Genomic DNA, 59,204 nt, shown 5'->3' on the forward strand with positions numbered 1-59,204 from the left:
CCATCTTGCTCTACCTTCTCCCTATTTTACATTTTGATAACCACCATTCAATAGCCTCTCTTGAGCCCTACAATGCAGTGAAGAGCTTTGATGCGCAAATGTTTGCATCCTGGATCCATCCTTTACTATGCGTTTGATCTTTAACAAGTTATTTAATGTCTCTGAGCCTGTTTCCTTATCTGAAAATGGAGACAATGACAGTGTAAACATCACAAGGTCATTGTAAGGATTAAATGAGATAATCTCATGTAAAATCCTTAGTAAGCACTCAATGAAGGAAAGGAGGAAGGATTTTCTATGTTCCTTGACTCATTAGCAAGCCCCAGAAGTTAAATAAACAGTCAGTTAAATGGGGGGAAGAAAGCTGTGTGTGTGTGCATATGTGTGTATTAAATAATCAGTTCCAAACCACTTAAAAATTTTTTAATATCACCACCACTCAGACTTAAAACTAACATGTAGTAGTCTTTAGTGTTGCCAATAATTACTAATGAGTCTCCCTAGCTTGGTTTTGTTGGTTACATCAATGTTGCTAAATTTAGTTTTTCTTTCCAAGATTTAACTTTAGCCAGATTGATCTAAGTAATAAAATTAACCCTATCATCTTACACAGTAGGGGCTTATCTTTAGAGAATGAGTGTAAACTTTTCTTAATAACAGAGAAGATAACCTTAAACTTCAAGGATGGATGGGGTGATTGATAGCGGAGCAGGGTGGGAGAGAAGAGTTTCCAGAGAGGATGATCACATTGCCAACACTCGAACGGATCAGTGGAAGTCCTTTGGCTTGCTGATGAAAAAGAGAGCTCAGGGTGGAAATGACAACCCATCCTCTGGCAAAGTAGACTGTGGACCCCTGCACAGGCTATGAGTGTCCTATTGCCCAACAGGGACTCTGTAGGCTATGGGATCTGGGTGTGGACCACCAGCCTTTCCTACATCTGAGTGGACTTGTGTTCATGAAGTATCTTCTGGAAGTCCAGCAGATAGAAAGTAACATACAGAAAGAGCAGACCAGGACTTGAGAATTGGGGGGCACAGGGAAGATGAAGGATGAAAATAAGCAGGACAGGGCTTTTTCAAATATTCTCTTAACACCGAGGCTGAAACAGGCATAGATCATTCCCATAAACCACAGAGAGTTTCATGAGAAACTCTCCTCTCCCCACCTTTTGGGACTATAGATCTTCAACATCTATTTAGTTATCTAGGTGCATTTTCTCAATGTTAGTAATTCTGCGGGGAGGGGAGAGAGCAGTCACCACCAGAAAGATAGAGGCGATGTCTCAGGTTGGCTTGCCCCTGGCTGCCGGCCAAGGTCAGACACGAGCATAAGTGCTGTCATGTCCAGGCAGCAGGACAGAATGGAAGGAGATTCAGACTCAGTCTTTCAAGTTCTACTCAAAGCCCAATCAAGTGATACCACCTGTGGAAAGTCTTCCTTTGTGCTCCAGAGCAGGTAGTGTCCTTTGCCCTTAGATGGACGTATGATGGTATTGACTTAGTTGATTACCTGTTACTCTTTCCCAATGGACAGTAGACTGGCTGCTTGACAGCGGGGATTCTTTTCTCATTAATCAGTGTATCCTTTTTAGAATGATGTATCAGGTATCTTTTGCTGCATAAAACTTCCCACTCTTTATGTATTAAAATTACAAACATCTTTATTATTTATCACAGTTCTGTGGATTATCTGTACAATTCTTATGGTTTGTGTCAGCCTGACTGGGGTTGGATATAGTCTAGGATGGCTTTACTCATGTATCTGGAAGTTGGCAGGCTGGTTGATCTGCGAACAGGGCTCAACTGGGATGATTCATTTATGTTCCACGTGGTCTCTGATCCTCTGGTAGGCTAGCCCAGGATGCTTTACTTGGTGGTCTCAACTCTACAGAGCATGCATGTAAGTTCTGATGCATAGGTTATTAACAAACCTCTGACTGCATCACATTTACTAATGTTCCATTGGTCAAAGCAAGTTACAAGGCCAAGATCAAATTTAAAGGGGAGAGGCCAGGCACGGTGGCTCACACTTGTTATCTCAGCACTTTGGGAGGCTGAGGCGGGTGGATCACCTGAGGTCAGGAGTTTGAGACCAGCCTGGCCAACATGGTAAAACCCCACCTCTGTGAAAAATACAAAAATTAGCCGGGTATAGTGGCAGGTGCCTTTAATCCCAGCTACTCGGGAGGCTGAGGCAGAAGAATTGCTTGAACCCGGGAGGTGGAGACTGCAGTGAGCCGAGATTGTGCCACTGCACTCCAGCCTGGGCAACAGAGCGAGACTCCATCTCAGAAAAACAAACAAACAAAAACAAAACAAAACAAAACAAAACCCACAGATAAACAAACAAAAAAATTTAAGGGATACAGATATAGACTTCATCTTTTCATAGGAGCAGCTGCAAAGTCACATTATCAACAGGAATTTATGGTCATTTTTACAATATTCTACAAAATCTTGTTTGGCACACAGTAGGTAATCAAGAATGCATGTTGCAAGAATTAGGAGGTAAAGTCTATTCAAATAATTTTCATGTTCACCCCTCATCCCTCCCCATTGGCGCATCTACTTCCATGCCTCCTATTCATTGTTGGGATCTTTGAGTTGGGAGGAAATGCTATCTAATGGTTTGAAATGTTTATTGCCCCTGATTTAATACGCATGGGTCCTTTCTATCTGAGAGTTTCACACTGGTCATCTTGGCCCTACCCATCTCAACACTGGAGCCGTGCACAACTTTCTGACTTGTGGATTATGTACCCACCCTTAGTGTTTGCTTTTTAAACAGACCCAGAAAAGGGAAAACTGGTTGTCTGCCAAAGCGTGGACAGTATCAGCTGGCTGCACCTCCTTCGGCCAGTTGCTGCCACTTGGGGCCCTCTGGTGGCTTCTTCTTGCATAGCTCCAGGTTAGGTATGAAATTCACTGTCCGAATTGTCATAAGCTTGGCTAGAGTCCAGAGCCTTCCAAGGTAAAGCTCACAATGTGGTGGAATGCCAGAGATATGAAAAGAAGAAGTAATAAACAAAACAAAATTAAAAAATACCAACACCATTTAGAGCTTGTAGCTTTCTTGTTTCACCATGACTTTGCCCAGAGAAAAGGCAAAGCAGTGACATAAAGATAATGCATATAAAAGAGATCCGGCTGGGCGAGGAGGCTCACGCTTGTAATTCCAGCATTTTTGGAGGCCAAGGCGGGTGGATCACCTGAGGTCGAGAGTTCGAGACCAGCCTGACCAATATGGAGAAACCCCATCTCTACTAAAAATACAAAATTAGCCAGGCGTGCTGGCCCATGCCTGTAATCCCAGCTACTCGGGAGGCTGAGGCAGGAGAATTGCTTGAACCCAGGAGGTGGAAGTTGCGGTGAGCTGAGATTGTGCCATTGCACTCCAGCCTGGGCAACAAGAGTGAAACTCCATCTCAAAAAAACAAAACAAAACAAAAAAACAGAGATCCATATCACTAAAAGTTGGGTGCTGGTGGGCAAGGAGCACTGCCAGGCTCACCGAAGAAAAGTGGTGGAGTTGGAAAACAGGGGAGAGTCTCCTGACTTGAGCAGTTCGTCCAGGGCCTGGTAGGTCCCCACCACAAAGCCCACGAAGCCCAGGATGCTGATCAGGGCGTCCTTGAAGATGGTGAGGGGGCTCATGCCCTCTGAGTAGAAGGTGCTGACCTCCAGGAGTGGTGGGATGATGAGGGCCAGGGTGCTGCTGCTCACGGAGCCCACCAGGGAGATGACCAGGTCCAGGCGGGGGATGAGGACAGCCAGGAGGCCTGCAGGGAGGGGATAGGGGACAGATAGAGAATTCCAGGCTTAGCCAAGCTTTGAAAGTTTGTTCTTAAAGTCCTCTTCTTGGCCGGGCACAGTGGCTCACACCTGTAATCCCAGCACTTTGGGAGGCCGAGATGGGTCAATCATTGAAGGCTGGGAGTTCAAGACCAGTCTGTCGCACATAGTGAAATCCTGTCTCTACTAAAAATATAAAAATTAGCCGGGTGTGGTAGTAGCAGCCTATAATCTTAGCTACTCAGGAGGCTGAGGCAGGAGAATCGCTTGAACCTGGGAGGTAGAGGTTGCCGTGAGCCAAGATTGCACCACTGCGCTCCAGCCTGGGTGACAAAGTGAGGTCCTGTCTCATTGAAGAAAAAAAAAAAGAAAAAAAAATCCTCTTCTTAAAAAATAAACCAGTTGTTTTGCAGAAATTCGATTACAGAAAGAAAAGTTGAAAGTCCTCCAATATCCCTAATTATATTCCCTAGAAGTTACGCATTAAAAATTCAGCCAGGCAGAGTGGCACATTCCTATAGCCCCAGCTATTTGAGAGGCTGAGGCAAGAGGATCCGAAAGTTCAAGGACAGACTTGGTAACATAGTGAGACCCCATCTCAAAATAACAACCACCACAACAAAATTTGGAGTGTCTCTAATTGTATTCATTCATATTCTTCATTCATATTGTTGGGAGGAAATGTACTCATTCAAAAACTTTTCCCCTATCAACTTAGAGTCAGTGGTTGGGGGCCTGTGAATGTAACTGACAGTAGGTAAGATTAACGAGAGAAAAGACAAAGTGTGTTTATAAGCTCCAGAGCCTTGAGATGAATTGGCTTCCAGAACAGCCAAAGATACCCCCTTAATATGGGGAAAAGGAGGGAGGAGGAGGGGCTTTTATGGAAGAACAAATGGAAGATACGACAGTTTCAGATAAAATGTGTTAAACAGTTAGTAATTCCAATGATAATGCTAAGTTTCTTTTCTGGCTCTAAACTTCCCAAAGAAGGGATTTATGGCAGCTGTATTTTTCAGGAGGTCCTGCTTACATCAGCGAAAGAAGATTAGATAAAGTTTCTTTCTGCAGCTTCTTTTTGTTCAGATGTTTTTAGCTTAAAATAATCTTTATGCTACCGAGGTGCATTTTGGATCTTACATATCCAATAAAACTTAAGCTCTTATTTAATAAATAACACTAAATAACAGTGCTGGGAACCGCTCAAGCTGTTTGGAATATATCAATGTACAAACTATCAAGGTTTGTACTATGAAAATTTGTATCAATGTACAAATTTTTTTAGAAGTCTTGTCTTTTTTTAAATGCCTAGCATTTTAATGAATAAAAAATAATATAAATAAATAAAATAAATAAATAATTTTTAAAATGCCGAGCATTTTAATAATTAACATGAGTATGAAGACCTCTTACTTGCAAACAATTAGAATATGAAATCATTTATATACAAAGAGATCTTCAGTTGGAAGAAAATCCACAAGGTGTCTTTAAAGAAGTGTCTTCTCCAGGTTTTGCACACATGTCAGATAAACACCTAACAAAGAAACATGAAAAGCTAAAAATTTTGAAATTGTGTTTTTTTAGCAGGATGTTTTACAGACCTGGGCTTTTACATTTTTTATTATATTTGATGAAAAATGTTCCTGGTCATAAAGAAGTCCCAGGAGCCGTGAGCAGGCCTCCTTTGGAGGAGGACTGTGGTAGAACAGAACAGGTCTGGAAGGCAGGAGTCTGATTCTTTCTTGTATGGCCTTGCCTAAGTCCCACCCCTTCCTCAGCTTGTTTCCTCAGCTGCAAAATGGAGATGAAGGCTACTATCCTTTTAGGTATTGTGATTCATTCTGCATAGGACATAAAAGTCTTCAATGAGATTTTTCATGTAAAGCATTCAGGAAAGTTATCTTTGCTATTACTTCAAGTTATTTACTCATACATGCTAATTGATAATGCATGAAGTGTAGTGTAGGCTTAAGGGATTGTTATCTTTATACTGTGGGACAAATTCCTTGATCTATCTGGAATCTCTAAGATACTGGATGGTTCCTGCCTTCAAGGTCAAACTAAGAATGAATCACCTCAAAAGAAGAAAATCAGTGTCGAATAAATGCTGTGGGCTGGCCTAGAAAAGCAAGAATCAAGAGCCACCTCAGCCAGTCAGTCTCAGGGGATCCAGCAGCTGCTGCAGGCCAAGACACAGCCACTGAGAAGGTGTCCAAGTCTGAGCAAAAGACATAGAGGCTGAAGCAGGCCAAGGGGGCAGCTGAGGCTGAAACTGAACAGCACCGCCTGAAGAGAGAGAAAGAGTTCAAGACCAAGGAAGCTGCAGCCCTGGAATCTCACAGTGGCCGTGGCACTCAAGTGGCACAAGAGGCTCAGAAGAAGAGGACCAGCCTCCAGAACTACTTCCAGCAGAACGAGGGTGAAGCCTTGGCTAGCCTCTTGGCTTTTGTCTGTGACACTTGGACAGAAATCCATGAAAACTACTGCATAAATGAAGAAGAGTGGGAGAAAGAAGCGCCTGTACCATGGATTGGCATTTTAGATGCCCTTGAAGAATATGAAGCTCGAGTTATATTCTTATGAAAAGGTATTACATGATTTCTGCATATTATGTAGCAAGTCCCTTCACTTCTCAGAGAATATAAAATCTAGCTTCTTTGTACAGACTTAGAACTTATCTATAGATTTTCTTTTTACATCGTATTTCCTAGAAATTTAATGGGTATATGTCATCTGTTTTCCCATGCCTTTTAGCTCGCGTAACAAATATATCAATGTATCAATGTTGACTTTTTCTTTCTTTTATCTAGTAAAAAAAAGTTATTTGAAGAAAGAAAGAGATTAATCATTTTTTTCCCTGTAGTGTTTTCTTGAATGTCAGGATTCTAACTATGAAAAAGTAGTAAATAGTTATTTGTAATCTGTGTGAAGCAGCAGCTACCCTTAAATTAGTCCATTCCTGCTAATGGTTAGAATAATGAATACTAGTATAACTGTTTGGGCTGCTTTTAGTTTCTCTTAATTAAAATTATTAGATGGTAGAATTCAAGAACTTGTTACATGTTATTACTCGGTGTACTGATAATCATCTAAAAGTAACACTTTGTCATGCAAAAAAAAAAAAGAAAGAAAAAAGAAAGAATTTCCTAAATGTCCATGGACAGATGAATGGATACAGAAAATGTGGTTTGTACATACAGTGGAATACAATTCGGCCTTAAAAAAGAACACACTTTTGCAATTACAATCAAAAGGCATCTTAGGGACAGCTGGGCCACCTCTACTCTGTACAGGAATCTCTAGCCATCTCCTTTGGCCTCTGGTGGAATACTTGCAGATTGGGGTACTCCGGGTCATGGGGGCTGCTGTGAGCCAGTGAGTGGGAATGACCTCAGCCAACAGGCAAGCACAGGACTGTCCAGGGGCCAAGGAGCCCCAGCTGATTGTTGCCGATGGGGAATGTGATCCCAGGCTTGCCCAAACATTTTATAGTAGCCCCACCAAAAAATTTTAAAAATCTGCCTTTGTATGGAAGATTGCCCACATTTTAAATGTTGGCCCACATTTATACAACATTGTGAGGTTCAAACAACACCTGTTGCCAAATTAGAGTCCCATTTTCAATGTCTGCCCTGGAGGTAAAGGGCACTGGTTCTAGACTTATATGACTTGAATTCAAATCCTACTTCTGACACTTTCTGGCCAATTATTAATCACTCACTGCCTCAGTTTCCTCTTTCATAAAGTAGGGTTTATCATAGTTCTACCTCATGAGAATTGTTGTGAGGACTGAATAAAATATTATGAAATTTAGACTAGAAAGAGCTGAACACAGTGCCTGGCACACAGTAAGTGTTCAATACATGTCAGTTCTTACGATTTATTTATTAATGTATTTATTTGAGACAGGCTCTGACTCTGTTGTCCAGGCTGGAGTGCAGTAGTTCAATCTCAGTTCACTGCAGCCTCGACCTCCTGGGCTCAAGCAATCCTCCCACCCCAGCCTCCCAAGTAGCTGGGACTATAGACATGGGCCACCATGCCTGGCTTCTTTTTTTCTTTTTTTTTTTTTGTAGAGATGGGGTTTCACCATGTTGCCCAGGCTGGTCTCAAAATTCCTGAACTCAAGCAATCTGCCTGCCTTGGCCTCTCGAAGTGCTGGGATCACAGGCATGTGCCAGAGTGCGCAGCAAGTTCTTACAATTATTGTTTGAAAAGCTGTGTCAATCCCTTCGGCTGAACACCAGCAAATCTGTCTAATTAGGTACATGTAAGAATGGGGTTGTCCTTGAGGCTTAGATGAGTGAATAGTTGTAAAGCTTTAGAATGGTCCCTGGAATACAGTAAGTGTTCAGTAAATGCTGATTGTCATGACTGCCCTCTACCATCTGGCTAATTCTTTTTTTTTTTTTTTAAGATGAATCTTGCTTGTTGCCCAGGCTGGAGTGGCATGATCTCGGCTCACTGCAACCTCTGCCCCCGCCATGTTCAAGTGATTCTCCTGTCTTGGTCTCCCGAATAGCTGGGATTACAGGCACATGCCACCACGTCTGGCTAATTGTTGTATTTTTAGTAGAGACAGGGTTTCCCCATTTTGGCCAGGCTGGTCTGGAACTCCTGACCTCAGGTGATCCACCCGCCTTGGCCTCCCAAAGTGCCAGGATTACAGGTGTGAGCCAGTGCATCTGGCCCATTCTGGCTGATTCTTGATAGCCCTCAGAAAAGATCAGCAGGAACACTGCACTCTCCTTTCTACTCACATGTCAGGCAGACCATGGCGAGGCGAATGGACAGATCCAGAGGCAGTGCCCAGCGTGTTGACACCCGGGAGATGGCAAAGGGGATGATGATTTCCGCAGGGACGTAGAACTGCAGGGCATAGGTGCACAGGATGCCGGCAATGTAGAGAAGCTTGACAGACTGGTACAGCCTGCAAGACAAAGCACAGCGCTGCTCTCCACGGCCACTGTGTTCTGACACTGGCCTCCTTGGAACATTAACCTCTGACCTTGCGACAATGACTTGGGCTTTTGTTTTCCTTTCTGAAAATGACTGAGAGGGACTTTCTAAGAGTCAGGAGGGAGTCACAGCAGGGCATGCAGTGAAAATAGAGGGAAGCTTTCCTGATTCCATGGAAACAATTGAAAGGGTCATTTCTAAATGAAATAAAAATCATCTTGAGCTTGAGTATATATTGCATCTTCGCAAATCACTACCACCTGATGCTCAATCTTACGTTTCAGAAAAGAGAGGCTCAGGCCAGATACTTTGCCCAGGGAGACACAGAGGATAAGTGGCTAAGACCAAAAGCCCTGGATCTAAAACACTCTAGTCCTTTGTGATCTATCAGTCCTTAGGAATTCTCTGGATTCCCCAAAGCTCTTGGCACATAACAGTTGTCTCTAGTTGGTTGAGAGAACTGCAGAATCCCAAATCCTTGGAGGAAGAGACAGTGTATAAATAGGGCTATGTGGAAATTAGGGGGAGTCAGGGTGGAATACAAGGAGAAACAGGCTTACTTGCTGGCCTCAAGCTAGGGGCAGAGAGTGTGTGAGGCTTCAGGGATACTGAGTTCTATCTCAGTTTTTTTCTTTTTGATCTATTGAGATGTGACTATTTTCCTTCAGTCCACTAATGTAGATGCATTTCCATGTTTAATAAATGTGTGTGTGACACTGGGCATAGTGGATCACGCCTGTAATCCCAGCATTTTGGGAGGCCGAGAGGGGTGGATCTCCTGAGGTCAGGAGTTTGAGACCAGTCTGACCAACATGGCAAAACCCTGCCACTACCAAAAATACAAAAATTACCCAGGTGTGGTGGTGCACAACTGTGATCCCAGCTACTCGGGAGGCTGAGGCAGGAGAATCTCTTGAACCTGGGAGGTAGCGGTTGCAGTGAGCTGAGATTGCGCCACTGCACTCCAGCCTGGGTGACAGAGTGAGACTCTGTCTCAAAAATAAATAAATAAATAAATAAATAAATAAATAAATAAATAAATAAGTGTGCTTGTGTGTTTAGCCCATTCCTTAAAAAGGCTAACTTCCACATTGCTGTGTTTCTTGCTCACGCTAGTCCTGCTGCCTGGGCACCCTCTTTACTTCATTTCCATCTGTTCAAACCCGTCCAAGTTTTTGAAATTCCCCTCTTCTGAGCAGGTACCACAGCCAGATGCTTTTAGACACAGCCCAACTTAATCCTCATGACAACTCTGGTTTATAAATGAGGCAACTGAGGTTCAGAGAAGTGAAGTAAATCATCCACTACCACAAGCTAGTAGGCGGTGCAACTGGAACTTGGACTCAGGTGTACCAGAATGGCCCATGTTTGGAGAGAGTTGACCTGCTGGACAATGAGTTTCCCTGTTGTCTCCTTCCAATGTGTTTTCTTTCCTTGGAAATCCCCAAGGCCTGTTTGCTACTCTGGAGAGCTTCTTTTTCTATGTCATAGTTTGTGTGCATACACTATTATCTGTCCCTCCACCATTACCACCGAATCAGGAGCCGATGAAGACAGGGAAGCTCCAAGGTCATAGTCTACTCACAGCAGTGCCGCTTGGCATCTGCTTATAATTGGCATGCAATAAATGCTTGATGAGTGACTTTATCATCTTGGGAAAGGAGCCCCATTGAGGCAAATTAGGGCTCCAAGTGACTGTGACTCTCTGCTTGAGAAGACCCAAATGTCCTTTAATTAATGACATTACCTGGTGTGGGAGAAAATCTTGCACGGTGGGATGTGGGTTCACGTGTCTGTTCAATATGGCACTGTTGAAGTCTGTGGGGCTGCTAGCTATTGCATGAATTGGGTATGTTAGAACACAAAACTTTTACAGATTCCAGTGGTCTTCCCAAATTGTTTTGCTTGTTTTTTTTGAGACAGAGTCTCTGCCACCCAGGCTGGAGTGCTGTGGTGCCATCTTGGCTCACTGCAACCTCCACCTCCCAGGTTCAAGCGATTCTCCTGCCTCCGCCTCCTGAGTAGCTGGGACTGTAGGTGTGTGCCACCATGTCTAGCTAATTTATTTATTCATTTCTTTTTTTGAGATGGAGTTTCGCTCTTGTTGCCCAGGCTGGAATTCAATGGCACCATCTCGGTTCACTGCAACCTCTGCCTCCCAGGTTTAAGCGATTCTCCTGCTCAGCCTCCTGAGTAGCTGGGATTACAGGTGCCCACCACCATGCCTGGCTACTTTTGTATTTTTAGTAGAGATGAGGTTTTGCCATGTTGACCAGGCTGGTCTTGAACTCCTGACCTCAGTTGTTGAACTCCTGACCTCAGGTGATCCACCCACCCTGCCTCCCAAAATGCTGGGATTACAGGCGTGAGCCACCACGCCTGGCCTGTTTGTTTTTAAGAGATAGGGTCTCACTGTGTCACTCAGGCTGGAGTGGAGTGCAGTGGTGCGATGACAGCCTTCTGTAACCTCAAACTCCTGGGCTCAAGTGATCTTCCTACCTCAGCATCCCAAATAGCTGCGACTACAGGTATGAGATATCACGCTCAGCTAAGTTATGGTAATTTTTTTGTAGAAGTGGGGTCTTACCATGTTGCCCAGGCTGGCCCAGTTGGTTTTTGTTTTCCATTTTTTTATCTGGTTACTCTGACTTGGGGAATGTGAACCATTGGCTGTGGCAAACAAGACTATGGGAAGTGTGGCCACCCCCGACTCCTCTCTCTGTCTCTTTCCATCTCCCAGTGCCCCTCCCTTCTCTCCTTAGGAGACCAAGGCCTCTCACTTTTGTCCTCTCTTCTTAAGTCACGTCCTCCTTCAAACTAAGATGTCAAGGCTTAACTCAATTTGGGAGGCTGTTGTTGAAGGAGGAACTCCCAGGACAGAGAATCTGGAGACCATGGTTCCAATGACAATTCTGCCTCTTCTGTGGGAGGCTCTCTAGACCTCGGTTTCCCAGCTGTGGAAGGGAGGAGGAAGTGACCTACAAGTTTCCACTCATCCCTGAGTCCCCGCCACCTGACAGCCCATGAAGATACCAGCAGTTAGGCAGGTTAAGGCTTATGCTGGCCTTAATGTCATCTCCAAACCGCAGGTAGCCCAGAGTCCCGATGCTGATGTACAGGGAAGTGACGATGGACATTCCCAAAGACAGGATGGCTGGGAAGTGGCGGGCATTTTTCATCTTGTTTTCCAGAGGCAGAACCTACAGAAACATCACAATGTAAGAAGGAGAAAGACGGAAAAAGAGAAATAAGAACATAAAGAAAAATGGCATCCTACTTCTGGATGTCTACCCCAAAGAACTGAAAGCAGGGCCTCAAAGAGATATTTGTATATTTATGTGCATAGTAGCATTATTCACAATAGCCAAAAGGTGGAAGCAACTCCAAGGGTCTAGCAACAGAAAATGGATACACAAAACATGGTGTATCAATGCAATGGAATGTTATGTAGCCCTGAAAAAGAAGGAAGTTTTGTCTCATGCTACCCCACGGATGGATCTTGAGGACATTATGCTGAGTGAAATAAGCCAGTCACAAAAAGACAAGGACTGCCTGATTCCACTTATATGAGGTACCTGGAGTAGGTAGGTCCAAAGAGGCAGAATGCTAGTTGGGAAGGACTGGCGTGAGGAGGGTATGGGGAGTTATTGTTTAATGGGTACAGAGGTTCAGTTTTGCAAGCTGAAGAGTTCTGCAGATGAAAGGCAGTGATGGTTGTGCAATAATCTGAATTTACTTAACATATACGTATACTCGAAAATGATTAAGATGAGTAAATGTTATGTTAGGTGTGTTTGACCACAGTTAAAGAAAAAAAGGAAATAAAAGAGGAGGAAAAAAGGTAGGAAGATGAGGGTAAGGAGGAGGAAGGCGATAAAAAGAAAGGCCTGGAGTCACCTGATGAGCCCCAGACCCTTAAGAGCTGGAAGGGCCCTGAGATTTTATCCAGACCAAAGATCTCAACACTGGGTCAGCTAGATCTGGCCAGCAGATGCATTTTGTTTTGACAGCACAGTCTTTCATAATTGAATATGAATGCCTTTAGGCACAATGTTCTTTTCCCATTCACCAGGCCCTCCTCCCCTCACCCTCACCCACCAGTGAATTATACCTGCTTTCCAAAGGCATTTGTGTTGGAAACTCCTAATTCCAGTGCAGACTCCCCCCACCCAACCCCATCACTGTACAGTGGGGAGTCTGAGACTCCAGGAACAAAGGGCGCTGGTGGCAGCTGGGACCAGACAGTGCTTCCTGATTCTGCCAGCAATGCGTTTCCCCACACTCCAGGTTCTCACTTTCCTGTTCTCAGAATCCTTCTTCCCCTAAATGCATACCTGGTTCTAAGAGAATCCAAGTTGAGGCCAGTCTGCCTCTTGCCAGTTGGGCATTTGAAGATCTCTTCTGTCTTTGAAACCAATCTTCCTGTCTCTCATCCCATAATTTCCTCCTCAGACTCTTACTGTCCAAGAGACCACTGCTACCTTCTCCTACTCCTTGTTTAGGCTGTGTGCTAAGCACTCTCTACATGCACTATTTAGCTAATCTGTTTTCTTGTCTGAAAACGGGCTCCAATGAATTTTGTTTTGTTTTGTTTTGTTTTTGTTTTTCTTTTTTGGAGAGTCTCTCTCTGTTGCCCAGGCTGGAGTGCAGTAGTACAATCACAGTTCACTGCAACCTCTGCGTCCCGAGCTCAAGAGATCCCTCTCATCTCAGCCTCCTGAGTAGCTGGAACTACAGGCACACGCTGCCATGCCTGGCTAATTTTTGTATCTTTTTGTAGAGACGGGCTTTTGCATGTTGCCCACACTGGTCTTGAACTCTTGGGCTCAAGCGATCCTCCCACATCGGCCTCCCAAAGTGCTGGGATTACAGGCGAGAGACATCACACCTGGCCGAATTTTGCAAATTTTGTGGAGAATTACACAAGCACCATAATGGCATGTCAAAGGCTTAGTAAATATTGGCGGTGGTTATTTTTTAATACTGTAAAGACCATAACTCTATGAAGTTGGTACCTCCATAATTCTTGTTTTACAGATGAGGAAAACAAGGCTCTGAAAGTGAGATAACTTATCCCAAGTTGCAGAACCAGAAAGTGTCAGATTCAGGTTGTAGACCAGCGCTGTTATCCAAAGTCCAAGTACCTGCTTCTACTCCTATAGCAATGGGTATATTTGTTACTAAGGAATTTAGCATCTTTTCCCTTATACGGTTGAATTCTTTTCTGTTGTACATGCAGACTTCCAGCCCTGACACTCCCTAACCTTCCCTCTATTCCAGGCATTTGGAAGATGCTTGAGGGCAGTGTCAGGCTGGGTCATCCCTGTGCCTTTCCACTTTCTTCTGGATTAGGTCTAGTTGCAGCAGGTGCTCAGGAGGATGTTTGACGATTATACAATAATTGTGTGGAGAGCAGACAATCCAACCTGAGCTCTTGCACCCTGCAACACAATTTCGTTGCATATATTCTCAAGGCCAAAAATGATCTTTCCACAAGGCCTGCTCAGACTGGGTAGCTGGCTTCCTCTCTCTCTCTCTCTCTCTCTGTCTCACTGTCTCTCTCTCTCTCTCTCTCCACAATCAATCAATCAAAGAGATAAATGGCTGTTGACAGTGAGTGGGAAGGTCCCTGGACTGAGAGTCAGATGTACTAGGCTTTAATCACATCTGCACAGTTCCTAGCTGGTGACCTAACTGAAGTCCCTTTCTCTCTCTGGGGCTGTCCCTCTTTTGTAAAATTGGAGACTGGGCCAGAAGAGTTCTTCTTAAGATAATTTCAACTAATGCTAAGAATCACCAGCACATAGTAGTCATTCAAGAAATACTTACTGAACAAACATTGTCATCATTTTATAGTTGGAGTGTTAGAGTTCAGAGAGTAGCCCCGGCCAAACCAAGATTCCAGCACATTCTGCCTCCAAAGTCACTTGCTCAACCACTGCACTCTGCTTCTGTCCATGACTACTCCAAATTCTAAAAACAAAGTGCTTCCAGTTCCATCTAGATGAAGTAAGCACACTTCACAATATCTCTTTCGCTAATTATGGCTAAAAATCCTGGACGAAATACATAAAGCAATTGTGCACAGGTTCTGAAGAGTAAATAGTAGAAGGCAGAATGGGGAGGGAAATCAAAAAGAAAAAACAACTGTCGTGGTGGTGAGTTTCCTGATTTTTTTTCTTCCCATATGTCCCAGTTTAACCTCAAGGGACTCCCAAATCTTAGAACTATGTGGTGCATACAGACAGAAAATAACGCCAAGAGAAACTTCTTTTTGGCCAGATGACTTAGAATAGGGTCCCCTGTGGGATGAAGAGCATGCAGAGAAACTCTATTTTTCTGTTTCTTTGTTTTATCTCCAGGCCGAGACCTCAAGGCAAGTCCCAGTCACTAAGCAGCATTCTGGTATATCAGTGGCTGTAGTGGTCACACAGGCACCCAAAAATCTGAGATAAAAATCCTCTCTACACAGTAGTACTAGGAAAATGGGCTTTAAGAGTCTGAAGAGTGTGGGAAATCAGGACTGGCTACATAATTTATGGGCCCCAGTACAAAATGAAAATGCAGGGCTCCTTGGTGAAAGATGGTTCCAGCAGAGCGTTAAACTAAGTGCGAGATCCTTCTGAAAGTTGGACCTTATGTGGCTGCATGATTCACCTGCTCATGAAACTGACTCTGGAAAGAATCACTGTTACGCTTTTTCTTTCTCTTTTCACTCATTGCTCATCCCCAGAGGCAGACCTGGTCACAGGAAGTACATGACAGTGTAGGAGGCTAAAATCCTGGCTTTCTAGCCAGAGGATGGGAACAAGAAGCCACTGCGAGCTGGCGAGTGTTCAGGAAAACACAGAGGAGAGAAAACTGGAAAAAGCAATCTCCTAAAATCTGTGAATAATATTCTGGGCCCAGCCCTGAGCTGTACATGTGTGGAACTGATGAAGGCATCAAAGCAAAGGCTTTGAGAACTGAACTACTGTGTAGAGTCCTGTCTGCCGATTGGCACTAGGTGGCACATGAGCAGGGTAGAGCCAAATATCACTTTACGGGCTTTGAAAACTAATTGGATATTGGAACCATGGCCCACAGAAGGTGAGCAAGGACTTATGATCTGAATCTAACTAGGTAGGTGGTTTGCTAAAACCAAAAATCAACATTCTGAAGAGGATTTTAACAGGATCCTGAGTCTCCTAAAATAATATTCACAATGCATAGGATACAGTTTCAAATTATTCAACCTACAAAGAACAAGAAAAATCTCACCAACTTTCAAGAGAAAAGACAACAGATGCCAACCTTAAGATGACTCAAACGTTGGGAATATTAGGCAAAGACTTTAAAGCAGGTAATATAACCATACTTCAAAAAGTAAGGGAGAATGCTATTAAAATAAATGCACAGATACAAGTTCTTAGCAAAGTAGAAGCAATGTAAAAGAAACAAATGGAGATATTATAACTGGAAAATAAAATAATAAAAATTTAAATACCTCACCGTAGGGGCCTGATAGCAGAATGTAGATAACAGAAAACAGAGTCGGTAAATTTGAGGATAAACAGGAATGACAGAATCTGAACAACAAAGAGCAGAAAGATTTTTTAAAAAAATGAACAGAGCCTCAGAAACCTGTGGGATATGCAGTTGACTCTTGAACAACATGGGTTTGAACTGTGCAGGTCCTCAAATAAGTGGATATTTTCAACCAAATGCATATTAAAACTACAGTATTCATGGGCTGCAAAACCTGTATGTATGGAGGGCTGACTTTTCATATACTCAGGCTCTGCAGGGCCACCCGCAGGACTTGAGTAGGTGCAGATTGGTTATACACCAGGTGTGTGTGTTTAGGGGAGGGGGGAGCAGGGCCCTGTAACCTATCTCCTGTATATACTAAGGGATGACTATACATCAAAAAGTCTAACATTCAGGTTATTGGGATCTCCGATGGAGAAGAAAAAGAGATTGGTGAAGAAAAAAAAAATCTGAAAAAAATAATGGCTGAAATTAGGTAAATTAGGTAAAAGACAAACTTTTACAGATTCAAGAAATCCTGTACAGGGCAAACTCAAAGAAACTATATTAAATATAAATATAATACAGTATAACGGCTGATTAAAAAAGATTTTTAAAAATTATAAAAGCAAGAGAAAAACACATAGGAGAACAATGATTCAAACAATTGCAGATTTCTCATCAGAAACCACTGAGGGCAAAAAGAAAGGAAATCATATTTTCAAAATGATGGAAAAAAATTGTCCACCTAGAATTCCATATCGTGAAAAAATATCCTCTAGGAATAAAGGCAAAATAAAGACAATCTCAGATCAAGAAAATGAAGATAATTTGTCACTAGCAGACCTGCTTTAAAAGAAATGTTAATGAAGGTTCTTCATGCTGAAGGCAAATGATGCCAGAAGGAAATACGATTTCAAGAATAAAGAAAGAGCAATAGAAACGGTAAATATCTGCGTAGATATAATAGCCTATTTTTTCCTAGTAAGTTTATTACAAGGACTATGTATGACTATTGAAAGCAAAAATGATAACATTGTTGGTGTTTTAGTGTGTTTAGATACATATGGCAATACAACATAAAGGGGAAAGTGCCCTATATGATTGTAAAATGTTGACAGTTTACTAGCAGTGATAAAATATTAATTATCTCAAAGTAAACTGTGAAAACATATATTATAGTACCTAGATAAACTACTAAAAGTACTATAGAAAAAGATATAGTCAAAAAGTCAATAGGCCAATTAAAGTGGAATACTATAGAATTATAGTAATCAAAACTGTGTGGTTCTGGCATAATGGTAGACTTATGATCTTATAGACCAATGGAATAGAATTGAGAGTACAGAAATAAACCTATACATCGACGGTCAATTGATTTTTGACAAGGGTGTCAAAACTATACAACACGGAAAGAATAAATAGTCTTTTCAACAAATTGTGCTGGGACAACCGGATAACTTCATATGAAAACATGAAGTTTGACCCTTACCTCATACCACATACCAAAATTAACTCAAAATGGATCAAAGACCTACATGTAAGAGCTAAAACCATAAAACTCTTAGAAGAAAACTCTGAGGTAAATCTCCATGACCTATGATTTCGTTCTTTCCTTCTTTCTTTTTTAAAGACAGGGTCTTGCTCTGTCACCCCAGCTAGAATGCAGTGGTGCAATCATAGCTCACGGCAGCCTTGAACTCCTGGGCTCAAGTGATTCTCCCACTCGGTTTCTTGAGTAGCTGGGACTACAGGTGTGTGCCATTACACCCAGCTAATTCTTAAATTGTTTTTGCAGAGACAGGGTCTCTGTATGTTGCCCAGGCTGGTCTCAAACTCCTGCCCTCAAGTGATCCTTCTGCCTCGGCTTCCTAAAGTACTGGATTAAAGGTGTGAGCCACTACATCTAGCCATGAACTTAGATTTTGCAATAGATTCTTAGACATAACACACAAAGTACAACCAGAAAGAAAGAGGATGAATTGGACTTTATAAAAATTAAAAACTTTTGTGCATCACAGTTCACTATCAAGAAAGGGAGAAGCCAGGTGTGATGGACTATGGTCATGCAACTATAATCCCCACTACCTGGGAGGCTGAGGCAGGTGGATCACTTGAGTCCAGGGATTAAAAACCAGCTTGAGCAACATAGCAAGATCCCATCTCTCTCTCTCTCTCTCTCTTTTTTTTTTTTTTTAAAAATGGGACAGAGTCTTGCTCTGTTGCCCAGGCTGGAGTGCAGTGGCGCGATCTTAGCTCACTGCAACTTCCACCTGCTGGGTTCAAGCGATTCTCCTGCCTTAGCCTCCTGAGTAGCTGGGATTACAGGTGCATGCTACCATGCCCAGCTAATTTTTGTATTTTTAGTAGAGATGAGATTTTACTATGTTAGCCAGACTGGTCTCGACCTCCTGACCTCAAGTGATCCGCCTGCCTCGGCCTCCCAAAGTGCTGGGATTACAGACGTGAACCACTGCACCCGGCCCCATCTCATTTTTAAGAGGAAAAAATTTAAAACGAAAAAAGAAGGGAGAAGACAAGAATAAGAAAAAATATTTGCAAATCATTTTTCTGATAAGGATTTAGTATCTAGAATAAACAAAGAACTCTTAAAATTCAACAACAAAAAGACAAACAACCTAATTAAAAATAAGCAAAGGACTTGACGTTTCTCCAAAGAAGATGTACAAATTGCCAACAAGCAAATGAAAAGATGTTCAATGTCAAAAACTTGTACACAAATGCTTACAGCAGTATCATTCATGATTGTCAAAAACTAGAAACAACCCAAATGTTCTTTGACAGGTGCGTTGATAAGCTGTGGTACTGCCCAGACAGTGGACGCTCTGCAATAGAAAGCAAGGTGTTATTGATGTGTGCAACAGCATGGATGAATTTAAAATGCATTAGGCTAAGTGAAAGAAGCCAGTCTCAATCTCATACATACTGTATGATCTCATATATGTGACACTTTGGAAAAGAGAAGACAGTACAGGCAGAGAACAGAAGGATAATTGTTCTGTATCCTGATTTTGGTGCATTTATTCCTCTACGTGCTTCTCTAAACTTACAGGAATGTACACCAAAAAAGTGAATGTTACTGTATGTACACTAAAAGTATTTTTAAAAATATATAAACAACACTAACTTTCCACAAGTGTGGAAGTAGAGACTATAGACTGTAAATACACAGAACTTTCCAGGTTAAAACTCCATTATGTTTAATCAAATCTTTTAAATTGGACACCATGGTTCATCTTGATTTTAAAAGATTAGGAAACTCATGTCGATAGATGTTTAATAGGCATGTGGGGACAAAAATAAAACTGTCTCCTGACTCTCTGTTGTAATCAACTTTTCTCTTGCTGGTGACAACTGTCCCAAGTGAGGTCAGAGGTTACTTTCTCCCATGGGCATTTTCTAGCAGGCCCAAAACAATGGCCAGCGGGACACAGAAACCCAGAGCTCCCAGCTCCTTTCCAGAAGGTCACTCACAAGCACTAGGGATAAGGCCACCTCAATTCAAACCTTACCACACCAATGCTTTCAAAAGAAAAAATGGCTGTTCCGAAGAAGAGAGGGTAGGTCTTCCAGCTTGCTACCAGCGGCAACCGGCTGGGGTCTGGGATTTCCTAAAGGAGAGAGAAACGCTATGAGGTAGTCACTCTTAAAGCACATTTGAGCTCCTTTAAGAGAAGGGTAATCGGAAATGAGACCTGATTTTTTTTAATTGAACGTCAAGAAGTTTAGAGAACTTCAAACAGATGTAGGCCACGATCAAAGTTGATTTCAACACTGCACAATACCAAAGAGCCAGAGGACGGTATTGTCAAAGTACTGAAGGAATAGTATCTCCTAGAGGGAAGTTTGGTTTATCAAAAACCTCCAAAAAGGCTGGGTGCGGTGGTTCACACCTATAATCCCAGCACTTTGGGAGGCTGAGGCAGGCAGATCACTAGGTCAGGAGTTCAAGACCAGCCTGGCCAACATGGTGAAACCCCGTCTCTACTAAAAATACAAAAATTAGCCGGGCATGGTGGTGGGCGCCTGTAGTCCCAGCTATTCGGCAGGCTGAGGCAGGAGAATGGTGTGAACCTGGGAGGCGGAGCTTGCAGTGAGCTGAGATTGCACCATTGCACTCTAGCCTGGGCGAAAGAGCAAAACTCCATCTCAAAAACAAAACAACAAAACAAAAAAATCCTCCAAAAGAAAACCTTCCACACCACAGATTAGCACCGAACGCGCCCACGAACACCTTTGAATGGACAGTGGTCATGGGTGCTGGAAATTCCTGTGACTGCAGTCATAGCAATAATCTGAGGAGCCCAAAGTATGAAATATGAAAGATCCATTTTCTTCTTTAATGAGCTGTAAATTGAAGGGGAGAAGACTGTGTAAAATAAATATTCTATGTATTGTGTGACCCAGAATGTGAAAATGATGACAGAGCCATTTTTCTAACTGGGCAACCTTTGGAATTGTCCAAAAATGTATTAAAGGTAGCTATCTCTTTAGGAAATTCAATTTTATAGAATTCATCAGTATCTTCTAAGGAATATAAGACTGATCTGCAGTTATTCTAAAAAGGTTGACTTATTTTTACTTAATTTCACAGACAATATAGCTTTTTTTTTCTTGTGGTTTCTTAAAAGGAAAGAACAACTGGAATTTATTAAATATGCCAAGGGGCTTCTGAGACTTAACTTTCTATGTAGTGTTGTCCATTACAAAAGAAGAATTAGGCTGGGCATGGTGGCTCATGCCTGTAATCCCAGCACTTTGGGGGGCCAAGGCGGGGAGATCACTTGAGGTCAGGAGTTCGAGACCAGCCTGGCCAACATCGTGAAACCCCATCTGTACTAAAAATACAAAAATTAGCCGGGAGTGGTGGCTCGTGCCTGTAGTCCCAGCTATTCGGGAGGCTGAGGCAGGAGAATCACTTGAACCTGGGAGGCAGAGGCTGCAATGAGCCGAGATTGTACCACTGCACTCCAGCCTGGGTGAAAGATCGAGACTCTGTCTCAAATAAATAAAATAAATAAGTAAATGAATAAAAGAAAAACTAGAAAGGATAGCAAATCAGGAAACTGAGAGAAAATCAATGTCCATAATTCAACATCAAAGACATCATAACTAACATTATAATAGATTTGCTTATAGGTTTTTTTTTTAATTAGTAACAAGACACTTATTGAAAACTTATGGTTTTTGAGACTCTCTATGTATTCCTCTGTGACTAAATATTAGATTTTTTTTCTTTTTTTTTTTTTTTGAGACGGAGTCTCGCTCTGCCGCCCAGGCTGGAGTGCAGTGGCGGGATCTTAGCTCACTGCAAGCTCCGCCTCCCGGGTTCACGCCATTCTCCTGCCTCAGCCTCCCGAGTAGCTGGGACTACAGGCGCCGCCACCTCGCCCGGCTAGCTTTTTGTATTTTTAAAGTAGAGACGGGGTTTCACCGTGTCAGCCAGGATGGTCTCGATCTCCTGACCTCGTGATCCGCCCGTCTCGGCCTCCCAAAGTGCTGGGATTACAGGCTTGAGCCACCGCGCCCGGCTAGATTTTTTTTCTCTTGCCTTCCTTAGGGGTAATACTGGGTACCTGAAATTGTACCCTATGGATAACTCAATAACTTTTAGCTGTAGTACAAGAACCTGTTTTCACCTGCCTTTTGCTGTCAGCCAACCATTACAGGAATGGTCTACAGTTCACCAACCAAGATATTTTCCTTGCAAGGACTTTTTTTTTTTTTTTTAAAAAGCCAGAATTTGACATAAAAATAGGTATTTGGAGAAAGAACATGAAGAAGGAGACAATCAGAAGAATGGGATTGCACGGAGACATCCTTGTAGAAGAAATGCTACAGGGAGGTGCATGTCCCTCAGAACACTCTTACCCACCTACAGGGTTGCCTCCAGGTATCTAAAGCTCAGTCTATCCTTGACACAAAAACCCTGCCCAGTGGAGTGGGTAGGTGTGAGGTGTGCACTCACCTGGGCAATGTACTGGGTGATGATGACCAAGCTGACCAGCATGCTGATGTTGGCCAGCATGGAGAAGATGGTCAAGATCCTGAGGTTCCGGATGAGGACCAGCAGCACCAGGAAGGGCAGGAAGGAGAGCATGTAGAGTCGCGAGTCCATGGTGGGGGTCAGCATCACCGTCTCATTGGAATGGCAGTTGTTGGTTGTGCTATTAACAGCTTCCACTACCTGAAGAAGGAATGGGAGAAGCAAAAAGGGGAGATGATGACTCTTCCAACCTCATGGTTGACTCAGTGCCTTGCCCCTAATCAAATTCCCTCACAATGAATGGGAGTGCCCCACAGTGCCAAATCTCACAGTGAGTTAGGGCGCATTTAGAACTTCTTCTGAACCCTCTGCACCATACTACCTCAGAAGAGGCTGAACAGGCTGGTCGCAGTGGCTCACGCCTGCAATCCCAGTACTTTGGGAGGCTGAGGCAGGTGGATCACTTGAGGTCAGAAGTTCGAGACCAGCCTGGCCAGTATGGTAAAACCCCATCTCTACTAAAATACAAAAATTAGCCATGTGTGGTGGCACACGCCTGTAATCTCAGCTACTTGGGAGGCTGAGGCACAAGAATCGCTTGAACCTGGGAGGCAGAGGTTGCAGTGAGCCAAGATCACGCCACCACACTTCAGCCTAGGCAACAGAGTAAGGCCCTTTATCAAAAAAAAAAAAAAAAAAAGAGGTTGTACAAATAGTTAAAAAATAAGTGTAAATACCAAATAAATAACTGGATTCACAGTGGCTATTTGTCAGCTTTTAGCAACTAGTGTCCATTTCTCCTGATACCAATTTGATTTTGGTGAGTTCTCTCTTGTCACTGAATGCAGCGTTGGAGGACTGTAAATCACAGTCATGTGGCAGAGCTAGGGGATTGATTAGCCTTTGGCTCAAGCTGGGGCATTCAGACCCTCTTCCAGGAGTCTGAATGTAAACCTAAAGCATAGGGACCTAAGGACGGACTAGAAAAGGGTAAAGATGAATTCCGATAGTGGATTCCTGAGGAGGCTGCTCATTAGTTCTACCATCTACATCCTCCTCGCTACCCTGGCTCCTGTTCTTCCCTCAGACCTGCTTTTTAATTTAGTGGAAAGTAATATCCTTCCATGGAACTTATTTTCTGCTTAAATTCCCTCAGAATCGTTTTTTTTTTTTTGGCGTATAACCCAAAAGCTCCATCATTTACTGTTTCCTAATTAACACATACACTTACTGATTCCTAATTGGTACAATACTGGCATTTTAAATAAAAAACTCTTTCTTGTGTGGACTGGACCATTCGTTGCAGAACATTTAGTAGCCCTGGACCCCACCCAATGAATGCCATGAGCATCCCCAATTACTGTGATAAACAAGAAGCCATCCCCCACTCCCCCACACAATATAAACACCCCCTTGTAAAGTCAGGGGTAGGTGGATGCTACCACCCTCCATTTAAAGTCAGCATGACCTAACTGATACCGTCTTATTGGACAAGCAATACAAATCACTGCAGAACAATTAGGAACTAGAGTTTAGCAGGAGGAAAATGTAAATGCATTGATAATCTCAGTACCAAGATGCTAACATCTTGGAAGATACTCATCTATATATTTTCTACACAATATCACAAATTACATATATTATACACATTCTTTTTATTTTACAAGACTTCAATCATAGCATTCACTTTTTTTTTGAAATGTCCCTTGCACTTAACAATACACCGTGGATACATAAATGAATCATTTAGGTATTGATTTTTTCTGATTCCTCACTACAATCAGAAAAATAACTGGAACATTAGCTAGGTACTCAAGGCCCTCCATAAATGGTCCCTATCAAACCTTCACAGTTTCTTCCTCTCCCATGACCTACTCTTCCTCCTGTAACCAATTGTTTTGCTTCTCCTGGGCAATCTCATAAGTTCTGCCTCCTGGTTTTCACTGATTCCTTCTCCCACCTTGGCTGCCACCACTTTTTTTCTCCAACCTGTCAGTACGCAGCTCAGATGCACCACCCCCCTGGAGGACGCTTTCCCTGCTCCAGTGATCTCTGCAATGTAGTTTGCACCCTGACCTCATGTTGTTGTTGTTAGTGGCATCCTGGCCTGGCACCAAAATATCATATTGATATTTAACTTATGAGGTTTTAGAACACACTCAACTTGGCCTGTAAACTCCTTGATACAGTGTTTGCCTTGATAATAAATGCAGATGATAAATAAATGCAGATAATAGTAATTGCAGATGGTGAGTATAGGTCTGTACATGTCAGATTGCTTTCTAAAGAGCAATCTGGCAATGTTTTAAGAGCCTTCAAAACAATCAAACTCTTTGACTCGGTAATTTTACTTTAAGAAACATTAAGGAAATAAAGAAGTGCACAAAGACCTTTGTGCCAGCCTACAGATTATAGTAGAGAAACAAAGGGAAATAAGGGAAATGTCCAGCAACACAAGATTGATTAGGTTATGATCAATCTGTGTGATGGAATATTATGAAACTATTAAAAATTACATGACAAAATGTAAGGATATTGCAAAATGCTGACCAGTTAAGGTTACGTTAAATTATAACCATGAATAATTGGATTAAGAGTAATTTTATTTTATTTTGTTTTCTGTACAGAAGAAATACAGCATAGGTTTAAGAACTTGAGCACTGTTGTCAGAAGGCCTGGGTTTTTAACTCTGGCTCTGCTACCTTACATTGTAGAGTTTATAATCTCAGTCTTCTCATCGGCAAAATGGGAATAACCACAGTACCTGCTCTAATAAGGTCATGGAGATAATTAAATGAAGGAAACCATGTAAAATGCTCAGCACTGTACCTGACATAATAGAAGCTAACTCTGAAAGCTTACTATATTTTTCTTTTAGCTAGTTTACATTTTTGAATTTCTGGTATTACTGCTATAAGCAGATAAAGAGCTCTAAAGAATAGTTTTCTTTTTAAACTTACTGATTAAGGATGGCCTCTGCTATTACCCATATTATTTGCTCAAATTGGTGTAAGATAACTTGTAGGTTAAATCAGAAACAATTCCTAGGGAAAACAACTATTAAGCCATAGATTAAGTACCAAGGCTAGATGTGGTGGCTCACAACTATAATCCCAGCACTTTGGGAGATGGTGGGCGGATCACTTGAGCCCTGGGGTTTGAGGCCAGCCTGAGCAACATTGCAAGGCCTCGGCTTTACAAACAATAATAAAAAAATTAGCCAGACATGGTAGCACACACTCGTGGTCCCATCATCTACTTGGGTGGCTGAGGTAGGAGAATCACTTGAGCCTGGGAGTTTGAGGCTGCAGTGAGCTGTGATATCACCACTGCCCTCCAGCCTGGGTGACAGAGCAATATCCTATCTCAAAAAAAAAAAAAAAAAAAAAAAAAAAAAAAAAAAAGAAAGAAAGAAAGAAAGAAAAATGACCCAAAGAAGATTAGGAATCATCAAAAGAAGACCCATATCGATTTTAGAAGCATTAAGTATAATTAAGCTTCAAGGCAGGAAGATTGACAAAATCCAAGGGTCTTTCCAGTTCAGCAGAGATCAACTTTGAGGACAGGTCTAAGATACTGGACAAACGGTATTGTGGCAAAAGTAACCACACAGAAATCTGCAGATATGTGAACTAGGGGAGGCAAGTTTGACAACACCTAGTTTAACTTCCTTTGTTGTATTGATGAGGACCCAAAGAGAAGAAGCAGTTTGTTAAACAATTAGCAGTGGTGTGTCCTTGTCCATCTTTTCCCCTCCCGTTTTCTCTAGAAGCCTCTACCTGTTTTAAATTATCAGCCAAAAACACAATGTACACACAGCAGAAGCCAAGTTGGGTGACAATAAGGAAGAAGCTCACGATATGCCTAGAAGGGAGAAGAGAGGGAAAAAGAAAACTTGTTATAAAATAAGTCAACTTGTCAGTTCCATTTCTTGCCATTCTGCCCTCTGTCCCCAGGGATTGGTGGCCCTGCACCAGCACACTTGGTCCTTCCACCACAATCAATAATGGGGCAAAGAAGTGAGGTAACAACAGTTCTTTTTTTTTTTTTTTTTGAGACGGAGTTTTGCTTTGTTGCCCAGGTTGGAGTGCAATGGCGTGATCTCGGCTCACCGCAACCTCCACCTTCCAGGTTCAAGCAATTCTCCTGCCTCAGCCTCCCTAGTAGCTGGGATTACAGGCATGTGCCACCACACCTGGGTAATTTTGTATTTTTAGTAGAGACGGGGTTTCTCCATGTTGGTCAGGCTGGTCTCGAACTCCCGACTTCAGGTGATCCGCCCACCTTGGCCTCCCAAAGTGCTGGGATTACAAGCATGAGCCACCATGCCTGGCCAACAATAGTTCTTTTTAAAAGATGATTTTTAACCACCCTCACACTCTCAGCTCAGCAAGTGGTAAAATTCTTCTGGTCATGAGCCTCCCCCCATACCTGGCTTGGTGGCATTCCTCATCATTGATACTAATTAATGTAGGGCAGCAGGCACAATGTTTTTATTAGCTACCATTCACATTTGAAATTTGTTCTGCCGTGTGCCAGAACTATGTTGGGCACTGAGAATACACAGACAAATAACATACAGTCCCTTCCTCTTGTGGTTTATAGACTAACGGGTTAGGCGGACAAAAATTCTTATGACATATCATTAAGGGCCATGGTGAAAAAGGCATTTTATCAAATTATGGGCAGACAGAAAGCCTTGTTAGCCTTGTTAGAAAACCCAATACCTAAGAGACAGCCCCTCGGGAAAGGGAAGAAAGAGAGTTGGGGGGAGGAAGAGAGAGGGAGGAAGAAGAAGGAGAAGGAGAGAAAGAAGAGGAGGAGATGGAGGAGGAAGAAGAGGAGGAGGAGGAAGAGGAAGAGGAAGAAGAAGAAGAAGGAGGAGGAGGAGGAGGAGAAGGGGGAGGAGGAGAAGTGGGAGGAGGAGAAGGGGGAGGTGGAGAGGAGGAGAGGAGGCGGAGGAAAGGATGAGGAGAGGATAAATAGAGGAGGAGGAGAGGAGGACAGGAGGAGGAGGAGAGGAAGAGAAGAGGAGGAGAGGAGGAGGACGAGGAGAGGAAGAGAGGAGGAGGAGAGGAGGAGAGGAGGAGGAGAGGAGGAGGAGGGGAGGAGCAGGAGAGAAGAGAGGAGGAGGAGAAGGGGAGGAGGAGGGGAGGAGGAGAGGAGGAGGAGGGGAGGAGCAGGAGAGAAGAGAGGAGGAGGAGAAGGGGAGGAGGAGGGGAGGAGGAGGGGAGGAGGGGAGGAGGAGAGGGGGAGGAGGAGAGGAGGAGGGGGAGGAAGAAGAACTAAGAAAGAAGAGGAAGAGGAAGAAGAAGAGGAAGAAGAAGGAGAAGGAGAAGGAGAAAGAGAAGGAGAAGAAGAGGACAAGAAGGGGGAGGAGGAGGACGAGAACAATTTTAGGAGAAGGGGAAGAAATGACACATTCAGAATCTGAATCTTTGAGCTTGAGGTTCCTATAGGAGACATTCAGGACAACTAGATATTAGGGTCTGGAACTGTTGAGTTGTAGTAGTGGATAAAGCCTTGCAAAGGCAGAGCAGTGTTAGAAAGTGTGCAGAATGAGGAGAGTAGAAGGCAGTGTTCAACCCTGGAGAACATCAACATTTAATAGAAACAAAAAAGCCTACAACAAATGCAAAGGAGTGGCTAGAAAGGTAGGAAAACTAGGGGGAAAGAGGTTTAATAGTAGCCAAGTGGGGAGAGAATGTTGAAAGAAGAGAATGGTCAATTATACCCATTACTGCTAAAAGGTTCTCTAGGGCAAGGAAGATGCAACAAGAAGGTCTTTTAGGACATTGCTTGAAAGACCTTCAGCAGAATTATAAGGACAGCAAAGCCAGGTGGCCTGTGAAAGAGGTGTGGATGGGATGTAAGGCAGTAAAGTCAGAGGGTGGTCCAGTGTTGATGGTGCCCATTTGCTCATTACTGTAGACCCATTGTCTAAAGCACTTTATGACACATTGTAGGTACTGACACACAGTAGACATTTGTTGAATAACATATATTGAATGTAAGATAGGATGGTGGCTACGATGGTAAGGTCCAGGAAGTTTTATTTACTTGGTTTATTATTATTATTATTATTATTACATCTTAAATTCTGGGGTACATGTGCAGAACGTGCACTTTTGTTACATAGCTATACGTGTGCCATGGTGGTTTGCTGGAGACACAGGAACACATTAAATGCTGAGAGGAAGAGCCCATGCTAAAGGAATTCCAGTTATAGGAGAGGCAGTAATTCATGAAAGAAGATCCCTAAATGGAGCAGGGAAATCTTCTTTATATGCCCAACAACAAGTAGAAGGCTTTGAGGGTCTGTGACAGGCAAGTCTCCTCCTGGGTCACACAATTGGGAAAATTCTGGTCATTATCCAGTAGTCTTCCTTGTCTGTCCCACAGACTGAATTTGTGGATTACTCTTGTGAGTATGGGCTTTGAGCAAAGGGTGGTGCCAGGCCCATGATACCATACAGACTACCTGCCACAGGCAGGGGCACACCGCGAGTACTGCAGCAGTTTAGGGAAGCACAGTTCAAAAGAGACTTTGACAGTCTAGATGGTGCTCAACAAGAGGAGACAAGCAGGTGGGGACAGGTCTGAAACAAGAACAAAGGAGTAGATTTAGTCCCAAGTACCAAAGGACAAAGGGTGTTGACCTGTTCTCTGTCACCCCTGAGAGCTAAAAGGTGGGATTTTTCAGGGAGGAAGACTTTGTTCAGCTCAACAAATGGTTCTTAAAGTCTTGGTATTTTCCTCTCTTTTCTTCTCCCTATATAACCTCTCCCTAAGAGACCTCTCTGTCCCTGGCTTCATGGCTGATGACTTCAATTCTGGATTGGTGCATGAAGATAGGCTTAAACCCATACATTCCTACTAGACATCTCCACTTGAATGTTTCTCAGGCACCCCAAACTCAACTTGTCCAAAATAGAAGTCATCAGAAATGTGAGTCAACTTTGACTCTTCCTTGTCTGCCAATCCCAGGATCCAGTTCATGATCAAGTCAACTTTTCTTCATCCCACTGCCACCAGCTTGGTCCAGGCCACCACTGTGACCTGGCTGGACACTTGTCAATGGCCCCCTCATGGATCTGCCTAAATCTGCTCTTGCTCCCTTACAATCTATTCTCCTCACAGAAGCCAGACAGATCTTTAAACAATACAAATATGATGATACCCCTGATTAAAACCCTCCAATGGCTTCCTGGTTGCTTTTAAGAAAAGAACAAATAGAGTCTTTGTTTCAGAGGGTCTAAAATGTACCACTTGATTGGGCGCCTGGCTCCTTCTTCAGTTCCACCTCCCTGACTCTCTGCCCTCAAGCTACGTGGTCTTGTTGTACCTTGAATCTGTCACCTATACCTTCTTGCTTCAGGGGCCTTCACACCCTCTCTTCCTTCTTCCAGCCCCACCCTCCAGGCCCCTGTCCACCTTCCTTGAGGTGATTCCTCATTCTTCTGGACTCCTTCCTGCAGAACTCATCTTACCTGTTCCACCCTAGAAAGCCCTCCTCTCCCCCAAGCCAACACACATCTCTTAACCTGCCTGGTGGCAACCAGTCCTTCTTTCCTTCATCGTACATATCCAGGAGGTTATTAAATAACTCTATTCTAGGCTGTTTAATATCTGCCTTTCTCACTAGACTATGGGTTCGATGAGGGCAAAGCCTTGGTTTTCTTGGTCCCCATGGCATTTTCAGGGCCATAGGAGTAACTGGATAAATGTGGTTTAATAAAAGAGTAAATAATATTAAAGCTGCATAGCAAAGGAATGAGCACCCTGTCACTGGAGATATACAAGAAGTGGGGGTGGATCAGGGATGTTGCCAATGAATCCCTTCTGTGGACAACATCTAACACAGAAGTGCCAAACAAACCACCTTTCCAGGGAAGAAGTCATCCCTGATAGCAGCATTTTCTCCTCCTGCGTCCTACCCCACTGCAGGCACAGCAAGAACAGGTTACCTTCCCCAGTGAGCGTGGTTCTGGAGCCAGGCGCTGGGGCTGGCTTTTAGTCCATGCATCACCGTGTCTCCATAGTCCATAAAGGGCTTGTTAAGCCTGCAGAAGAGAGTGCATAGACAATTTCCAAGAGATAGTTTAGCCTAAAATCACATGGTCAAAAGTCAGGAGACACAGAACAAGGAAAGACACAGCTAAAGAGCAGAAAGAACACAGGCGCAGAGACCTCAGGCTTTGACACTCAGCAGTAATTCCTCGGTGGCTTGTTTTCCTTACCTGTTAAATGAGGCGGGGACTACACAGCAAGAATCTAATGCACACCTTGCATGGGGATGGTAGTTTTCATATCCATGATCCCATTGACTCCTCATGACCATTCTCTGCACAGTTTGTGCCCAGTTTCCAGAGGAGCCAACCAGATAAGCACAATGGCCTGACTGAGATCTCCTAAGGAGCCATGCAGAAGAGCCTCACCTGAGCTCCCTGCTCCTGAATGCTCTTCTCTCTTTCTTGGCCTTATTGGAGAAAACTAAGAAGTAAACTTCTATTATGCATAGGATGTTTCTGGGCTGTCCCTGAGAACCATGTACCAAAGGAATTGACACAAGGAGGCTGTTTTCCTCACCTCTTACAGAAGCGCTGGGCACACCTGACCAGGATGTGCATACAGTGGCAGGCGATTAAGCCCATCACCAGCAGACTGAGTGGGCCCATCTGGAGGAAGGGGAGGCAAGGGGTGAGGGAGGAGAGAAGAGAATGCATTTATGAAGAATACTGCAAGCTGGGATTGGTAGCGTAGATATCATGCAGGACTCAACTCTCTAGCAAACTGGGTTTAAAGCCCTTTTGTAGCAGCAACAGCTATTCTTTCAAATATGACCTCAACTAATATTCCAATAAAGCACATAAAGCAATTACAATGGGGTATACTGATGGGAGTAGGGGGACACAGAATCCTGACCATGTGTGCACTTTGTGGCCCCTGAAACATCCCCAAGGAGACCTCGTCCTCTATAGAGCATACTTGGAAAACTGGGCATAGTCCAATCCTTGCATTCTGCAGGGGAGGAAACTAAGGCCCGCAGAGCAGGCAAATGACTTACCAAGAGTGCTAAAGTCTGTGGCAGAGCCAGAACTCAAACCCAGGCTAGATGTCTAGACCCTAACCCCGCACCAAGCTGCCTCCCAGAAAGACTGCTCACCACAGGTTGCTAAACCGCTAGAGCCTCTCCCGTTACTTCCCTTCCGCAACTGACCATAAAGCCCCCACATATGGCGCCTCTCTTACCAGGATGCCCGCATTCTTCACAGCGAGGGATAGTCCCAGGATCCCTGTGCCCATGTTGCCTTTCACCAGGTGAATCAAGGCCTGGATCACTCTAAAGGAGAAGAAGGAGATGTGAAGTATGGGTGTGTGGAGGTGAGAAGATCCAGCAGTCATTCCCTCGCAGCATGCCAGCACCTGATAGGCGGGCTCCTAGCCATCTCTCAGTCCGTGTGTCCTTGCCTGGCACATCTGGGTCTCCTGTAAGGTTACCAACCATCCCAGTTTGCCCAGAACTGTCCTGGTTTTAGCAGCTAACACTCAACATATGCTGCAACACTTGCTCTATGAGACACTGTGCTAGGTGCTTTGAATGAGTATTATCTCATTTAATCTTCTTGCCCAGGCTCTGACAAAGATACGATTATCATCTTGCAGGTGAAGAAACGGAGGCACAGAGATTTGTTAATGACTTATCCACGATATATTGGGGAGCCAAGATTTAATGCAGGCCTGCTTCAGAGTCCCTGTTCTTCACCCCTACTTCTGCTGAGCTGCCTCCCAGAGATAAACTCAGACAGCGTAAGTAAAGAAACAACCCCATTTCATAACTGAGGAAATGGAGTCTCAGAGCGGAGCAGAAACTAGCTCAATGTCATAAAACTAGTAGTAGAGACAGGCTTGAACTCAGAGAAAAGGGGAAAGGGCAGGCAGAAGAAGAAATCATTACGACTTCTGAATAAACAGGTCAAATGACTGGGTCCCCAGGTGGGATCTGGCGGGACATAATCATTCAGGGATTGAGCTCCAGAGGGGTTTCTTTTCTCAGCCCAGGGTATCAGGGCTGGAGAATGCACGCCTCCCCTCCCCCAGACAAAAACTCAGACCCTTCCTTTAAGACAGATATGAAGGTTTGCCCAGAGGACAATGTCTAAACCATCAGGAGAAAAAAACGTTTCAGGGAGGTACCCTCTCTATTAGTGGAATTACAAAACAACCTATTTCTACACATTTTTGTACCTGGACCAGGTTAAGTCAAGGTGAGCATGGGACTTACATGCGCAACTTTAGAAACTTTGGAAATTCCCCATGAGAGCCTTCTGGTTAGGAGACTTATTCTTTGTAAAACCACAGAGGTGCTTTGGAAGGAGCCCGATCTCTGGGATTTGACAAACCAGAGATTAAACCTCAAGGCCACGACTTAACTAGCTGTGTCATCTTGGGCAACGTGTTCAACTTTGTTGACCCTCTGTAAATGTCAGGAGTGATGCTATTTTTAAAAGATGCTATTTTAAAAGAATCTATGGGCAGAGGCTCAGGAAGCTTCATATTGAAGCTCTAAACCCTCTAGCTTCCTGAGTCTCTGTACATAGATTAATCAAGGGTTAAAGAGAACAATCGAGGGAGAAAGGGGGTGGAGAGTTCCTGCATGCCTTTCTCCCTGTGGGTGTCCACATCGCTGACTGAGCACTACACCCTACTCGCCAGGCCAGCAATGGGCTTGTTTTGCAACTAGGAAAGGGTCAGCGGGTTACTTGGGAAATTTCTAACTAAGGGACTTAGGGAAATCAGAATTTAACTATGGGCCACTCAATCAACTTGAAAATATAGCACGGTAAGTCATGCAAAGCACCAAACTGGGAGTTGGGAGACGTGGGTTCCAACTCTAACTCCTTTCTTCGGTCACCTTGGACTGTCCTTATTCACAGCAGCCAGCGCTTACAGACACTGAGTCTGGGGGATTTATGCTCAAATCTTCCAGGAGGAGAGAACTATCATTGACAGAGGAGAAACTGGGCACAGAGAAGTTCCAGCATTTGCTCTAGCTGGTAAGCAGCTAAGTGGGAATTCGAGCCCGGGTGAGCCAACCCCATCGTTGCCACGCTTACCCAGCCCGTATTTGGCTTCTCCCCAAGCCACAAGTCTCCCTTTAGTTCTCACTTGCTTTATTCCTTTGATCCTTAAGTTGCTGAAATTGCCACCAAACCTTGTATCAGTTCAGGACACAAGAGATAGGTGGTTCCCTCAAGGCCTCTGACTGAGAAATGCCTCTACTTAGCAGTGGCTGGCCCCAACTTATAGACAGCTCACTCTAAGGGTCACTAATACTTAGCAACTCGCAGGACTAGCCCTGGGGCAACAGCACCGGGAGCAGGGCCAGTCATTGTGTCCATCCCTAAATTGTCCTGCTGGATGGTTGTGGGGAGGGGCTTTGCTTGCCCCTTACAGTCCCTCCCTGCAGTGCACCCCCAAAAAACACATCCTTCGATTTTGTTTCCATGCACTCTCCTTTAGTTCACACTGCCACCTGTTTTGCATATCAAAAAACTGGGGCTTAGAGAAGGAGCAGTCACTACTTGAACTCAGGCCTTCTGATTCTCTGTCCAGTGCTCTTTCTACTATGCTAGTGGCGCGAAAACTTTCTTCTTAAAGCAGCAGAACCTCTTCACTACCACACCCCACACCTTTTTTTCCTAAGTAAACTAGCAAGTGTGCTTGGGTGGTGGGGTCAGGTGTGGGGAAGCGAGCTGCAGCCCTGTAACTCAGCTTCCCTCTTTTTTTGTGTTTTGAAAGTCTAGTGAAAAACCCCCACTCCCCTCCCCCGGAAAGTGGAAAAAACTAGAACCTTCCACAAAGTGTGTTTTTGAGTGTCATCTGTGCTTCTCAGTTGGAGTAGAGGCCAGCCTTACCGCAGGAAGGAGGCAGGGAGGAGGCAACACTTAGTGGTCAGTGAGGCCACTGTGATTTTAAGCTCAGGACTCACCTTCTCCTCCAAGAAGTTAGGGATTCTACCTCTATCCCCAACATTAACATCGCTGGCCAGGAACAAAAATATGGCTTTAGGGCCAGCACTGAATTCTAGCCTCTATCCTAACAATGACTCAGTGTATGGTCCAGGGTAACTGAGCCTCAGTTTTCCCACCTGTACCTGTTGGGGGCTGGATCACTATGTCCCTAAGGGCTTTTCTGACAGCCTTTACTTCTGTCCCTTTAATCTCTCAGCTTGACTCAGCCCATGACTGCACCTTTTGCAACCTTGGTCTTTCATCTGTACAGTGGGTTGAGGGTCAGACACACCCACCTCAGGGTTTTTGCCAGTGCAAGCTTCAGGCTAGAAAGCGGAAATAGGGATGGCAGAAAACAGCACTCACGTTATGCCCTTGGTCTTCTTCAAGCCTGGTGACTCTGAAGGACTTTCATCCAAGAATGTAGAGTCCTTGTTCTCCAACTTCTTGGCACTTTCAGGAGGCGACATAAGGTCCAGTTTGACAGCAACGGCTCCCTCGGTACTTTTTGTCACAGACATGACTGCTGAAGAAATGAGGAGCTCAGGGTGACTAAGAGGTCTGCTCTAGAAGGAGAGAAGCAGGAAGGTGTCTAGTATAGATGTACACCCTAGCACAGTGATGTGTGCCCGGCCTGGCTCTGGCCAAGCTGGAATGAGGCCCCGCCTACCTCCCTGGAGGGCACCTCTTCCTGCCTGGAGAAGCCAGTGGAAGAGGACTGCTGGGAGGAGGAGGAGAGGAAGGAGGGATTTGGAAAAGGCATCACCCATTCTTATTGGTATTACGTAATAATCATCATAATGATAACTATTATACTGATAATTTTAATAACGAATATCTATTAAGACCTTTACTAAGGAATAAGTAATCCTCTAAGTGTTTTATCTACAATTTCTCATTTAACCCTATCAATTAAATAAGGAGAAAACTGAGGTTTCTTGAAGTAAAGGAAACTGCCCGAGGTCAGCCAGCCAGAAAGTGACAGAGTTGGAACCTAGCCCAATTTGTCAAGGTTTTCAACCAGTAACCTATTTCTGCCTGCAAGAAAATACCTACAAATCCCTCTCCTTGTATTCATCTCAGGGTAGAGGTTTCCCTATCTCACTGGCTCCACAATCTGCTGTAAGACATGCCTTCTGGGAGCACCCCATTCCTAAATTGGAACAAAAAAGGGACAGTCACTCACTTATCTCTAATTAATTCTTAGCTTTTGTGAGGCTCCATGGAGTGAGTAAAGGGTGTTCTTTTGGAAACGAGGAACAGGCTGAGATTGTATGACTCCCGGCCACATTTTGCTGGGAAAGACACTGGCGCCAGGAGGTGGTGAGATTTGTCCAAGGTCACACATGACATCCAGGATAGAACTCTGCAGCTAAAGACGGCCTTGGGCGTTTCTCTAGTATCCCACTCTCTGTCATTATCTCTGCTTCAGTGCAGATGAATGGGCCAAAATTTCCTCCTCCCTCAAAATTACAACTTTTGACTCAAGCCATACCACTCTCTCCTCCATCATCTCATCCCCAAAACTAACATCTCTTAAGGGCTTATTACATGCCATGAGCTTTGCTTAGCTAATGTCACCGCTAACTGGTAGCATCCAAGACAGATTTGTCAGGCCCCTCCCTTACATGGGGCTCTTTCCAAGGTCCTGTATGCAATTTTGAATGGACAATTTTGTATTGCTTTTTTCTTAAAGAGGTCTTCCTTACCACTACTTTCCCCTTCTCCATGGGATAAGCTTCAAGCTCCACAAAGCCTGACTACTTCTCTGTGTAGCTTTGTTAGTTTGTTTTTACAGATGTGGAAATTGAGGCTCAGAGAGGTAAAGAATAACTTGCTGGAGGTCACAGCTGGAATTTGGTAAATCTGAACTCCCCGCTAGCCAGGTTTTTTTTTCGTTGTTGTTGTTGTTGTTGTTTGTTTGTTTTGTTTTGTTTTTGTTTGTTTTTTGTCTGAAGCCTGCAGCTTTGACCACAGCACTGTCTCCTTTGTTTTAATGCTGGCCCCACCCTGCAAGTTTCTTGTCCTGAATCAACTGAAACACTTGCTGTGATTTGAGAAGCGCTATTCCCTTGTCTGGCACCGTTACATGGCAGTATGGCTGGTCTTTAAAGTAGCAGGCTGCATCCTGTGACCTGCTCATTTACAGCCTGAGATTCCACTATTTAAATTTGTAATCTCAGATTTAAGGTTGCAGGTGCAGCTCTGTGTTCCTGCTCGAGCAAGGTCAGTAAATAAGATTGTTGAGGAGCTTGCTATGTTTCGATCTAGGCTTCTTCTCCAGGTGGTGAGAAGAACTCTGAGTTATCTTCAGGCCTTTTGGAAAGGGGTGGCTCACCTTGATTATATTGCACCCAATCTTCCACTTTCGTTGTGTCTTTTTCATACTCCCCATTCACCAACAGCCGTTTTACACCAAGATAATAATATTCTGGAGTGGCTTTTTTTTGGCTAATAAAGCCATTAAGAAAATTCACCCATATATTGATAAATTGGCTGAATTAATTATTAAAGGACGACATCGAGCTCGTCAGTTGCTTGGTGCTGACCCAATACAAATTATTACCCGATTATCTAATCAATACATTGAATCTCTGTTGGAAATTCATAAGGGTTGACAAGTGGCTTGCGCTGAGTATACTGGTTCTTTTTCTCAGCATTATCCTAGTAATAAATTATTTGCTTTTCTGCAACAATATTCTTTACTGCCATATAATCCTATCTCTTACACTCCAGTTAAAAGTCCCACCTTTTTTACTGTTGCTTCAAGCAATGGAAAGGCTGGATACTGGACTTCAGACAATTCAAAAATTTCTCACTATCCATTTAAATCAGTACAACGAGGGGAACTTTTTGCCAATCTTTTTTTTTTTTTTTTTTTTTGGAGACAGAGTCTCGCTCTGTCGCCCAGGCTGGAGTGCAGTGGCCGGATCTCAGCTCACTGCAAGCTCTGCCTCCCGGGTCTACGCCATTCTCCTGCCTCAGCCTCCTGAGTAGCTGGGACTACAGGTGCCCGCCACCTTGCCCGGCTAGTTTTTTGTATTTTTTAGTAGAGACGGGGTTTCACTGTGTTAGCCAGGATGGTCTCGATCTCCTGACCTCATGATCCGCCCATCTCGGCCTCCCAAAGTGCTGGGATTACAGGCTTGAGCCACCGCGCCCGGCCTTTGCCAATCTTATGGTTCTACAAGACTGGCCTCAAACCCCTTGTAATATAGGTAGTGATTCTTTACTTATTGGCAGTGTCCAACGGGCTCAGGATGAGCACCAACTACATCATACTTATAGTTTAGGATTACAATGGCGATTTTCTATAACACGCCATCAAGCCCGAGCTATTGTCAGAGCCTGCCCACCTTGTGCTCCTGTTATTGCACCTTTTTTAACTCCAGGTATTAATCCTCAAGGCATTCAACAAAATCACATTTGGCAAATGGATGTAACTATGTTCCTTCCTTTGGTCGTTTAAAATATGTTCATCATACTATTGATATGTGATCACATTTCCAGTGGGCTACACCATTACCCTCTGAAAAGGCTGACTCTGTTATTACTCATTTACTTACTTGCTTTGCAGTTATGGGAGTCCCTGCTGAATTAAAAACTGATAATGTCCGTGCTTATTGCTCTCGCAAATTGGCTGCCTTCCTCTCTTTATACCATATTCATCATTCCACTGGTATTCCATTTAACAGTCAAGGTCAAGCAATTATTGAAAGAGCCAATGCTACCCTAAAATTACAACTTTTAAAACTAAAAGGGGGAGATGGGCGAGATTCCCCAAAACATCAAATTCTGAAAGCCCTTTTTACTTTAAATTTTCTCAACCATTGGCGCCAATCACAGCAGTCTGCAGCGGTGAAACATTTTCAACAGCCTTTAGAAAAGCCGCAAAACAGTAATCTGTGGGTGTATTATCCTTCATTACAAGGGAAATATTTAAAAGGAAAAGTTTTACAATGGGGCCGAGGCTATGCTCTTGTCCGTACAGGTGCCAGAGACGAGTGGTTTCCATCTCGACGGTTGAAACAGTGCCATGGCGAAGAGGAGCCGATCCAAAGAGTTCCTGAAGGAATTCCAGGAGCTAAATCTGAGCGCTCAGAGAACATTCACCTTCAGAACTCGATGTGCGGAGCCCCCGACATGGGGACAACTGAAACAGTTAAGAAGCTGAAGGGGTTGTTCAACAAGCTGGGCAGCCCAAAACCCCACTGACTTTATTCCTGGCTATGCTGGCCGTAGTAAATTGTCAGGTAACAGCTGGAGAATTTACATACTGGGCTTATATTCCTTTTCCACCCTTATATCAAGGTGTGGCCTGGGGAGACAGAGAAGTCCCAGTATTTACTAATGATACTGCTTGGATGCTATCGCCTTTTTAAAACCAGGATCCTGAATTAAACACTGGCACAGTAAATAGTTCATATCAATTTGGGGTTTAAGGGTTACCTATATGTCTTGGGGGTAGTCCACATTGTCTGCATCTTTCTCATGAGGCTTGGGCTGTTTGCTATAACCATAGTCATATCTCTGCCTTTACTATGATTATTGTGGCTCAAAGTTTTAAGTATAATCATACTGCAGTACTTAATGAAACTCTGCCAAGTACATTATCTTTATGCCCTATCCCTGATGTGTCCGGAGGTGTTTCCCAACTAGAGTGGACTAGATGTAGAACTAGTGGGCCACGATTGTTGTTAGAAGTAAAAGGGAAGAGTTGTAAATACCTTGTTACAGATTGGAGTGTACATGGAGATTTTCAGACTAAATTCAGCCATGTCAGCCTGCATTGGCATAAAGGTAATCACAGCATTTCTGCAGATGACAATGAAACTATTATTTGGCATGATGGTGGTCTATCAACCCCTATGCCACATTTGGCTAATACCTCACAAATACAAGGTCATATTTGGAAGTTGCTAGCTGCTGGTAAACCAATGTTCACTTTCATGGGAAACATGTCCTTAAATCTTACTAATATTGCTAACCCTTTCCATATATCCTTGCATCGAAATAGTTCTAGATATGTTATTGCATGTGTAAGAAAGCCTTACTTGTTGTTGACAGGAATTTTTAAATGGGATAATAATACAGGGGTAGTTAACTGTACAAACAATTGTACGTTCTTAAGTTGTATAAATACTACTTGGTGGAATAATAATTGGAATGAGTCTCATTCCGATTTATATATACTAAGAGCCAGAAAAGAAACCTGGCTACCTGTAAACTTAACACGTACTTGGAGTGAATCTGCTGGGGTTACTCAAATTTACAAGGTTATGCAAGATCTTGTCCACCACAGTCGGAGGATGGTTGGAATCATCGTGACCGCGGTGATAGGACTTGTAGCAATTGCTTCCACCGCCGCTGTTGCTGGATTAGCTCTACACCAGAGTATACAAAATGCAGAATTTGTGCAACAATGGCATGAACAATCACATTTGTTGTGGCAGCAGCAATGAGACTTAGATGCTCATTTGACTGAACGAGTGGATAATCTGGAGCAAGTAGTTTCTTGGTTGGGAGATCAGCTAACAGTGTTGAATACCCAAGCTTTGTTGAAATGTGATTGGAACACTACCCAATTTTGTATTACTCCTGTTCCTTTTAACAGCACTGTACATAACTGGACTGAGATAAAGAGACTTTTAATTGGTCATAATAATCTTTCCCTAGAAATACAAGAATTAACACAGAACATTTCTGAAACATTTCGCAATCAGTTACCATTGCTGACTGGTGCAGATTTGATGACTGGTATTGCACAAAGTTTGACGTCTTTGAACCCTATGAGTCCTGTAAAAACTTTGCTGACTTCTGTTTCTAGTAATGTATTGATTGTTGTTCTTGCCTTTGTCATTTTCACAGTCTGCTGGAGATGGTGCCAAAGGGCAAACACCGAATCCCAGCGAGCCCAACATGTAATGATGGTTTTAAAAGAAATTCAAACTTGTAAATAAGGAAGGGGAAATGTAGAGGACTATGTGCTCACAAACAGGGTGTTCCTGATAAGTCCTGCTCTCGCAAACAACGCAGGGTGTTCCCCATAAGTCCTGCTCTTACAAACGAAGCAGGGCATTCCCCATAAGTCCTGCTCTTGCAAACGAAGCAGGGCGTTCCTTCCCTGTTTACAGGGAGGACAAAGGAGCCAGGTGCTAACAGCAGACCCTGGGGGCTTGTTTATGTGTAAACATCTTGAAAATCCAGAAAGTCAGGGAAAGGTCAGAAAAACAACAATGTGTCTTGTGACTTGGCAGCATTCCACAAACAACTGTATAAAATAAAGCAGAGTGTGCCATTTGAGGCGGCCGCCATGTTTGTCTTGTGTTGTCTTGTGTGTTCATTCCTTTGTTTAGGAAACACGTGGACCCCAACACTCAGCCTCCCAAGTAGCCGGGACTACAGGTGCATGACACCATGCCTAATTTTTGTGTTTTTGTAGTGATGGGGTTTTGCAGGCTGGTCTTGAATTCCTGAGCCTGCCTCGGCCTCCCAAAGTGCTGGGATTACAGGACAATGTTTTTAATGCTAACAGTGTTGCTCCCTTTCTGATGGCCACCACGCTGTGCTTTGGTGTTTCTCAACTGTAAAATACTAATGAGGGTGTCTTTAGGTAGGTGTGACATGAGAAAATAAACAAGTACAGTGCCTGAGTCACAGTCAGTGCCCAGACAGGAGAGCCATTTTTATTATATCATTTTATTGCTGGAGGGAACTTGAAAGGTCATTTTGTTGACTCATACTGTCTCACCAATTGGGGAACTGAGGCCCAGATAGGAGAAGGAACACAGTGAGTGAATAGGGATTCAGTGGTGAGATAGGGACTTTAACCCAGCCTAGATCTTTTGATTTCCAAGCTCTGTTACAGTGAGCCGAGATCATGCCACTGCACTCCAGCCTGGGCAAAAAGAGTGAAACTCTGTCTTAAAAAAAAAAAAAGAAAAGCTATTCCTCAGAACCCCTCAGTGGCCTAATCACATATTCATGTGTGTAGGTATAGACTCTGACACATTTCTAAGTTTCTGAACTTGTTGCAGAGAGTGAATTGGGGATGAGGAGTGGTAAGTGGCATCAGCAAGTGGCTTCTTCTGGTGAACGGGAATGGGGTCTCTCACTTGTCGCAGGTGTTAACTCTGCTCTTATGACCCAACTGAGTTTCATTTATCTGCTTTTTTTTTTCAGCAAAAGCTAATAATGATAATGACAGTTATCATCATGATCATCATACCATAATGAGAGTTGACATTTATTAAGCATTTTATGTTAAACAATATTCACAGCAATCTTTCATCCTCACCACCTCCATTCTCATCCAATCCAGCATCATCCCTCGCTTGGAAAACTGGCTTCCTAACTAGTTTCCTGGCCTCTCCACTTCCCTGTTTAAAACCTATTTCCTCACAATAGCAAATGATGATGCAACTCCCCTTACTGAAACCTCCTCCCACTCCAAATTGACCTGAGAACATATCAGGATTCTTCACCACAACCCACACGGTTCTGCAGGATCCAGCTGCTATCCGTCTTTCAACTCACCTTGTTCATGTTTCTCCCTAAAACAGTATGCTCCAGTCACATGGACCTTTTTTCCTGCAATAGACTTTATCCTTTCCCTCCTTGGATACTGCATTTGCTGCTCTCTGTGCCTGCACTTTTTATCCTCTGCTTTTTGTTATGCTGGTCTTAGGTCAAGACTTTTCTGCTCCAACGACTTCCCTTGACAACCCTATCTAAAGGAGGCCCCTCTGCTTGACTAGTTACTCTCAGTCTTACCCCTGCTTTTTTTCATGTTGCTTCTCACAATTTGTAATTATCTTGATTATGTGTGTGTATCCCCATTGTTGTTTATCTCCTCCCACTAGAATTTAAGCTCCATGAAAGTGGGAAGTACTTGGTCACCTTCCCAGTTCTTAGGCTTGGCTCATGGTAGGCTCTCAAAAAATATTCAATGAATGAATGTGTTATTGCTTCCATTTGACAGATGTGGAGTAAGCCTCAGAGGTCCTTTCCTTTGCCTGTATTGGTTTCCTATGGCTGCTCTAACAAATTGCCACAAACTTAGTGCCATAAAACAACACACAAGTTTGTTCTCATAGTTCTGAAGACCAGAAGCCCTAAATCAGTTTCAATGAGCCAAAGTAAAGATGCCAGCAGGGTTATGCTTCCTCCAAAGGCTGTGAAGGAGAATCTGTTTTCTTTGTTGTTGTTGTTGTTCTTCCTAGGTTCTAGAGCATTCTGTACATCCCTTGGCTCGTGTCTCCTTCCCTGATATTCCCATAGTGTCTTCTCTCTCTGACTCTGCTTCTATCCCATGGTCTTCTTATCTCTTGTCTGTAGTTAAATCTTCCTTTGTTTTTCTCCTATAAGGCTACTTGAGATTAAACATAAGGATAATCCAGGATAAAGCTCCCGTCTCAGGATCCCTAACTCAATCACATCTGCAAAGTTCCATATAAGGTAATATTTGCAGTTTCTGGGGATTAAGATGTGGATGTCTTTGGGAATCATTATTCATCTTTCATAGTCTTCTCTCTGACCCCCAGTGATTCTCATCCATCCCACATGTGAAATATATTGACCTCATGCTATAATAACATCTCCAAAAGCCTCAATCCATTATATCATCAATTCAAGTCCCAAATCTTATCTAAATACTATCAGCTAAAAAGTCCCAGATCGCATCATCTAAATTACCTAAATCAGGTAGGGATGAAACCAGAAATACAATTCATTTGAGAAAAAATTCTACTTCATCTGTTGATCTGTAAACTTGAAAACAAGTCATCTGTTTCTAAAATACAATAGAGGCATAGGCATAGGATAATAGTTACAAATGTTCACATTCCAAAAGGGAGAAAAATAGAAGAAAGGATTCATCAGCCTCAAGCAATTTAAAAACCCAACCAGGCAACCTCATTAAGTTTCCAGGCCTGGGAATAATCCTTTGTGTCTTGGGGATTCCTCTGGGCTCAAGGTTCTACTTTTGTATTCATCTTCCTTTTTCCTTGAAGGATAGTACATATTTGGAGCTGAGTAGCTTTATCCACCTGTTTGTGTTTGTAGAATGTTGGGGAATCCAACAACCTTCATTCATTTTGTTCTCTCTCTGTCACTTTCAGTCCAAACCGAAAGTGTTTCTGCTGGTAAAACATTTCTCAAAACCCTGTGGGCCTCTCATGTATAGCACGTGGTTCACTTCATTAGATAAGAGGGTCCCACACAGATGCTTCCTGGAAAATTCCATCTCTGTTTCTGGATTCTGCTGAGATGGTTGAGGGGATCCATGAGTCACATACTGGATCTCTTCAAAGAGCTCTCTGAGTGAACAGTTTGGTCTTTTGCTTCTTCCAACGCACTAGCAAAAGATAATTCAGCTACAACCTTGGCTTTCTCTCCAGAGCACACTTTCCTGACAATGAACCTCATGATTTTAGTGTCTTTGGCAATATGGATAGGCTGAGAATTTCCCATATCATCAAGCCCTGGTTTCTTTTTAAAAGGACTCTTAGTTTATCTCCTTCCTCTCACACTTTACTATAGGCAACAAGAAGAAACCAGGCTACAACTTTAACATTTTGCTTAGAAATCACTTCATTTAAATATCCAAGCTCATCACTTACAAGTTCTGCTTTCTACAGAACTACAGGACACAATTTAGCTAAGCTTTTTGTCACTATGTAAGAATTCCTGTCTTCGTCAGCCTGGACTGAAGAAAGTACCTAGACTGGGTGGCTTAAACAACATATATTTGCTAACTCACAGTTATAGAGGCTGGGAAATCCAAGATCTGAGTGTTGGCTGATTTGGTTCCTGGTCAGAGCTCTCTTCCTGGCTTGTAGACAGCTGCCTCCTTGCTGTGTCTTCACATGGTCTTTTCCCTGTTGTGTGCATGTGAAAACAGAAAGAGAGCTCTCTCTCTTCCCCTTCTCTCATAAGGTCACCAATCCTGCCAGATGAGGATCCTACCCTTATGACCTCCTTTAACCTTAATTACCTGCCCCAAACCCTATCTTCAAATGTAGTCTCATTGGGATTTAAAGTCAATATATGAATTTTGGGAATACACACTTCAGTTCACAGCGATCCCCTTTCCACCTGTTCCTAAAAACATATTCATTATTTGTTTCTTAGCTGTCAAAAGCAGCACCTTCAGTGTTCATATGTCTACCAACAATATGCTTATGACAATATAGGAATTCTCTAAGCTAATATACTCTTTCTCTACCATTCTCTTCACTTCTCCTGAGTCCTCACTGCCTGAGTTTTTAACACCCGTAAGTCTACCAACCGTCTATTCAAAAAACTCTAGGCTTTTTATATCATATGCCTCAAAGTTCTTGCAGCCTCTGCCTGTCACTCAATTCCAAAGCCACTTCCACATTTTTAGATATTTCTTACAGCAGAACTACACTTTCAGTGCAAAAATCTGTATTAGTTTCCCATGGCTGCTGTAACAAATTGCTACAAACTCAGTGCCTTAAAACAACACAAATTTTTTCTCTTATGGTTCTGGAGTCCAGAAATCTGAAATTAGTTTTAATGGGCTAAAGTCAAGGTTTTGGCAGAGCCATGCTCCTTCTAGAAACTCTAGGGGAGAATCTATTTTCTTCTCTTTTCCAGCTTCTTAAACTACATTCATTGCACTCCTTGACTCATGAACCCTTCCTTGACCTTCACGTAGTATCTTCTCTCTTTGACTCTGTTTCTATCACATGGTGTTCTTCTCTTTTGTTGGCAGTCAAATCTCCTTCTGCCTCTCTCTTATAAAGATACTTGGAATTACATTTAGGGTCCACTTGGATAATCCTCTCATTTCAAGATCCTTAGTTTGCTCATATCTACAAAATCCCATATAAGGTAATATTTGTAGTTTCTGAGCATTAAAACATGGATATCTTTGGGGGCTATCACTCAGCCTATCACAGTTATACAGCCAATATTCAAACCCAGACCTATTTGACTTCAGAAGCAAACCATTGACCATCAGGCTGTAGTATTTAAATGCATGCACTTTCCTGGTTGGGTTACAGCACCTTCCATAAGTCTGTGCACACAATTAGTGCTCACTTAGTACTCATCACATAAATGTAACATTCTTTTTTGGGGCATTGAGCTTTTCTCATTGAATCTGAACTGAAGACCAAGATGTGGCTCCTGGGCCAACCCATTTCCTTCTCCCAAAGAGCATACTGTTCTGTCCCAAAGAGGACACCATTGATGGCTTTGGCCCAGTCTGACTTCTTCTCTAATTCCCTTAGCTACCACTTAATGGTTTTGTGATTTTCTTTTCCTTCCTTCCCTCCCTTCCTTCCCTTCCTTCCTTCCTTCCTTCCTTCCTTCCTTCCTTCCTTCCTTCCTTCCTTCCTTCCTTCCTTCTTTCCTTCCTTCCTTCCTGGAAAAAAACACAAATTCAAACTATGCTTTTTTCTCTTCTCTCACTCAACAACAACCAACACTTTGGTGACCAAATGTGTGGGTTTCTCCCCACACGTCAAGAAGCAATGAATTCTGCAGTGGACACCAGCTGGATGTCCTCCAATTCAACGTAATTCTGACTCTGTCTACCTGGAGACGGCCTCAGAAACCACAGGTTGAGGGTTCAGTCCCACAAGACCACCCCCTCTTTCCCACCAGTTGCAAGTTCAGGCCTCCATGAGCTTCAAGGTGGAGTTCCCACAACACCCTCTTCGGGTTTGATTAATTTGCTAGAGTGGCCCACAGAACTCAGGAAAACACTCATGCTTCCTGGTTTATTACAAAGACCATTTTAAAGGATACAAATAAACAGCCAGATGAAGGGATACATAGGGTGAGGTCTGGAAGGGTCCTGAGCACAAGAGATTCTGTTCCTGGGGAATTGGGATGTGCCATCCTCTTGGTACATAGATAAATTTTTGTTCATCTTTCTATCAACCCATTTGTGTTCGGTTATCCAGAAGCTCCTTCAACCTCATCCCTTTAGGTTTTTTTATGGAGACTTCGTTGGACAGGCATGATTGAAGCATGGATAGCCATGCTGGAATGTGATTGGACAAAAAGGGTATGATTTAAACCCAGCAAGTCCTGTCCAGATTCTTCTTGGCCTCTCTATGCAGCATTCCTTACTCGAGGGGATGGAGCTAGACCCCCTCTGGAATAAGGGTCTTATGACCTACAATCAAGTTAGAGTCCTGCTGTGGGCAGGTGAAAGGAGGGCAGGAGAAAGCTAGAGATAAACAGATTCTCTTTACTCTTACAAGGGCTATGGGAATTATGAGCCAGGAACCATGGATGAAAACATATGTGTTGAAAACCATGAATGAAAACATATGTATGTACGTGTGTGTGCATATGTATATATATAATAGATATAGATATCACAGACTCATAGTACTTAGAGGCATAACAGTCCCTTCATTCTATGCATTGTGAAACTGAGGCCCAGAGAGGAGAAGTGAGCACACACAAAGACATTATGTTTAGGACAGAACCAGGCATAGCATCTAAAATAATGTTCCTATTTTAGAGACTGTCTACCAAAACCTAATGTTGTTTTTAAAAATAAATGATAGACTATTCTTTTAGAGCAGTCTTAGGTTCACAGCAAAATTGAGCCGAAGGAGCAGAGAGTTTCCATATACCCCCAGCCCTATGCATTTACAGCATCCCCTACTATTGACATCCAGCAAAAGAGTGGGACATTTTTTATATCGGTGAACCTACACTGACACATCATTATCACTCAGAGCTTACTTTGGGGTTCATTCTTGATCATGTGCATTCTGTGGGTTTCATGCATGCACAATCATATGAGCTAAATTGGTTTTAGAGGTCACAGAGTCCAACCTCCTCATTTTACAGATGCAGAAACTGAAGCACACAGAGATTTGACCCTGCCCTGTCCCTGGGGCCCTGTCCCTCACTGGGGTTAGGGGTCATTTGGATTGGATTCTGCTTTGGTAGGGGGACAGAAAGGACAGACAGTTTCATGCCCACTCTCCCTTTTGCCTGGTAGCTCCAGGAATAGTCTTAGCACTAACTCCTGTTGTCTAGATTGGGACCCGTGCACATGCACATACCTGAACCAATCGTTGTGACCCTAGTGGTCAGGATTAGGTCACTGGTTCACCCCTCGATTGGAGACAGAGTCAGCCTCACCAGAACTATATATATGGGGAGTGGCAGAAGTGGTTTTCCAAACGAAAATCAGAGAGTAATCACCAGAAAAAAAGGAGGCTAGATGCTGGGTAGCAGAGCAGATGTTCACCATAAAGGGGAAGTACAACTTGAACATTAGCAGCTATAACGCAAGGAAGACCATGGTAAGTCCTCCCTGCTGACCGAGGAAAAACACAATAAAATGACAACAATGTACTGTAACCAGCAAAAGGTCTGGCTGCTCGCTGCTTGTAGAAAGAAACATGAGTGAGGTGTGATAAAAAGAAAGTGAGATTTTATTATCCATGAGAGCAAGGGGCAAGTGGGTGGAATTCTTTCCAAAATTGTTTATTCTTCAATTTGTGGAGGGACCAAAGGAGTTTTTAAAGAGAGGGGTTGGAATGGCATAAGGCGTGGGGAGCATAGAATGGGAAAAGAAAAAGAATGGAGGAAAGAAAGCATTCTGAGGCTGCTTGAAGCTGCAGGCGAAAAGAGGAAAGGGGGAAGAAAAAATACCTTTAAATGGAGGGTTGACGCCAGGCTATTCGGTTACAATACCACAATACAGCATACTACTGGAAATGAATTTAGTAATATCTATAAAAATTTGAAAAAGTACATTCCTTTTAGAATTCTGCAATTTCATTTCTAATAATCTCTCCTAGAAATGCTCACACACATATACCCCAGGGTGTTTACTGCAGCACTATCTGTAATAGCAAAAAATGGAGACAACCTGCATGTACCACAGGAGGATAATTGTTTATAAATTATTCTAATTCTATTGAGTGAAATATTGCCATGGCTGTTAAAAAGACTCAAGCACATCTGTATATACTGACGTGGAAGGAGATTTAGGATCTATTACTGTGAAATATGAAATGTTCATCACACTAAGTACAATATGAACCCATTTTTCAAAAAACAAATGGATTCAATTTATTTTTGAGAAAAGCATAAAACTGCATACATCTCCAACTGCAAGAACGCAAACATACAAAATACACATGTGTACACATCTTTTTTTTTTTTTTTTTCAAAATGGAGTCTCGTTCTGTCACCCAGGCTGGAGTGCAGTGGTGCCATCTCGGCTTACTGCAAGCTCCGCCTCCCGGGTTCATGCCATTCTCCTGCCTCAGCCTCCTGAATAGCTGGGACTACAGGCGCTCGCCACCACGCCCAACTAATTTGTATTTTTAGTAGAGACGGGGTTTCACCGTGTTAGCCAGGATGGTCTTGATCTCCTGACCTCGTGATCCGCCCGCCTTAGCTTCCCAAAGTGCTGGGATTACAGGTGTGAGCCACTGTGCCCGGCCCATACACATCTTTTATACACATGGTTGTATATGCTTGAGAAAGATCTGGAAGGATTCACAGTAATTCCTTCTGCAGTGTGAGAATATAAGTGGACACTTAGGGGTGAAGCAGACGTGGGAATTTCATATTTTAATTCCAATTTTTTTTTTTATTTTAAAGGCATACTTAAAAATTAATATGAATGTGCTATTTTGTAAAAAAATTAAAATTTTACAAAGGATATGTTAAGAATACTGGAGGATCCCAGAACTTTGGGAGGCTGGGGTGGGTGGATCACTTGAGGTCAGGTGTTCAAGACAAGTCTGGCCAACATGGAGAAACCCCTTGTCCACTAAAAATACAAAAACTAGCTGGGCGTGGTAGCTTACACCTGTAATCCCAGCTACTTGGGAGGCTGAGGCAGGAGAATCGCTTGAACATGGGAGGTAGAGGTTGTAGTGAGCTGAGATCACGCCACTGCACTCCAGCCTGGGCAACAGAGCAAGGCTCTATCTCAAAAAAAAGAAAGAAGAACACATGAAGACCTGATAGAGTGCTAAAAGAGAAGAGATAGAAGAGAGAGATGAGGCGTATATCTGTTACTCACACCTCCCCCGAGCTGGAGCCAATAAACTCTAGGAGGAGAGGGGCTGTCATCTTTGTGTTCCCTTTCATTCTTAGGAACTATGTGTGTTGGGCATACAGTAGGTGTCTTTGGTGTGCTGAATTTTCTCCCTGAAATTCCCCTCAGGCACTGGCTTTCCTCCTGAATTTTTGCAAGAAGAAATTCGACATTGAAGTCCAGTTTCAAGTAACCCCTTCTCATCCACTTACTCAAAGACAAAGAAAGAAGCAGTTCAAAAAAAAAATCCCTCCACATTAAAGTTTACCGCTGGGCATTCAGTTGTGGTCAGCCCCTCTTCTAGGCCATAGTTCTCTGTCATAAATTCAGTGAAGAACATGCTGCACAACTGGGGGCATTTTTCTCTCTCAAATTTAACTTCAGATCTAAGATTTCCCTTCAACCTGCTCATGATTCCCTGTTCAAAAGTATGGATCAATAAGGAAGAAAAAAGGAAATAGGAAGCTACGTGGGGGCGAGGGAATGAAGCCAGGCAGCTGATGATAATATTCATACAGGCAGGGTGCTCCCATGGGTAGTGGACTATGCAGGTCCCCAAGCACTTGACCCATCCAGAATCTCACTGATGTTAGCAAATCTAGGAGGAAGAAGGGTAGGAATTATAGTCTCCAAGTTACAGATGAGGAACTTGAGGAACTCGAAGTTCATAGGTTTAGTGATGCCCATGTGTAGTGGTAGACAACTGGAAAATCTTCATTTCCTAGATTTCTGACCCCCATTCACAAAGCCACAAAAGCCCTTTCCCTGGATCACAGCCTGAACCTCACTTAAGCCACAGGCCCACATAGCTAAGGACTTCAGCGGTGGTTGTGTGATAATAGGAGGTAGGTAGTGAGAGAAAGGTGGTTGGCTGCCAGTATCAGCACGACAAAACTCATCACTGTTCCTGGCACTAAATGGAGCACTAGCCAGTTTGGGTGGCTCTTCTGTCAAGGGAGAGATGGAGCTTCCATTGCTGGTTTTGGAGAGTGGGAGATTTTGTGGACTTTTACTTCCTTACAAGATGAATGATAGGCCTTTTGGGCCAAATATTAATACAAATCTTATCTGATTTATCTCTTCTTTTGAAATAACCTAAAGCAGGGGTTAGTAAACTATGGCCTATTGGCTAAATCTATCCTGACACCTGTTTTTAGAAGAAAGGTTTTATTGGAACTCAGGATGTCCATTCATTTACGTATTAAGTCTGCCTTCATGCTACATTGGTGAAGTTGAGTAGTTGTGACAGAAACCATATAGACCACAAAGGTTAAAATATTTGCTATCTGGCTCTGTATAGAAAAAGCTTGCCAACCTCTGACTTAAGTTAACATATCTTTTCTGAGCATGAACTCTGTGCCTTCTTGCTCTTTTACTTCCAGAAATCCACTGGTATTCTACAAGATTAAAACCTAAATCTTGTGGTATCTGTTAAAAGAAAACCTACAGACAGATAAGATTTAAGAGTGTTTAATTGAGCAAAGAATGATTCATGAATTAGGCAGCCCCAAGACCAGAATAGGTTCAGAGAGCTCCAGGCTGCACTGTGGTCAGATAACTTTTATGGACACAAAACGGAAGTGAAGGACAGAGAGAACTTGATTTGTTAAGGCTCAACATTTGCCCTATCTGAGCATGGTCTGCTCACTTGGCTGCCTGCGATTGACTGACTAGGCAACTGTGATTGGCTGAGACTCAGCTATTTGTTACAAAAAAGTATACACTTAAATTAGGTTTTCAGTTAGTTTGCATACTAAGTTAGGTTGCAGTGTCTTATGCAAAGACCCAAGTAGGGAGAGAGCCTCAGGCCAGATTTAATTTAACTTTTTTTTTCTTTTCTTTTCTTTTCTTTTTTTTTTTTTTTGAGACAGGGTCCTATTCTGTCACCCAGGTTGTAGTGCAGTGGTGATCCTCACTCACTGTAGCCTTGAACTCCTGGGCTCAAGAAATCCCCCTCCTTCAGCATCCCAAGTATCTGAAACTACAGGTATGCACTACTGTGGTCAGCTAATTTTTGTAGAGATGGGATCTTGCTATGTTGCTCAGGCTGGTCTTGAACTCCTGGCCTCCTCCTACCTCAGCCTTCCAAATGCTAGAATTACAAGTTTAGTTTAATTTAACACTTCTCATCTGGTGCTTGTTGTACATGTTTCCTGATAAATTTTTCTACCAATTACTTGACATTACTGACTGGAAAAGTGGTTCTCAAACTTCAGTGGGCACGACAACCACCTGGGAAGTTGGTTAAAGTGTTGATTCTCAATCCCTACCCCAGAGTGTTGATTTAGGAACCTGCATTTTTATAAGTGCCTCAGTGATTCAAATGATGTCATGTAAGAGATCATGTATGGTGAATTACTGAGTCCTAAAGCTATAAAACAGACATGTTGGCCCAATGATCTTTCTACACAGAGAAATAGCAAACTGTTTCAACCATCATTTCCTTGGCTCCCAATACATCCATGTCTTCCAGAGTCAGCTAACCTTCACACAACATCCACAAGTGTTTTAGAAATCTCCTGGCTATCCCCAGTCAACTCCCATTCATCTCTAATGAATCTCTCCTGATAGAATATAGAATTGCAAGAAAAACATAAGCTTATAGTTAGAAACTTTTCAGAACAATTTCTGGAGGAGGCATATTTTTTCTTCTCTCTTTCTCTTCTAGTCTAATTCTCCTAAAAGGCTTTCAGCTAGCAAATAAGAGGCTAAGAGGGGATATTCCATTATTTAAGTAGCCTTATTATTATAATTTACATGCCATAAAATTCACCCATTGCAAGTGTGCAATTAAATGACTTGCGTAAATTCATAATTGCGCAATCACCACCACAAGCCAGTTTTGAACATTTCAATCACACCTAATAGTCTCTTCCTGCCCATTTGCTATCCCCAGTCATGCCACCCTACCAGCCCTAGGGAGCAACTGATGTGCTCTTTGTATCTATAAATTTGCCTTTTTTAGACATGTCATCTAAATGGATTCACACAACATGTGGTTGTTTGCATTTGGCTTCTTTCACTTAGCATAACGTTGTTGAGGTTCATCCATGCTGTAGAATGTTTTGAGGTTCATCCATGCTGTAGAAACAAACCAATAGTTTGTTTCTTTTAATTGCTGATTGATATTCCGTTGTATGGGTATGCTACATTTTGTTTATCCATTTACCAGTTGATGGATCTCTGGACTGTTTTTAGTTTTGGCCTATTATGAGCCATGTTGTCATAAATATTTGCATACATATTTTTGTGGATGTATGTTTCATGCTCTCATTTGCCTTGTATAAATACCTATAAGTAGAATTGTTCAGTTGTATGTCAAATACTCGATTCTTCTTAAAATTTATTTATTTTTTCTTTTTTTTAATTTTAATTTTTCTTTTTTTTTAAATTTATTTATTATTATTATACTTTAAGTTGTAGGGTACATGTGCATAACGTACAGGTTTGTTACATATGTATACTTGTGCCATGTTGGTGTGCTGCACCCATCAACTTGTCATTTACATCAGGTATAACTCCCAATGCAATCCCTCCCCTCTCCCCCTTCCCCATGACAGGCCCCTGTGTGTGATGTTCCCCTTCCTGAGTCCAAGTGATCTCATTGTTCAGTTCCCACCTATGAGTGAGAACATGCGGTGTTTGGTTTTCTGTTCTTGTGATAGATTGCTAAGAATGATGGTTTCCAGCTGCATCCATGTCCCTACAAAGGACACAAACTCATCCTTTTTGATGGCTGCATAGTATTCCATGGTGTATATGTGCCACATTTTCTTAATCCAATCTGTCACTGATGGACATTTGGGTTGATTCCAAGTCTTTGCTATTGTGAATAGTGCTGCAATAAACATATGAGTGCATGTGTCTTTATAGCAGCATAATTTATAATCCTTTGGGTATATACCCAGTAATGGGATGGCTGGGTCATATGGTACATCTAGTTCTAGATCCTTGAGGAATCGCCATACTGTTTTCCATAATGGTTGAACTAGTTTACAATCCCACCAACAGTGTAAAAGTGTTCCTATTTCTCCACATCCTCTCCAGCACCTGTTGTTTCCTGACTTTTTAATGATCGCCATTCTAACTGGTGTGAGATGGTATCTCATTGTGGTTTTGATTTGCATTTCTCTGACGGCCAGTGATGATGAGCATTTTTTCATGTGTCTGTTGGCTGTATGAATGTCTTCTTTTGAGAAATGTCTGTTCATATCCTTTGCCCACTTTTTGATGGGGTTGTTTGTTTTTTTCTTGTAAATTTGTTTGGGTTCTTTGTAGGTTCTGGATATTAGCCCTTTGTCAGATGAGTAGATTGCAAAAATTTTCTCCCATTCTGTAGGTTGCCTGTTCACTCTGATGGTAGTTTCTTTTGCTGTGCAGAAGCTCTTTAGTTTAATGAGATCCCATTTGTCAATTTTGGCTTTTCCTGCCGTTGCTTTTGGTGTTTTAGACATGAAGTCTTTGCCCATGCCTATGTCCTGAATGGTACTACCTAGGTTTTCCTCTAGGATTTTTATGGTATTAGGTCTAACATTTAAGTCTCTAATCCATCTTGAATTAATTTTCGTATAAGGAGTAAGGAAAGGATCTAGTTTCAGCTTTCTACTTATGGCTAGCCAATTTTCCCAGCACCATTTATTAAATAGGGAATCCTTTCCCCATTTCTTGTTTCTCTCAGGTTTGTCAAAGATCAGATGGCTGTAGATGTGTGGTATTATTTCTGAGGACTCTGTTCTGTTCCATTGGTCTATATCTCTGTTTTGGTACCAGTACCATGCTGTTTTGGTTACTGTAGCCTTGTAGTATAGTCTGAAGTCAGGTAGCGTGATGCCTCCAGCTTTGTTCTTTTGACTTATGATTGTCTTGGAGATGTGGGCTCTTTTTTGGTTCCATATGAACTTTAAAGCAGTTTTTTCCAATTCTGTGAAGAAACTCATTGGTAGCTTGATGGGGATGGCATTGAATCTATAAATTACCTTGGGCAGTATGGCCATTTTCACGATATTGATTCTTCCTATCCATGAGCATGGTATGTTCTTCCATTTGTTTGTGTCCTCTTTGATTTCACTGAGCAGTGGTTTGTAGTTCTCCTTGAAGAGGTCCTTTACATCCCTTGTAAGTTGGATTCCTAGGTATTTTATTCTCTTTGAAGCTATTGTGAATGGAAGTTCATTCCTGATTTGGCTCTCTGTTTGTCTGTTACTGGTGTATAAGAATGCTTGTGATTTTTGCACATTAATTTTGTATCCTGAGACTTTGCTGAAGTTGCTTATCAGCTTAAGGAGATTTTGGGCTGAGACAATGGGGTTTTCTAAATATACAATCATGTCATCTGCAAAGAGGGACAATTTGACTTCTTCTTTTCCTAACTGAATACCCTTGATTTCTTTCTCTTGCCTGATTGCCCTAGCCAGAACTTCCAACACTATGTTGAATAGGAGTGGTGAGAGAGGGCATCCCTGTCTTGTGCCAGTTTTCAAAGGGAATTTTTCCAGTTTTTGCCCATTCAGTATGATATTGGCTGTGGGTTTGTCATAGATAGCTCTTATTATTTTGAGGTATGTTCCATCAATACCGAATTTATTGAGCGTTTTTAGCATGAAGGGCTGTTGAATTTTGTCAAAAGCCTTTTCTGCATCTATTGAGATAATCATGTGGTTCTTGTCTTTGGTTCTGTTTATATGCTGGATTATGTTTATTGATTTGCGAATGTTGAACCAGCCTTGCATCCCAGGGATGAAGCCCACTTGATCATGGTGGATAAGCTTTTTGATGTGTTGCTGAATCCGGTTTGCCAGTATTTTATTGAGGATTTTTGCATCGATGTTCATCAGGGATATTGGTCTAAAATTCTCTTTTTTTGTTGTGTCTCTGCCAGGCTTTGGTATCAGGATGATGTTGGCCTCATAAAATGAGTTAGGGAGGATTCCCTCTTTTTCTATTGATTGGAATAGTTTCAGAAGGAATGGTACCAACTCCTCCTTGTACCTCTGGTAGAATTCAGCTGTGAATCCATCTGGTCCTGGACTTTTTTTGGTTGGTAGGCTATTAATTATTGCCTCAATTTCAGAGCCTGCTATTGGTCTATTCAGGGATTCAACTTCTTCCTGGTTTAGTCTTGGAAGAGTGTAAGTGTCCAGGAAATTATCCATTTCTTCTAGATTTTCCAGTTTATTTGCATAGAGGTGTTTATAGTATTCTCTGATGGTAGTTTGTATTTCTGTGGGGTCAGTGGTGATATCCCCTTTATCATTTTTTATTGCGTCTATTTGATTCTTCTCTCTTTTCTTCTTTATTAGTCTTGCTAGTGGCCTGTCAATTTTGTTGATCTTTTCAAAAAACCAACTCCTGGATTCATTGATTTTTTGGAGAGTTTTTTGTGTCTCTATCTCCTTCAGTTCTGCTCTGATCTTAGTTATATCTAGCCTTCTGCTAGCTTTTGAATGTGTTTGCTCTTGCTTCTCTAGTACTTTTAATTGTGATGTTAGAGTGTCAATTTTATATCTTTCCTGCTTTCTCTTGTGGGCATTTAGTGCTATAAATTTCCCTCTACACACTGCTTTAAATGTGTCCCAGAGATTCTGGTATGTTGTATCTTTGTTCTCATTGATTTCAAAGAACATCTTTATTTCTGCCTTCATTTCGTTATGTACCCAGTAGTCATTCAGGAGCAGGTTGTTCAGTTTCCATGTAGTTGAGCGGTTTTGATTGAGTTTCTTAGTCCTGAGTTCTAGTTTGATTGCACTGTGGTCTGAGAGACAGTTTGTTATAATTTCTGTTCTTGTACATTTGCTGAGGAGTGCTTTACTTCCAATTACGTGGTCGATTTTGGAGTAAGTACGATGTGGTGCTGAGAAGAATGTATATTCTGTTGATTTGGGGTGGAGAGTTCTATAGATGTCTATTAGGTCTGCTTGCTGCAGAGATGAGTTCAATTCCTGGATATCCTTGTTAACTTTCTGTCTTGTTGATCTGTCTAATGTTGACAGTGGAGTGTTGAAGTCTCCCATTATTATTGTATGGGAGTCTAAGTCTCTTTGTAAGTCTCTAAGGACTTGCTTTATGAATCTGGGTGCTTCTGTATTGGGTGCATATATATTTAGGATAGTTAGCTCTTCCTGTTGAATTGATCCCTTTACCATTATGTAATGGCCTTCTTTGTCTCTTTTGATCTTTGATGGTTTAAAGTCTGTTTTATCAGAGACTAGTATTGCCACCCCCGCTTTTTTTTGTTCTCCATTTGCTTGGTAAATCTTCCTCCATCCCTTTATTTTGAGCCTATGTATGTCTCTGCGTGTGAGATGGGTCTCCTGAATACAGCAGACTGATGGGTCTTGACTCTTTATCCAGTTTGCCAGTCTGTGTCTTTTAATTGGAGCATTTAGTCCATTTACATTTAAGGTTAAGATTGTTATGTGTGAACTTGATCCTGCCATTATGATATTAACTGGTTATTTTGCTCGTTAGTTGATGCAGTTTCTTCCTAGCCTCGATGGTCTTTACATTTTGGCATGTTTTTGCAATGGCTGGTACTGGTTGTTCCTTTCCATGTTGAGTGCTTCCTTCAGGGTCTCTTGTAAGGCAGGCCTAGTGGTGACAAAATCTCTAAGCATTTGCTTATCTGTAAAGGATTTTATTTCTCCTTCACTTATGAAACTTAGTTTTGCTGGATATGAAATTCTGGGTTTAAAATTCTTTTCTTTAAGAATGTTGAATATTGGCCCCCACTCTCTTCTGGCTTGGAGAGTTTCTGCCGAGAGATCTGCTGTTAGTCTGATGGGCTTCCCTTTGTGGGCAACCCGACCTTTCTCTCTGGCTGCCCTTAAGATTTTTTCCTTGATTTCAACTTTGGTGAATCTGGCAATTATGTGTCTTGGAGTTGCTCTTCTCGAGGAGTATCTTTGTGGCATTCTCTGTATTTCCTGGATTTGAATGTTGGCCTGCCCTACTAGGTTGGGGAAGTTCTCCTGGATGATATCCTGAAGAGTGTTTTCCAACTTGGTTCCATTTTCCCTCTCACTTTCAGGCACCCCAATCAGACGTAGATTTGGTCTTTTTACATAATCCCATACTTCTTGCAGGCTTTGTTCATTTCTTTTTCTTCTTTTTTCTTTTGGTTTCTCTTCTCGCTTCATTTCATTCATTTGATCCTCCATCGCAGATACTCTTTCTTCGAGTTGATTGAGTCGGTTACTGAAGCTTGTGCATTTGTCACGTATTTCTCGTGTCATGGTTTTCATCTCTTTCATTTCGTTTATGACCTTCTCTGCATTAATTACTCTAGACATCAATTCTTCCACTTTTTTTTCAAGATTATTAGTTTCTTTGCGCTGGGTATGTAATTCCTCCTTTAGCTCTGAGAAATTTGATGGACTGAAGCCTTCTTCTCTCATCTCGTCAAAGTCATTCTCCGTCCAGCTTTGATCCGTTGCTGGCGATGAGCTGCGCTCCTTTGCCGGGGGAGATGCGCTCTTATTTTTTGAATTTCCAGCTTTTCTGCCCTGCTTTTTCCCCATCTTTGTGGTTTTATCTGCCTCTGGTCTTTGATGATGGTGATGTACTGATGGGGTTTTGGTGTAGGTGTCCTTCCTGTTTGATAGTTTTCCTTCTACCAGTCAGGACCCTCAGCTGTAGGTCTGTTGGAGATTGCTTGAGGTCCACTCCAGACCCTGTTTGCCTGGGTATCAGCAGCAGAGGCTGCAGAAGATAGAATATTTCTGAACAGCGAGTGTACCTGTCTGATTCTTGCTTTGGAAGCTTCCTCTCAGGGGTGTACTCCACCCTGTGAGGTGTGGGGTGTCAGACTGCCCCTAGTGGGGGATGTCTCCCAGTTAGGCTACTCAGGGGTCAGGGACCCACTTGAGCAGGGAGTCTGTCCCTTCTCAGATCTCAACCTCCGTGTTGGGAGATCCACTGCTCTCTTCAAAGCTGTCAGACAGAGTCGTTTGCGTCTGCAGAGGTTTCGGCTGGGTTTGTTATTGCCCTGTCCCCAGAGGTGGAGTCTACAGAGACAGGCAGGTGTCCTTGAGCTGCTGTGAGCTCCACCCAGTTCGAGCTTCCCAGCAGCTTTGTTTACCTACTTAAGCCTCAGCAATGGCGGGCGCCCCTCCCCCAGCCTCGCTGCTGCCTTGCCAGTAGATCACAGACTGCTGTGCTAGCAATGAGGGAGGCTCCATGGGTGTGGGACCCTCCCGGCCAGGTGTGGGATATGATCTCCTGGTGTGCCTGTTTGCTTAAAGCGCAGTATTGGGGTGGGAGTTACCCGATTTTCCAGGTGTTGTGTGTCTCAGTTCCCCTGGCTAGGAAAAGGGATTCCTTGCGCTTCCCAGGTGAGGCAATGCCTCGCCCTGCTTCAGCTCTCGCTGGTCGGGCTGCAGCAGCTGACCAGCACCGATCGTCCGGCACTCCCCAGTGAGATGAACCCAGTACCTCAGTTGAAAATGCAGAAATCACCGGTCTTCTGTGTCGCTCGCGCTGGGAGTTGGAGACTGGAGCTGTTCCTATTCGGCCATCTTGCTCCGCCCCCTATTTTATTTTTATTAAAGATTTTTAAAAATTTTTTGCTTAAAGTGGTGGATCCTCAACAGTTAATTCTTAGATAATGCAGGGATTAGGAGCACAGACTCCTTGGATAGTTGAAAATCCATGTATAGCTTTTCACTTCTCCAAAACTTAATTACTAATGGTTTACTATTAACTGGAAACCTTACCAATGACATACACAGTCGATTAACACATACTTTGTATGTTGTATGTATTACATATGCTGTATTCTTATAATAAAGTAAGCTAGAAAAAAGAAAATGACACAAAGAAAATCACAAGGAAGAGAAAATATATTTACTATTCAGTAAATGGAATTGGAT

The 59,204-nt window shown here is 42.8% G+C and overlaps 1 protein-coding gene across 1 annotated transcript; it reads right to left on the reverse strand.

Moving 5' to 3' along the window:
* Positions 1-3,056: 3,056 nt before the first annotated feature.
* SLC36A2 (solute carrier family 36 member 2) lies at positions 3,057-35,003 on the reverse strand. The gene is made up of 10 exons (XM_015141255.3): positions 34,650-35,003; positions 31,522-31,612; positions 30,859-30,947; positions 30,237-30,332; positions 26,049-26,133; positions 22,252-22,470; positions 19,796-19,894; positions 11,787-11,953; positions 8,555-8,724; positions 3,057-3,781 (listed from the first exon to the last, which is right to left on the reverse strand). Exons 1-10 carry the CDS (start codon positions 34,802-34,804, stop codon positions 3,510-3,512), a joined length of 1,443 nt encoding a protein of 480 aa, XP_014996741.2. The 5' UTR covers positions 34,805-35,003; the 3' UTR covers positions 3,057-3,509.
* Positions 35,004-59,204: the final 24,201 nt, after the last annotated feature.

The sequence above is a fragment of the Macaca mulatta genome, chromosome 6, assembly GCF_049350105.2.
Source record: "Macaca mulatta isolate MMU2019108-1 chromosome 6, T2T-MMU8v2.0, whole genome shotgun sequence".
Lineage (NCBI taxonomy): Eukaryota > Metazoa > Chordata > Mammalia > Primates > Cercopithecidae > Macaca > Macaca mulatta.

Bases quoted from the DNA above. Each gene is read 5' to 3' on its own strand.
- SLC36A2 (XM_015141255.3), bottom strand. From the start codon at position 34,804: ATGTCTGTGACAAAAAGTACCGAGGGAGCCGTTGCTGTCAAACTGGAC. The intron at 31,613-34,649 runs GTGAGTGCTGTT...CTTCTCCTTTAG, and splicing joins AAGAAGACCAAGGGCATAAC to AGTGATCCAGGCCTTGATTC. The intron at 30,333-30,858 runs GTGAGGAAAACA...TCTCTTCTGCAG, and splicing joins GCCCAGCGCTTCTGTAAGAG to GCTTAACAAGCCCTTTATGG.